We start from the raw sequence: 70,089 nt of genomic DNA, 5'->3' as shown, positions 1-70,089 counted from the left end.
ATCTCATGGTACACTGATAAGGCGCTAAAATTGTCAACGCACACCATCAGTTTTGGGACAATTGACAAGACACACCGCACTAGTTGGGCTCAAATCCCCCAATGTCCCTACTAATAAATGACCCTCTTCCAAACTCCCAGGGCACACCTGTGAACCACTGGTGGCACACCAGTTGAAAATCACCAGTGCACTCAAACATGTCTGAATTTGGTTATGTCCCGCATCCCTTTTACATATTAGTCTCTATCCCTTTCCTAGCAGTTTGCCTAACATACTGTCTTTATGTGCCCCACTGATGTGCTCACTGAATCCACCGCACTTTTCCACAGGTGGTGGGTGGTGCATCAATGTGCTGCTCCATGTGCAGTCAGTGGCCCATCAGACCTCCCCAGAGGATCCTGGCTACCTTTGCCCTGAAACCAAAGCACCTCTCTTGCTCAGACCCTCGTACCCACGACCAGTTCCTCCCTATTCCCCAAACCCACCAGGCACCTGGGTTTGTTCCCGCCGGTCCCGCCGACCCCCCCTTACCCTCACCTGCCTGCATTTCTCACCTCTGCCACCCTTCCGCAGGCGACCTTGCAACTGCTCGGCGTATGCTCCACAACACTCGTGGCTGGTGCCCGGACAGCACAGCAGTGCCAGGGCTGAATGAGGCCCCCACAGCAGACATTGCCAAGAGCTGCGCATGAAAAATTCTTCCAGGCTGACCTGTAAAAGGCTTTTTACTAGCTCGATAAAAGCGGAAGCATCAAGCCTTCTGTTTTCCACTGGCAATATTATGTTTATAAGCCCCACACCCCGAACCGATAAAAATGACACCGGCCCATTTTTTCTCATCATGGGCTAAGAAACTGGGGGCAGGGGCCTTAAATCAGCGGCCGAATCAACACCACCCGAGCCCCTCGCCTGCGTCCCCCCTCTTGTTTATTAGGCCTGACATGTTTACTCTGCGATAAGAAACGGGCGCTTTCACCGGGAGATTTGTGTTCTATTTTTCAATTACCACTCGTCTTTCTCTGCCACTTTTGCACTAAAGGGATAATAAATGAATCCGCGTTTCAATTATTCATCTAAATCATGGCCACAGCACGGCCGCTGCCATTGCCACAGCCAACTATTGGCAGTTTAATTCAAGATTTTTGTTGTCATTGCATTTTCTTTCCATCCTGTCTTTTCCTTTAAGAAGGGGCCGCCCAAGACCTCCCAGTGCCTGAGGCAGAGACGCTCTAGCCCACCGCTCTTCTTTCCTCCACACTTCCTATCCACTCTACTCCCCTCTGAGGCAGTCAGGCACCCTCCCTACTCTGTGGCCTGAGGCTGGCCTCATGGACGGCCCAGACCTACCAAAGGGAGGGCTAGACGTCTCTTAATATGCTTAAATAAGCATGACTGCTGTCTTCAAACCTCACCTGTTTTTTTTCAACAGCTCAGTCAGCTAACCGAGCAAAGTGTCACAACAAATAAACTGTATCGCTGGTAAAATGGAACTCCAAAGGCCAGACCCTATAAGAACATCATGTCGATAAGATGTTAAGGCCCTGTAAGATAAGATAAGATAAGATAAGATAAGATAAGATAAGATACATATATATGTATCTTATGTGCTAAATGTGTGAGAACCTCTGCTGTAATACAACCATGCACCTGGCCAAGGGTTCTCAACCCTCCAGGGCCAGCCTGGGCAGGAATCAGTGTCCAGGGGGACCATTTTCTCAGAGCCTCCAGGAATTTCCAACCCGACCTTGGGTTGGGAAAATCCAAGCTGCAGGAAGGGCTTCAAGCCTGGCCGGCCTCGGTGAATAAAGGAGCCGGAGGAAGACCTGGCAGGGATGGTTTGCGAGTGCCTGTGGCAGAAGGATTCGGAAGGGTTTATCTCGGTGCTGGCTGTTCCTTTTCATTTTCTCTTCCCTCCCCCCACCCCCACCCCATGGCAGGCCCATGATTGCAGAGGTCCCTTCTCTCAATCAGCATTAACCCGCCTAAGACCCTGTGGGTTTTTCAAGGATTTAGAAGCTATTCAGCGTAAGATTAGCGTGTGTGGGGGGGGACGGGTTGGGGGGAACCATAGCAGAGGCAGCAGAGCAAGGAAGACAATTATCTTGGAGGGCAGGAGGGGAGATTAGATAATAGACTAATAAAGCGACCCCAGGAGCCCAGGGGGAAGGGGAGCTAATCCTCTCCTCGCACTGGGGTTGCGCCCCCCAAACACTGAGCGTAATCTCCCCCTTTACCTGAAGCACTGCGCCTTTGTTCTGCAAAGCCCAATGGGGAAGGGACACAATTTGCCAACCCTTCTGTTGGGTCTTCTTTCTTTTAAATGGGTATTTCTCTCTCTCTCTCTCTCTCTCTCTCTCTCTCTCTCTCTCTCTCTCTCTCTCTCTCTCTGGGTCTTGCCTGCTTTATAACGAGAGGCCTACCAAGAGGTTAGCTTTGTTACTGGATCTTTGACAAAAAGGGATATACTATTACATGGGCTATGATGAACATGCACTGGGGGGGGGGGTCATCTGTTTATTTTCCTTGCGAACACGGGTCGCTCCCCAAAAGCATGGACTGCGGCAGTCCAGCCCTCTTCCAGCTGAAAACCACAGGCGCCCCAGCAGAGAGGTTTGCTAAACATGCGAATGGTGTGACGGGAGGGCAGCCTTTCCCCCTTTCGGGTCACACTTGAGTGCAATCTGCTGCCATTCTGCAATACCGGCCATTGCTGCCTCCTGCAGAGTCCTGACCTGTGACATTTTGGCTGCTGCTGGCTGCCCCCACCAAGCCAGGGGGCCAGTCCTGCCTCCATCCCCGACTGTCCTCCACGGGGCCACGGCCCAAGGAACAGACCGTGTCTGTCCCAGAGGCTCGCTCTGCACCACAGCTGCCTCCAGCGGTGCCCCAGCCTGGGACAAGGGCCCCTTGGTCTGTCAGCAGTCGCCTCCCGCGCACTCAGGGAGCGGCGCCTCAGCGCATGAATGGCGGGCATTCATGGCTGGGCTGTCTGTGTTTCTCCCAGGGCGAGGCTCTCTTTCCATGGGCACCCCTGAAAGACAAAGGAGATTGTGCCTAAGTTCTTGATGGCATGGGAATTTTAGGGGATGGATTGCAGGGAGGGGGTTGGGGGGGTCTGGCTACTTTGGGTCCTCTTTCCTCTTTGGAGCCTGGACTCTGAGCAGCGGCTGTGACAGTCATCAACTGGGCTGGTCCCAGGAGCCTGCATTCTGCCTCCGGACCAGTGTTTCTTCCTGCCTGCTTTTAGCCAGTCCTGCTTCAGGAATTCCAACACATCCCACATTCCCCCCATCGCTTCTGCCTGCAGCTTCCCTGCCTGAATTTCCACCTGCCAGGCTGCCGTCATGGCTGCCCACTCAACCCCCTGGTGGGGTGACAAATCGGGGGGGTGGTGGTGGTGGTTTGCCATCCTTTGATTGCCTCTTGTCACTGACATTTTGTATGGATGGTCTTGGCCTTGACAACTGGATGGAACCTCCATATTCTGCAGCAGGACATCTCTAAATACTCAAATACTCAAATTTAGTACCTCTAAATAGTACCCCCATTTTAAGCAAAAAAGTAAAATCCAACCATTGTCTCCGCAGCAATCAAAGTACGCCGCTCTTGTCACAAGGGGCAAGTGGTTGTTGCGTCTCTACTTTCGGGACTTCCTACATTCGGAAGACCCCCATTTCAGCCCCTGAGGGCATCTCCAAGTTGGGCTGGGAAGGACCCCTCTCTGAAATCCTAGAAAGCTGCTGCCGGTCATTGCTTGTCAGTGCTGATCTGGTTGGACCGAGGGCCTGACCCCGGAGGCAGCTTCCCACGCAAGGCAGAGAACAGAGGAGGAAGTGTTTCTCTTCCGAACTCTAGCGTGGAGGCCAGGGTTTGCAGCTTGCCCCTTTGATGCCCCCTCCCCTGGTGTCGCCACTGCAGATTTTCTGCCTCAGGCTCCACAGTGTCTTGTGGCAGGGGTCCTTGGCTCTGGAAGTCCTTGTTGTCCTCCTCTGAAAGGTTCCCTTCTTGTTCAGGCAGCCAGTTCCAAGACCTCGCCTGCAAGCGCTTCCCCCCCCCCCGAATTCCAGGAAGACTCGGTGGTTGCTCCACCTCCCTGACCCTAAACAGGCCCGACTTCTCCCCCTCCATGCCCCCTCCCTCCAGGTCCTCTTGTCTGTGAATGAATAGGACCCTCTTTCTCTGCCTGGGAATGGGAGGGACCCCCCAATCGGTGGCAAGCGTGCAGGATTTGCGACAGGAAGTCGGGGCTCATAAAGAAAATGATTGCCTGTGATGATGGATACGGAGTTGTCACTTGTGCCTCCATTACGGAGCTTAATGTTTTCAAATATCAATTGAGGAAGTTGATCGCTCTTAATAAGGGGCCTGGAATTGCATCTCGATGAACAGCTGCGCTTATCCCTCTTCCGCTTTGAATCTCTTGGTTGGGGTTGGGGGGGGGGGCTATCTCAGTGGAAGCCACAAACTTTGTGGACTGGACGTGCCCCTTCGGCCCTCATTCAGACCCTGAGAAACTCGGTCCATTTTGCACAGAACCCCATTTAAACAAATCCCCCAGGCCAATGAAAGGAGTGGGGTTATTATTAGTAGGGTTAGGACAAGGGTATTAGGGTTGGCAGAGGACAATGCTGCCTGCTGAGTCAGACCTTTGTCTGTCTGTCAAGGGCTGTCTTGTTGACCCTGACTGGCAGCAGGCTTTTCCTTCCCAGTCCTACCTGGAGTTGGCACCCGGTGCAGAAATCCCCCGCTTTTCGACCATCCGCTCTTTCAACGTAACCAGAAGTCATGCATTCAACACACACTCTTTTGACCTATTTTGTCATACTTGCAATAAATCACCAGTATTCAAATATACATTCAGTGTCCGCAGAAGCAAGAATAAAAACATTTAACAGCTTTTGGTTCATTATACTGTACTTTGATATATATACGTCATGCTACTTAGGCCAGCATTTCTCAATCTGTGGGTCAGGAGCCGCTAGATGGGTCATGAATCAGGGGGGTCCGCATTCTTTCAGTGTGTATTTTATTTTTGATACATTAGACTTGATGCTACCACGGCATGTGAGTGCATTTGGGGAAGTGCGACAGATCTGTGCTTTTTACAGGCTACTATGTGTATGCTTTTAACAATGGCGTTCCATGGGGCTTCCTCCCAGGTAAGTGTGGATCTGATTGCAGCCTTTGGGATGTTTGGAGAATTTTTTAAAAACTGATCAGCAGCTGCATGGGAGGGTTCTTCTTTATTTTAAATAAATTGCTATGGTAAACTTTTGATTCACTTAGGGCGCAACTACTTGCGCCGGCCCAGGAGGGTCGCAAAAGTGCCGTAAAGCACATTTGTGCCTCCTTGGGAGTAAACTGCACTGAGGCATGGAGGTTTTTGTGGTGAGCCTTGCGTCGGCCCTGGGGGCGGGTGGACGGGGAGCAGGAGGTGCGGTTGGAATCCAGCAGTTATGGCTGCTTCGCTCTCCTCAGACTTGTGCCACCTCAGGAAGTGGCGCACGTCCGAGGAGACCCATAAGGGCATGGGCACATCCTGTGTCCCACCTTACCCAAAGGTAAGGGGAAAAGTTTCCCCTTACCTCTGGCTGAGCTGCTTTGGGCCCCTATCCCGCCCTGGATACAGCACAAGCCTCTTGGCTTGCCTGTTCCAGCGCAGGGTAAGATTGAGCCCTTAATTGATTGTCATGTGGGGAGGAGTCAAAAATTTTCCTGCTTGATGACGTCACTTATGGCCATGACATCACTTCAAGGTTAATGACATCACTTGAGAACCACTGACTGAGGCTTTTGCATGCACTCACGAGCGATATTTACATTTTTCCTTGGCCAATTTGTGCCTGCAAGCTAAAATAGACCAGCTTCTGCTTTTGGATTATTTCAACAGTGCTCTATTCCCTAACCCATTGAATAAGTAGCAGACCCCTATACTCTCCACACCCACCACTTTCTTCCACACTTCCTCTTTCAATCCAGGGCACGGGGGAAGAGGATCAGGGCTGGCTGGGTGGACAGAGGAGGGCATTCCCTGCCGTCTCAGCCCTGGCAGTTTCTGGAAGGTCCCACACTCTGAAATCTTTTGGGTTTACACTGTTTAGCGAAGGGTGTGGTTTGTCTCTCATCTATCACTCGAGGGCAGCAGTGTCCAAACCCCGGCCCTGGGGCCACTTGCGGCCCTCAAGGACTCCCAATCCAGCCCTCAAGGAGGTCCCAGTCTCCAATGAGCCTCTGGCCGTCTGGAGACTTGCTGGAGCCCACACTGGCCTGATGCAACTACTCTCAGCATGACGGCCAACTGTTCGACCTCTCGCGTGAGCTATGGGACAAGTGCTCCCTCCACTGCTTGCTGTTTCACATCTGTGATGCAGCGGCGGCGGCAAAGGAAAGGTTGGCCTTGCTTTGTGCAAGGCCTTTTATAGGCCTTGAGCTATTGCAAGACCTTTGTTCATTCATATAAGTTCCGTCTCTAATATATTCATTTATGTAAATTTATTCAAATTTGAAATGTAAATTAATTCTTTTTTTCCTGGCCCCCGACACAGTGTCAGAGATGATATGGCCCTCCTGCCAAAAGGTTTGGACACCCCTGCTCTAGGGAAGTGGTTTTCAATCTTTTTCGTCTCATGGCACACTGATAAGGTACTGAAATTGTCAAGGCACACCATCTGTTTTGTGTGTTTTGTGTCTTTTGACAATTGACATGGCACACCATGCTGTTGATGGGGGGGGGGCTCACTTCCTCTAGTGGCCCTGCTAATAAATGACCCTCCCTCAAACTCCCGCAGCACACCTGCAGACCATTCGCGGCACACCAGTGTGCCACGGCACAGTGGTTGAAAATGGCTGCTCTAGGGAGTTTTCAGAGGCTGGTAAGGATACTTGGCAGCCCAGCTCGCTTTGGACAGTTCCTGGGTGCAGGGAGGGCCTCCTCCACGCTCTCACACACCCGCCATTGCGATCGATACGGAGCCCGTTAATTTCCATCAGTCTGGCTCTCTTTCCTGTTTTTTCCCCCTTTTTTTCGTGGCTGATATAGTGCCGCTCGGAGGCCTGACGTGTGCTGGTGATTCATGGACTCCAAACTGCAGAGCCTGGCATTTAGGACACATTTCCTTGAACAAAACAAACAGCCGTTGGGGAGCTGGGCCAGAGAGGAGGGAGAGGAGGGGAGGCAGCCAGTGGAGGGCCAGGACGCTGGCAGGGTGGCAGCCCGCATTGCCAAATGGAGGTGGGGGGAGATGTCGAGGGCTGGCCGCCACCACAGCTATTGCCATTAAAGTGTGTTTTCAATAACACTCCAAGCTGGAGTGATGAATAAATGCGTGCAGGAGGAGTTATTAACTGGAGGCTTTTTCACTGGACGTGGCACAAATTCTGATTTTCTCTCCCTGTGCCCGGGGGGGGGGGGGTGTTTCATTTTATGGAATGCAGGGAGGTGGGGAGGGGAGGGCATACAAGGGATCACCAACTTTTGCTTTCAGAAATAACTGCAGCCTCTGTGGAGATGCTAGAACAGAACCTGGTATATTATGGGAGGAGCCAGAGTGGAGCCTGGCGCCTTGTGGGAGTGGCCTGGTGGGTTGTGGGAGGAGCCTAAGCGGACCTTGGTGGATCAGGGACAGATCTCATGAGCTCAATTTTTAAGCTAGGGGTCTCTAAACTTTTCGACTGAAGGGCCACATCAAATATCTGGCACAGTGTCGGGGAAAAAAAATTAACTATTAAATTTAAATACATTAGAGGTGGAACTGAGATGAATGAATGAATGAATGAATGAATGGATGGGCTCAAACGTCCAGGATTTCTCCAAGCACCAACGCTGTCATCCTACGCTCTCAAAAACAAATATTTGAGTATTTCAGATATTTCGCTTTTAAAAATTGAGATCCTGACCACAGTTGCATGGAATGAATGGCCCATCAGAACGGACAGTTCTGAGCCAGTCAGAGGTACAGCAAGCAGGGGTGTCATCGAGGGGGAATGGAGCGGAGCACTAAAACATTTCCTATGGTATTAGGAGGTATTAGGTATTAGGAATTTCTATGGTATTAGGTATTAGCGCCAGGAGTGCTCAGGAGCTGCTGTAGAAGCATCCGGTTGAACTGGGGGGGAAACTGAGAAATTTGCCAAAGGGCATCTGTTAATATATGTCTTTCCCAAGGGCTGCCTGAGAGACAGCATGTAGCTTGTGTTACACCAAGGCCTATGCAGATTTATTGGGGAGTAACACATGGCTGTGGGGGCATTTGTGGCCAGGACAAGCGCCTGCACTTCAAAAGGGCACACAGGCTCCGACCGTCCCTATTTGCTGTCTCCAACCAGGGACAGCTCCCGTTTCCTAGTTGTGCCCAAGTACAGCACTCTCCTGCCTGCGCCTTTGGGAGCTCCCTTGTCGAAACGTAGTCCGTGAGAGTGGCTGCTGTCGTTGACCTCCGAGGATGGAGCTCTGTTCCCAAAGCCTCGGGTGCGAATGCTTCCGACCAGGGGATTGATCCATCTCACCTCCAGCGTGCATGTGGTTAGAGCACATGGGTGCTAAGGTGCCAGGCAGTTCTCAGGCTGCCGTTTCCCCACAAACAACATGGAGAGGTTGTCCAGCAATTTCTGTTTGGGCAGTGACTGTCTTTAACCCAAAAGAACAGGCACCCATTTGACAGGGTGGAGGGACCCTGCCGGTGCAACAGAGCCCAGCCGTATGTTGCAGGATGCGAACGGGGGCTCAGGTAGACATCCTTGTTTGGGAAGTGTGACAGTGTCCCTCTTTTCTTCCACGAAGCAACAAATCGTGGAACACCCGTGTTGAGTGTCTGCAACAAATGCCTGTGCGTTCATTCAGGGGGCGGGGAGTCTCTTCCTGCCATCAGGCCCGATAGGATAAACTCCGATTCACATCAGACGGAGCGGAAATGTGGGCCAGGTCTAAGTGCACTTATTGATGAGTAAATCTGATTGAAAATCCATGGGATTTACTCACTTGTAAGTGCATTCCAGGTCAGCACCTTAATCTATTATAACGGGGAGGGTGAGTTTAATAGGACCAAGGCTGTACTGATTAACTCTCCTCTCTCTCTCTCTGCCCCCCCCCACAAGCCTCGGGCACTCTTAATACACATTAAATCCCTTTTCTGAGTTAAACTTAATCCCTTTGCAAACCGGGTTAATCTTAATTGGGGAGGGAGAAATCCATTTAATCCACAAGAGCAAAGTCCCACGGAGCTGTAATCGGAGCCAACTAACCCACATAAAATGCGGACAACTAATGGGAGATGGATGAACCGGCACAAGAGAGGCATCCCCTTTGCCCAATGATTCAGGTCCCCAAGTAGTCAGATTGCATTAGTCCAATTAACCAATTAATATTCCAATTAATATTGGAATAGTCCAATAGTCCAATAATAGTCCAATTAATATTAATTAATATTAACCAGATTGCAGTAGTCCATTGCATGTGTGAACAGAGTTTATCACGGGGTATCAATCAGGCCCAGAAATGTGCCCCAATCCATTATTGTTGGGGGGGGGGGAGTTTCCCTTCCTCTGCTTCCTCTAAGCATCTGGGCAGACACAATTGTGTGGCACATTTGGACCTGTTTGTGGCCCGACCAGCACCTCGCCGGACCTGAGACAACTGCCCAGATGCTCCACACATCCATATGGGGCAGCACACCCACTGCTGTTTCTCCTCCTGCTGCTCGGATTCAAAAAGGAAGGATGATGGAGACACTCTAGCCTACCACTCTCCTCTCCTCCACCCTTCCTCTCCCTGCTCCAGCCCACCACTCCCTTGTGCTCCACATTTCCTCTTCCTTTCAAATCCAACAGGCAGAAGCTGTGGAGGAAGGCTGGCTGGTTTGGCAGGGCGGACAGGCAACAACTGCCTCCATCAGCCTCACGGATGGGCCAACCCTACCCCTGTTTAACTGTCATGGTTTCCTGCCCTGGGACCTTGGTCACTGTCGTTCTTCAAAAGGTCAAGGCACATCTGGCAAGGAATCGCCAGCCCTCTCTGCATTGTCTGGAGCTGTGCTGAAGGGAAGCCCCAGCAGTTGTTAAACTGTGGAGGCCAAGAGCCTTCAGGTCCTATGGCAAAGTCCGTCGCATGTGCCATGGGTGCAGAGCTCCCTGAGACCTCCAGCCACCTGTGACAGCTTTCCAAAATGGGGAGGTATCAGCCACTCCTTGGATTGGCAAAGGAAGAGGGGCGAAGCAGGGGAGGAAGTGTGGTGGAGGATGGCAGTGAGCTTTGAGCGTGGGAAGACACTTCTCTCCTCTACACTTCCCTCGTCTGTTCCATTCCCTTCTTCCTTTGTGGATCTGGGAAATAGGAAGAGAATCAGGGGAGACGAGCAGGCAGAGCAGGCTGCCCAAATTGGCCACCTCAGTTGGCTTCATGCTTAGGGGACAACACCGTTCCCTACAGCAGGAGGACGGCACCATCCAATGGCTTTCTCAGTGAGTTCCTCTTTCTTTTGCTTTCCCTTTCACACCATCTCAGACTGTCTTTCTAGCTATTAAGGATTTTTTTTAAAGCCTTCCCACCCGCCCCCCTTTTTGGTCGCTCTCATAAATTATTAACCAGCGTGGATGCTGGCACACTTGTTTAGCACGACTGACGTGTGGCGTCTTCGCACCCCGCCAGGCCCCCCTTCCCTCATTTGTTTAATTTTTTTCTTTATTATCGGCATAAATTTCAATATTTAATCTCCCCTTCATGAATATTACAAGGACCCTAAATATCTCCGGAACAGATTGCAAAAGCGGTTTTTATTAAAATAGCTCCCGCCGGAGACTTCTGAAATACGAGGGCATTTTAAAAATACCTTTACAATGGAAGGCAGAGGAGGGGCTTGGGGGAGAGTGTGTGTGGGGTGGGCTGGAGGATGACTCTATTAGCAGTGGGGATGGACCCATAGCTCAGGAATAAGGCACGTGCTTTGCATGCTAAAGGCCACCCCCCCCCCAATTCCACACTTGGAATTTCCAACTTTCAAAGGTTTTGGTTTGGGAAATCAGTTGGGGATCTGCTGTCAGTTTGAGGACCTCCCAGAGGCAACCGGTGGATCACTGTGGGAAGGCTCTTGTGTTTCTGTTAGCCCTGCTAGTTAGGAATGGAGCCTCCACACACAGAGGAAGTCTACCTCAGAGTTCCAGCCACAAAGGACAAAGATGTTGAGGTTCCTTTCCGGACTGGGGGCTGCTATTTAGTTTTTTCTTTAAAAATAAATAAATAAAGTTAAGCCAGTGACTTGCTCAATGCAATATGAATGAATAGCTTATACCCGGATGGGTGGATGGATGGATGGATGGATGGATGGATGAAGAGGGAGGGAGGGAAGATGGATGGATGGATATTGAGGGGAGGAAGGATGGAGGAATTGATGGATAGGGAGAGAAGGAAGGGATGGAGAGATAAAGAATGAAAGGAAGCATTTCTTGTGAGCAGGTAGGACACAGAAACTTGTTTTTGTAGGCGCTCGTGTTCCCTGGGGCTTCCCAACTTTGCCTCCCCTCTCCCAAGGGGCTGATCCGAGGTTGTGGATAAACAAGCTTTAATTAACCTGTGCCAGAGATAACAAGCCCCTAACTGGGCTGGGGTTTAACTAGCTCTGGACCAGAGGGCACCGCGGTGGGGTGGGGGGGCACGAGAGAGAAAGGCAACGCAGAGAGGGCGCAGGGCGGGCAGGGTGAGGCGCAGAGGTTAGAAGGCAGAGTTGCAATAATTGGAACCAGAAAATTCCAGCTATATAGATATATAAAAATAGCAAGGGAGAGGCTGAAAGAGAGAGCACCGCGGAATACATTAGCGCAGGAGTGACAGATTTGGTGGTTTGCTTAATTTTCAAAGGTTGGCTGCCGACTCTTAAATTGCATTTCTTTGCGGGGCCCACAGAAGTCTCCTTGACTTCAGCTCAGAGGGGAAAAAAAATAACTTATTTTGTTTATTTATGACTAAGTGCGTTGGACCCATTAAAATATGCAAGTTCTGTGTTTTGTTTTTTGTTAATTCTCCAGCCTGACTCTGGCTGAGATGCACCTTTAAAAAGGGGTTCATAACCAGCTCAGAGCAATTTAGATCCTTGGGTCCCACACAGGTGAATTAAATGTCAAACTGGCAAAGTAAAGCAGGTGTCGCCAGCACGTGAACCAAATATTGGCCAAGACTAGGAGGGTGTGGCTGTAGACTGCACCAGGTGACTCACACACATGGGGGGGTGACACCACTACTGGCCAAAATTTTTAAAATCTTAGTATTTTTGAATAGTTGGCAACCTTCAGTCTCGAAAGACTCTGGTATCGCGCTCTGAATGGTGGTTCTGGAACAGCTTCTAGTGTGGCTGAAAAGGCCAATTCGGGAGTGACAATCCCTTCCACACATTTAAGAACTCTTTGCTCTCCAAGCAGAGGGCAGTCTGGGGGGGGGGGGCAGTCTGTGCCCCATAAAGCATTCTTGTCCTTCCTTTGGCCCTTGCTGGAGCAAGTTGTGTGCTTGGAGCTGTCCAAGATCCTATTCTTTGCCAGTCCAGTTGTGTGTTGGCAACCTTCAGTCTCTGGTATCGCGCTCTGAAAGGTGGTTCTGGCACAGCGTCTAGTGTGGCTGAAAAGGCCAATTCGGGAGTGACAATCCCTTCCACACTGGGAGCAAGTGCAGTCTGTCCCTGGTCTGTCTCCCTGGCTATGGGCCTTCCTTCTTTGCCTCTTTGCCTCAGACTGTTGGCCAAGTGTCTCTTCAAACTGGGAAAGGCCATGCTGCACAGCCTGCCTCCAAGCGGGCCACTCAGAGGCCAGGGTTTCCCACCTGTTGAGGTCCACTCCTAAGGCCTTCAGATCCCTCTTGCAGATGTCCTTGTATCGCAGCTCTGGTCTACCTCTAGGGCGCTTCACCACCATGTTATATATCAGTGGCTCTCACACATTTAGCACCGGGACCCACTTTTTAGAATGAGAATCTGTCAGGACCCACCGGAAGTGATGTCATGACAAGAAGTGACATCATCAACAGGAAGAGGTTCAACATTCCTAGCCTGCAGTTTTACCCACACTTACCCAGGAGTAAATCCCATTGACTATCATTGTTAAAAGCATAGACATAGTAGCTTGTTAAAAGTACAGGTCTGTAACAGTTTCCCAAGTTCAGTCACATACCACGGGACCTGAAGTCTAATACATGAAAAATAAAGTATTAAAATGAATGGGGACCCACCTGAAATTGGCTCGTAACCCACCTAGTGGGTCCCAACTCACAGTTTGAGAAACACTGTTATATATCATTCAGTGCATATTTTCATGCAGAAAGCAATGGATCAAATCACATTGAAATCATTCTATGAGAAGTTATAGCCAAAAACTGGCAGGGCGATGAAGTTTCACACGGGAGGAGTTTCGCGCATGGGAGGAGGTCCATCATGGAGGTGTCACGCTGGCCTCCTGCACCAGGCAACATGAACCTTAGTGATGCAACTGCAAAAATGCTCTTGAGAAGGGGTTGTGGGTGAGTGGAGAGCCCCATTTTTGCAAGCAGAAAGCCCCACATTCAGGTGCTGACAGAATCTCCAGGAATGGCTGGGAAAGACGGCTTGTTTGAAATCCTCAAGAGCTCCCCGCCAGTCAGTGTCCACAGGGCTGAGCTAGACTGACCAGGGGCAGGCTCAGAGCCCAGTCCTATGCATATCTACTCAGAAGCAGGTCCCATTATAGTCAACAGGGCTTTCTCCCAGGAAAGTGTGGACAGGATTGCAGCCTCAGTTGGCAGCCTCTGTGCGATGCCTTCCAGTTCTGAGGCTGCCTTGCCCACGCCACATGCCCTTCCCGCCGTACCCTGCCAAAGTTTTGAGCCGTCGCACGGAATCTATTTGCACTTTGAAATTGATTCTACTGAGGCCCCTCTCGAAGTGTGAATGCAAAGCCGGTGCAAGCAGGAAATCAGCTGTGGTGGGGGCCTCTTGTCACAGGATGTGGGAGGCACGGAGAAGCCACTTCACCCACCCCCCCACCCCCAAGTGGGAGGCCACCCCAGGTGGCCATCCTGGGGCTGATCGGACAGCTGCTCATCGCGTTGCACCCCACCCTTCCCCAAGTTATCTGATCTTTTCATCACCCTTTGGGGACCCACCCAAAATCAGATCCTGAAAACCAGTGGGTCATGAATCTTACGCCAGTCGGTTTCATTCGATGACACCCCCCCGCCCCAGTTCAAATATTGTGAGAAAGGGAGAGAAAAGCCTCTTTCTCCATCACACTCACTTTTCCACCAGGGACATTTGAAGCTTGCCAGCCGGTTGGACAAGAGGGCAACCTGGGGTCAGAATCATGGCAGGGGCAAAGAATTAACCCTCACCACACCACTGCGATCCCAATCAGAACCAGCATTTTGCATTTAAAAACACAGACCCTTATCCTGCAATCTAGTCTGGCCCTTGACCATTGCCTGATGGCTGAAATGGACTGGGAGCAAGCCGAACCCCATTCCAGACAAGAAGAAGATGCCGCTCTTGCTCTGACATTTGGTCTGCTCTTGGTCTGACATCAGACATTCCTATCCCCCCTTTCCTTCAGGAGCTGCGAGAGGTATGCATGGTTCTTGCCCCCTCTGCCCTGCTACCCATTTTATCTATTCACCCTATGATGATGGCCAGATCCCAAAGGATCTTCTCTATGGAGAACTCATGCAGGGAAAGCGCCCTACAGGTAGACCACAGCTGTGATACAAGGACCTCTGCAAGAGGAATCTGAAAGCCTTAGGAGTGGACCTCAACAGGTGGGAAACCCTGGCCTCTGAGCGGCCCGCTTGGAGGCAGGCTGTGCAGCATGGCCTTTCCCAGTTTGAAGAGACACTTGGCCAACAGTCTGAGGCAAAGAGGCAAAGAAGGAAGGCCCATAGCCAGGGAGACAGACCAGGGACAGGCTGCACTTGCTCCCAGTGTGGAAGGGATGGTCACTCCCGAATCGGCCTTTTCAGCCGCACTAGACGCTGTGCCAGAACCAACTTTCAGAGCGCGATACCTGAGTCTTTTGAGACTGAAGGTTGCCAACTAACCCTACGAGGTAGGCTGGGCTGGGCTATCTCAGGGCCACCCACCAAGCACCGTGGCTAAGTGGGGACTTGAACCTCCTCCCCTGTGGTATGATGCTTTAACCACTGCACCACTCTACACCACTTCATCCAGTGATGAAGCCTGTTTGGGATGGGTTTGCATTCTTTGGAAAGATGGAGCTCACTGTTGTGGAGCGGCCAGGTGGCTGGGTTCCTTGAGGCTCAGGCTTCAGCAGATTCCCCCCCCCCCCCCATTGAGGAAACATTGGGCTTTCTTGGTCACTAGTAACAAGGGTTCAGGAATATCCTGTTCCAGGTTGGGCTGGCTATCCAAGGCGGGTGAGCAAGCCCTGGTCGCCATTCAGCACCCTGGATAGCTCCCAGAGGAAAGCCAGGCTGCCTGCTTGATCCAAGGTGCTTGATCAAAGGTCTGCCACTCTTTGTAGCCATCTTTGTAGAAGATCTTTGAGGTGGTCATTTTGGGAGTTGGCTCCACCCTTTCCCTTAAAAGATTCGCACCTGACTTGGGAAGTGCTGGCTCAGATAGCATATGGGGGGAGTTGGTCCTCACGCAAGAACCCTCCAGTCAGTCCTTGGGATTGGAGGACTGTGGCAGCCACATCCTCAGGCTGGAGTAGGGGTCTTGAATGTAGCTCCTGAGGTGTCCCTAGTACAAGTTCAGCTGTAATGGGGGAGCCCAGGACCTGCTCCAAAGGAAAGCCCTTTCTTCAATCCATGTCCTCATTTCTAGTCCTGGAGTCCCGACATGGGGTTGGCCTAGCCAGGTGGGCTCTCTGATAGGCCTGGGTGCTCAACCATTGATGCCACCCCAGGAGAGCGTTCTCCTTCATGCACAAATGTGCATTTTCCTGACACCCCATTCCATCCTCTCGGTTCACATCTCGCCTTGTGTTCTCCTTTCGCCCGTCTGCAGCACTGAGCGATTATGTAAGCTTTCCCCCGACTCCATGATTTATTAACGATTATTTATTATCTATTATTCAGCTCTCTTACGAAACCGGTGGGGCGTGTCGAATTCATAGCTCTGCCCTGTAGCTCTGGGATGTGCTGTCAGAGCATAGGCTTGGTCGACCCCCCAAGCCCTCCTCCAGCAGGGGGAGCCGTCCAGCCCAAGCACCAGTGGCCCGGCTTTCCCGTGTCGAAAATGGAAGCGCTTCGAAGCAAGAGCCACTTGGCTTTCAAGCCTTCCATCCTGGAATTGGTGTCACGGGCCAAGCAGAGATGCACCATTATTGGGTGTTTTTAAAAGCAGGCCGTTTATTGCTCTTGCGCTGGAGCTAATGAGTGGTGACACAGCTCCTCACTCCCTTGCCAACCAGTAAAACTTCTATTCCATTTCTGTTTCATTTTTCTCTCCTCTCCGTCTTAAGTAATTGTTTGGAGGCTGTGAAGGCATCTCACTCCTCCTGGGCTGGACTGTGCAGCCAGCCAATTTATTTCTTTGCAAGGGTGGGTTGGTATTGTCACAACTGGTGTAAGCAGCAAACATGAATCTTGCGTCTGGAGGGGAGGAAGCCCAGACCTGTCTTCTCATTTGTCCCACATGTTCCTGGGTCTCCACCTCACCTGCTCTGCAGGAGAGCTGGACATAAGAACATAAGAACAGCCCCACTGGATCAGGCCGTAGGCCCATCTAGTCCAGCTTCCTGTATCTCACAGTGACCCACCAGATGCCCCAGGGAGTACACAAGGCAACAAGAGAGCTGCATCCTTGTGCCCTCCTGTGCTCCCTGAGGCATTTGGTGGGCCACTGTGAGATACAGGAAGCTGGACTAGATGGGCCTATGACCTGATCCAGTGGGGCTGTTCTTATGTTCTTGGTTGGTTGGCAACCTTCAGTCTCGAAATAATAATAATAATAATAAACAGTATTTATATACCGCTTTTCAACTAAATGTTCACAAAGCGGTTTACAGAGAAAAATCAAATAACTAAATGGCTCCCTGTCCCAAAAGGGCTCACAATCTAAAAAGATGCAAAAAGAATACCAGCAGACAGCCACTAAAACAGATAGTGCTGGGGTGAGGTGGGCCAGTTACTCTCCCCCTGCTAAAAAAGGAGCACCCACTTGAAAAAGTGCCTCTTACCCAATTAGCAGGGTCGAAAGACTATGGTATAAGCCTACAGCACCCGGCATTCCCAGGCGGTCTCCCATCCAAGTACTAACCAGGCCTGACCCTGCTTAGCTTCTGAGATCATGCTATAAGCCTACAGCACCCGCTATTCCCAGGCTGTCTCCCATCCAAGTACTAACCAGGCCTGTCCCTGCTTAGCTTCCGAGATCATGGTATAAGCCTACAGCACCAAGTATTCCCAGGCTGTCTCCCATCCAAGTACTAACCAGGCCTGTCCCTGCTTAGCTTCCGAGATCATGGTATAAGCCTACAGCACCAGGTATTCCCAGGCGGTCTCCCATCCAAGTACTAACCAGGCCTGACCCTGCTTAGCTTCCGAGCTCATGGTATAAGCCTACAGCACCCGGTATTCCCAGGTGGTCTCCCATCCAAGTACCAACCAGGCCTGACCCTGCTTAGCTTCCCAGATCATGGTATAAGCCTACAGCACCCGGTATTCCCAAGGCGGTCTCCCATCCAAGTACCAACCAGGCCTGACCCTGCTTAGCTTCCCAGATCATGGTATAAGCCTACAGCACCAGGTATTCCCAGGCGGTCTCCCATCCAAGTACTAACCAGGCCTGACCCTGCTTAGCTTTCAAGATCAGACAAGATCAGGCATGTGCAGGGTAACAGTTGCTGAAGTTATGTACCCAGCATTCAGAGACTCAGGGTCCCTGAAAGCTGATGCTGGAATAACCCAGTTTGTCTTCAAGGGGCAACAAGATGTTTGTTGGTCTTGCTGCAGCAGACAATCATGGCAGCCCCTCTGGAAGGGGGTTCAGGAATTTTAGCTGCAATCCAAGGGACTTTTTCTGGGAAATGAACTATTCTCGGACTATGGTGGCAGAGCTCTCCACGGGTGCTGACAGCCATCTTGACTTTCCACCAATGCGCTGATGTTGCTGCATTTGAGGAATTGTGGGGGAGCCAAGGTGGAGTCTGCTAAGAATTCCAGTCCTCCACCACTATCTGCCACCATGACGGAAATTGCTCAGTGCTAAGGGAAGAAAAGAGCCAGGCTGGTGTCTTGCTTTGGGAGTCAAACAAACCCAGGAGATCCAGGTTCAAACCTCCGCTCGGCCACGAAGCTTCCTGGGTGCCCTTGGGGCAGTCACTTTCTCTCCGCCTCGCCTACCCCACTGGGTTGTTGTGAGGACCAAAGGAGGCGGGAACCTTACACATTGCTTTGAGCTCCTTGGAGGTTTAAAAAGGTGAAAATAATTTTTTTTTTTTAAGGAGATGTATGGCAGGCTCACCACTTCCAAATCTGGGGACCCACCGAGGACCTTTAAGGGCTGCCTCAGAATTTTGCACCTTCTCTTCCAGCGCAATGTACGCGCAGAGCTACCATTTCACGAAAATGCAGGATCCCAGTTTGTTTGCTTTCCAAAGCAAAACCAAAGTGCAGGCCAGTTGGAGGCCTCGGGCAGTGCCAGGGACCTTGCCAAGGCTGGAGGGCTGAAGACGACTTCAGCAGCGGTCAAGGGGTGCAGAAAGGGGTGAGCTGGGCACAGCTCTCCGCAAGCGCCTTGCAACTGCTGCCCTTGTTCACCATCTCCGAAAGGTATTGATCACACCCCAGATCTGTGCCACGGCGGTGGATGCATGCTCTGAGGCTTAATTAATGCATTGGAACAGGCTGATTAGCCTCTCCCCGTGCCGCAGATGGGACTCGACCATTAACCGCGACTATTCTGGTTCAGCCCCTCCTGCACCAATGGTGGTGAAGGCCCTTGTCTGGAGACTCCACTGCTAACTGGTTTTGCCCGCAGCTCACATGTGGCTATTAGGAGATACAAACTTGGGAGTGTCACCAGAGTGCTCTCACTTAGCGCGCCGGCTTTGATCTTTAATTAGAGATCCAGGGAGGGGAAAGGGGGCCAAGCAGAGAGAAGCTGCTGTGCTAATTTTGGGCATCAAGGATGGGGGGAAAAGCACCAAAGACTCTGCGCTCCTGATGAGCAAAATTGGATGCTGGGGCAGGCCTGAGAGTCCCTGTTGTGTTCCAGGCGGGGATGCTGCCCATTTAAGAACTCTTTGCTCTCCAAGCAGAGGGCAGTCTGGGGGGGGGGGGGCAGTCTGTGCCCCATGAAGCATTCTTGTCCTTCCTTTGGCCCTTGCTGGAGCAAGTTGTGTGCTTGGAGCTGTCCAAGATCCTATTCTTTGCCAGTCCAGTTGTGTGTTGGCAACCTTCACTCTCGAAAGACTCTGGTCTCTCGAAAGACCACCTCTGAAAGGTGGTTCTGGAACAGCGTCTAGTGTGGCTGAAAAAGCCAATTCGGGAGTGACAATCCCTTCCACACCGGGAGCAAGTGCAGTCTGTCCCTGGTCTGTCTCCCTGGCTATGGGCCTTCCTTCTTTGCCTCTTAGCCTCAGACTGTTGGCCAAGTGTCTCTTCAAACTGGGAAAGGCCATGCTGCACAGCCTGCCTCCAAGCGGGCCGCTCAGAGGCCAGGGTTTCCCACTTGTTGAGGTCCACTCCTAAGGCCTTCAGATCCCTCTTGCAGATGTCCTTGTATCGCAGCTGTGGTCTACCTGTAGGGCGCTTTCCTTGCATGAGTTCTCCATAGAGGAGATACTTTGGGATCCGGCCATCATCCATTCTCACAACATGACCGAGCCAACGCAGGCGTCTCTGTTTCAGCAGTGCATACATGCTAGGGATTCCAGCACGTTCCAGGACTGTGTTGTTTGGAACTTTGTCCTGCCAGGTGATGCCGAGGATGCGTCGGAGGCAGCACACGTGGAAAGCATCCAATCCAGTTAATTGTATGAAAGTTGGGGTCTTCCCACCCCCCACAATTTGACATTACATCAGTTGGGGGGAGCACAGGCCTGCCCCTCATAGGCCTGCCATTCTTTTCTCCTACGCTGCTGCAAAGTGCTGCTATGTCTGGGGCATTGTGGTGGTGGTGGGGAAGCAACAGGCCATATGGCAGCCACCAAATGTCCATGCGCTGAGCTGTGTAGGGGCTGTTGATGCCACGCATGGTCCTCTTGAAACACCCTCCCTCCCTGCACATTGCCACATTGCGCTGCCGAGGGTCGGGAGTTCTCTGTCCTCCTGTGCCACTGGACAGCTGTTTTCCTGTGGTTTGAAGGTGTGATAGAGGTTTGCTGTTCAGTGTCCATGGGCCCTTCGGTCGTCCCGTCATCATTGCTGAGCAAAGAGGTTCATCAGGTTTCAAGGAACTCCCAAACACCTAGTGAACCTGTTTGGCCAGAGATGGCAGCAAGGATTAGCATGCACGCCACATGTGGAAGTGGCTCTGTCGTGCCACGATCAACATATGGGGAGGAAAAGGCAGCATCTGCTTCCAGTCTGCTCGGTTGGGGGGGTCCTCCAGTTGGAAACCTGAGCAGTGGTCCTTTAGCACTGAGCAAAAGGTGTTGGGGGGGTGCTTGTTGGGGTTGAGAATGCTGATCCCAGCTGCCTGCCAACAGGTCGGCCCAGCCGCTCCTCTGACTACACCCCTTGAGTTGCTTGGCCTCAGCGGCCGGCAGAGAAAGAGGGTAGCAAATGCCCCTGATGAGATTGGAGGGGATAATTCTCAGGCCGCAACAGATGGGCCGGGGGGTGGGTGCCCCCCTTTATGTAAGGAGATCTCAGTGAAAGTGGATTACAGCGCTATCCCATTCCGTTGCCCTTGAGAAGGGATTAGAGGCCAGCACTCAGACAGGGGGCCCGGGAGAGGGGTCAGGGAGCTGCTTGCTTTCATCAGGCTGGCTTATGGTGCCTACAGAGAAGGCCGGGGTGGAGAGCACGGAGAGAAAGGAGGGAAGGAACACTGAGGAATCCTGCTGGGAAGCGGAGAATGAGTCACTGCTGAGAACACTGGAAGGGAAGCTGCCTGAACTCTGGTTCAGCATCGTCAAGCACTGATTGGCAGCAGGGAGTTAGAATCTGGGAGACAGTGTCCCAGGGTCTGGAGGTGAAAGGCAATGTACCTAGTTGGGAGGGCAGATTGAGATTTGTGTGGGTTGTTGGGGGGAAAGGGAACCTGGTTTTTCCCCCATCTCACTGGGGTTGATCTGGATCTGCACGAGATTGCGTGCTGCATGCCCGGGATGTCCTGTCTCAGAGAGCACATGGAATGAGCTCTCATGTGCTCCCAGCTTGTAAAACATCCCTTTGGGAGATTCATGAATGGGCTGTGTGGGAGCTTGGGGCGTGGCTGCCATATTATGGGCTGGGAAGGAATCCACCTCCTCTTGTGGATGACATTGGTGTCAGGGGTTGTTTTCTCTAGCAGAGGGTATCTGTTTCCAGCAGAGGGCTGGACTAGATGGCCTTGAAGGCCCCCTCCAACTCTATGATCCTATTTGGAACATCCCACGCAGCTGCCCAAAACTCAACAGGCGATGCTCGTATGTCAGCATCCTTGCCACAGCACCTACGCTGGACCTGTTGAATGCCCAGTCGCAGCTCGTTAATGGAGAATGACAAGTTTCTGGATGCCGTCCAGCCCCCAGACATTATTTTCGCTGTTGCAAATATCACAGATGAAGGTCCCGTTTATCCTTGTCGGCTTCTTAATGGACATCATTGGAAAAAGTGAGATAAAGACAAATAAGCACCAGGGATTTGGGGTGGGGGAGGAATGACACAATACAGCCAGCCCCCCCCCTCTCCTTCCTGTGCGTGATGGGAGTTTGGCCCCCTTACTGAAGGCATCTGGCACTGTTTGTTCAGCAAAAAGCTTCTGGGCTACATCTGCTCTCTGCCTGCAGCTTCGGCTAGGACGATGGCCACAGAGGTGGGAGGGGGCTGGTTCTTGTGAGGGGGCTGGCATTGCACATTTCTAAAGGTGGTCTTGGGTGGGCTGTCCTACCCAGATCAGAAGGGAGAGCTCTGTTTCTTCTTCCTTTGCCCTTCTTCCATTTACCCTGGACACTTGGAAGGGGGAGGGGGAAATCACCCTGATAATAGAAGCGATGAATGGGGAGGGGGCTGTTTTCACCAGCTCTTTGCAGTGTAGCGCCTCCTGCTGATCCTTTGGGGCACCAGTGATAGTCACAGGAGAAAGCAAAATGCCCCCAGAAGCACAGAAGGGGCAGCGTGCATTGGGGGTGGGGGGTGCAAGCTTTGCCCTGCAGCTTAGATTTCTGAAAGCTCAATAGTAGCATGTCCCCCACGAACACTCCCATCCCAAACAGTTTGCTATTGAGGGTCAACAGTGGCGTTCATGTTTGCAAGCAAGCCCGCTTAGCCTTTATAATGAAATTATAAATTGCAGGTCCTGTTGGTCGGTGAGGGGAGAGGCAAACCACTTATCTAGGGGGGCACTTCTCCCACCCCAGCATGCCTGCATGGGGCAGTCCAGATTGCAACTATTCCTAGGGCTGGTGAAAAATGCAAGAATCAAAGGGTTGTGTTGCAGACTGGTCAGTCCATTTCCCCCCCCCTTGGTGAGCATCCTCTACCTGTCCCCACATCCAGCCTTCTGACCCCCTCTGTTCCCTCTGTGCACACTGAGTCCTGCACACAGTCCCCACCCTAAGTTGCCTGGGCCCGAATGCAACCCCAACTTGCAGTAGCCACTTCTCCGAGTCTCAGTGCTCCCCTATTAAAAGGGGAATACTGGTCATTGGGAAGAAAGAACCCCCCAAAAAGACCGTGCATTTAAGCGATATATAGATTATAAGGGCCAGAACCAACTTTCAGAGCGTGATACCATAGTCTTTCGAGACTGACGGTTGCCAATACAAAGATTATAAGGGCAGAAATGTTAAGGCTGTAACCCTACACACACTGCGCTGAGAGTCAGCCCCTCTGAATACAGGACTTCTGAGTAGGCGTGTATGGGATTATACTGTAAATTGATTAAAAGTCTTTTGATCAATTAAAGCAGTTAGGCTGCAAATCCGTGATAGAGCTCTGCTGAATGAGAGAGCACACGGTGGGCCCTCAGTATTCACAAGGGATCTGTTTCAGGACCCCCCTATGGATACCAAATTCCGTGGATAAGGAAATCCACCGGCGTGTCCATGGCAGCAAACAGGAAGTGCTTTTCAGAAGCATCCAGAGAGGCTACGTGCGACCTCCCCGTGACTCCAGGACCCCCGACTGCAAGAGGAGGAGGTCCTCTGAGACCCTCCTGCTATGAGCTTGGCATCCATGGCTATTCCAATTTGCCAATGCTGAGCCCATGGATAAAGAGGGCCCGCTGTATATGTGTGTGGGTGCATCCTGGTGAAAATCCATAGCTGGCCAGGACCGTGGCAGAAGAGGCATTCCCAGTCTGATTAGGAATGCCTCTTCCCAGGTGGTGCTTGCTACTGTGGAGGCCTGCAAACACCGAATGTTCCTTTTGTGTCCGCGTTGCAGGTGGGAGTACAAATTATTTTTATTATTATATTACACATAAATGTCTGCCATTTGTATGGATCAATTAATCCATCAGCCGTTCAGCAACAAGGACTTCTGTAATTGGGCTGCAGCCCTGGGAATGGTTGTTGACAACCAGTGGCCTCCTGAGTGACCCTGTTGTGACTCCTGGACAGGGTTTTTTTAAGCTCTCCCCCTCTTCCCACCCCGCTACTCTCCCGTCCTCTGCCCTTCCAAGTTCTCCTTGAAACGTGTCGCTTTCGGTCTCCATCCCACGGCATCTCTGTGTGGGCGCGTTGCGCAAGAAAACGATGGGAAGCCATGTGCGGTGGCAAAAGTCATTTGTGTTACTGAGCTGGGTGTCGGGGCGGAAAAACTGCTGAGCTGGCAGTGCAGGGTTGGGGGGAGAGGCGGAGGGTCGCTTGCAAGAGCTGTGTGTCTGGCGGTGCCCAAGCGAGAGGGAAAGAGGAGGCTTGTTCCTGGAGGGTAGAAAGAGGTCAGACGGGTTGTGGCCTCTCTCCTTTACCTGCAGAAGGTTCCAGACTGAACTCCAGGCAGCACCTCCAGGTAAGGCTGGGAAAGTCCCCTGGTGTGGTTGGGTCCAGGAGTCTAGAATCTTCTTAATGTGGCCACTCCATGCGCCAATGTCTCCTGATCATTCCCAGAGCAAATTTCATGTGTGGCATTCCCTCTTGTTGTTATGCCTACATAAGAACATAAGAACAGCCCCACTGGATCAGGCCATAGGCCCATCTAGTCCAGCTTCCTGTATCTCACAGCGGCCCACCAAATGCCCCAGGGAGCACACCAGATAACAAGAGACCTGCATCCTGGTGCCCTCCCTTGTGTCTGGCATTCTGACATAGCCCATTTCTAAAATCAGGAGGTTCAGAGGCAGTCTAGCTCAGAGTACCAGCTTGCAGGGTAAGAACATAAGAACATAAGAAGAGCCCCACTGGAGCAGGCCATAGGCCCATCTAGTCCAGCTTCCTGTATCTCACAGCGGCCCACCAAATGCCCCAGGGAGCACACCAGATAACAAGAGACCTGCAAGGCTTCCTGGGAATTGTAGTTAAGAACATAAGAACAGCCCCACTGGATCAGGCCATAGGCCCATCTAGTCCAGCTTCCTGTATCTCACAGCGGCCCACCAAATGCCTGACAAGACAACAAGAGACCTACAAGAGACCTACAACGAGAGACCCACAACAAGAGACCTATGTAAGCAAGCATATCCCAGGCAGGCTTGTAGCTCAGTGCCTGCTTTGCATGCAAAAGGTCCCAGGTTCAGTTCCTGGCAGCCTCCCAAGCAGGGCTGGGGAAAAAAACCCTTGTCTGAAACCCTGGAGAGCTGCTGCCAGCCAGTGCTTGACACTTAGCGAAACGGACCAAAGCTCTGACTCAGGCTATGTCCACTTATGTGAAAGGGGCTGCGACACAGTGGAAGAGCTTCTGCTGTGCATGCAGAAGGGCCTGGATTCAATCCCTGGCAGCATCTCCAGGCAGGGCAGAGAAAAGTACCGCCGGAACCCCTGAGGAGATGCTGGCAGGCAGGGCTCGATTCGTGCCTCCATCTTTCAGTCACCCGGTGACGCCAGCTCCCTGGTCAAAGCTGAGTAGGTGTCAGCTCAATGAATGCTTTTCCATACAGCAAGGGCAGCTGACGTGACACCAGAGGGACACCTGGAGGTACAGCTACGACCGGTGGGCCTCAGTCCCCACGCCACGATGCGCCAGTGGAACTCTGAAATCAAGGGGGCAAGAGAAGGCTTGCCCCAGCAGACGAGGAGGCTGCCACAGTAGACTGTCCTGATGCTGTAAGCAGGGAGGGAGGGGGGCTGTCTGGGCTATTTCTAGCAGCGCACAAAGCCTGGAGCCTCCGGGGAGACTGCTGTCAGCTCTGTTCACCAAGAAGGAGCCTAAGGTTAGCTGCTTCTCTTCCACTCCTCTCCTTCTGAGCTTATTTTGGCACTGGGATGACAGGCCGGCAGCCCGAGGCCTCCTGGGCAGGGAATCCAGGGAGCAGGCCAAGCGGCCATTTCTTGCCATTTGCCAGCTCTCCACATGTGGCCCCTTTCCCCCTGGCCAGCCTTGGCTCCAGAGACCCTGCCCAAGAGGGTCCTCTTCCATTCCACCGGCAGCTGGACCGTCGTAGCTTCCAGCCCCAACACAACTCCAGGACAGGGCACTCGATTTGCCTGGCTCAGCCTGGATTTCATCCTTTTTCAGAAGGAAAAGCAAACTTGGTCTGGTTTGGTTTTTCCTTTGGGTGTGTGTGTTGGGAGGGGGGTGTTGTTCTGTCCTGCTCTGCAAGCAGGAGGTACCTGGCTAGATCCTCACCATCCCCTGGCAGGGCTGAGAAAAGGCTTCTCTCTGTGCCTGAAACACTGGAAAGGTGGACCAAAGACCTGACTCTCAGGAGGCAACTTCATCCATTCACCCACATTTTGTAGGAAGCCTCAGATGCCCACATGACATTTTTGGGGGGTCCAGAGGTGCTCAAACTTTTTACCACCGGGACTCACTTTTTATCCTGGAAGTGATGTCATGGCTGGAGGTTGCATCATCGAGCAGGGAAAAGATTTGACACCATCCCAGTCATCAAAATCAAATTAAATAAATTACAGCACAATCCTACCTTGCACAATCCTACCTACAGCCTTAACAGGCGAGCCAGGAGGCCTGCACCATATCCAGGGCAAGATAGGTACCCAAAGTGGCTCAGCCAGGAAACTCTTCCCCTTATCCTGGCTAAGCCACCGCAGCCCCAATGGGTCTCCTCGGGCTTGCGCCACCTCCGGAGGTGTCATAAGTCTGATAAGGCTTGCAGCTGTTCCACGCTGCTTGTGAATGGGGGTTGGGATCCAGTATAATTGCCCGGTCCCAGTCCCGCATCCCACTTCTCACCCACCCCCAGGACCACTCTCCGCCCGCCCTCCCCCACCCTGGAACACCTCCCTTCCACCTCCACCCTGCCCTCCCCAGAGCCTCCTCAGATCCCTGAGCTGAGCTCAGCCAATGCAAGACTCCTCGGCGCAGAGGCTGGATCCAGGCCAGCCCAAGGGTGCCTTAGGATTGCGCCTTCAATTAATTAAGGGCCTGTCTTATCCAATTTCCCAGTGCCACTGCAGCCATGCCAATGGGGTGTGCGCTGAATCCTGTGGTGTTGGGGGGGCAGTCACAGATGTCTTCTCGAGGTATGAGAACATTTGTTCTCTGGTGCTAGAAAGTTGAACAGGGTTGGGCCCTAAGTAAATTAAACGTTTTACAATAAGTATAAGGTAAAAAAAATTACTTAAAATAATGAATAAAATACTAAAATTACTTTAGTAATAAAATTACTAAAATAATAATGAATTATTTTAAAATAATAAAATATTGAATTGAGAGTTAGCAACTGCTTAACCCTCCCAAGCAGTTGCTGATCTGTTTAAAAAAAAATTCCCCAAACATCCCAAAAGCTATAATCCTATCCACGCTTACCTGGGAGTAAGTCCCATTGACTATCATTGTTAAAAACATAGAGTAGCCTGTTAAAAGTACCGCTCTGTAACGTTTTTTCAGATGCAGTTACAATCCACGGTAGCGTCAAGTCGAAGATATTAAAAATAAAGCACACGTTAAAATGAATGGGACGCACCTGAAATTGGCTCACAACCCACCTTGTGGGTCCTGACACAGTCAAACACTGTGTATAGTCAAATATACGTGTTTTTGTCTCTTTCTCTCCTTGTCGCGAGACCCGCGCACACAAAACCAGATTAGCAGGCCTGGCTCTGTGCGGTCCGAGAAAAATTCCCCACTGCCTCTGTGGCTTTTATCGACTCCCCTTGGAGCACAGCTGATAAAATATTGTTTTATGGATTAGGAGATGGACTGAGAACGAGCTAATAATGGACCCTCCTGATCAATGCCTCTCTCTAATGGACTTGCGAATGGGTAGCAAATCGCCTGTCCCCTTCACTCCCTGGAGGGCTGCGTTCCGCCCCACCACGTCCACCTATGAACTTAAAACTGCTGCTTCAGACCCAAAAGTCCAGTGTGTGGCCTCTGCCGGCAGCCAGGGGGTCTCCCCTGGGAAGCTCCCAAACAGGGCGTAGAACCAATGCCCTTCTCTTGCTGTTTGTGACACTCTGAGGTTGACTGCCTTTGAACATGGAGGCTCCATTTCACTTTTGTTGATAGGAAGTTGTGTTGTGCGGAGCCAGTGGCCCACCTAGCGCGGCACTCTCTCTGCTGGCTGTCAGGGGCTGCTTGGGGGAGGGTTCTTTTCCAGCCCTCCCTGGAGGGACTGGCAGCCCATTCCTGAGCTGCCCTTGGCGGCACCGAAAAGGGCTGCCATCGAATCCTGCAGCTACTGCAGGAGGCTCCTCGGAGAAGGGGACGTTCGTTGAGTCCCCAACACCTCCGCCGAGTAAGGGAAGCAGCCCCGCAATGGGGCTACTCACTTTACCGCCGAACAAAAGGTCGGCGATAGAGTAAAGGCACTCGTGTAGGGGCGCACAGCCCTGCACGAGCGCCCAGGATCCTGCGGAGCTCAGCTCCACGGATCCTCCTCCCACCCACCCCTGGCACGCCTCCCACCTACCCCTGCGGGCTTCCCCCTCCCCGGAACGCCTCCGCCTCCCATTCCGCAGCCTGGTGTTCCAGGAGACTGCCGAGCTACAGAACTTGGGCCACCGCCCAGCGCTAGCCCAGCACCAGCTGGCGCTGGGCTGGCACCAGTGGGAGCCTGGCAGTGAGCCCCACAAACGTGCCTTACGTACGTGCCAAACATTTGCAACTGTGGCCCGCGGCACCCAACCACAGAATTGGGCTGTAAGGCTGCAATCCTAACCTCACTTTCCTCACTGAACACAATAGGACTTACTTCTGAGTAGACCTGCTTAGGATTGTGCCCTAAATCTGGGCCATCCTACTTGCTATAGAGGCTCTACACCAATGGATAGCCCCCTTCCCCACCTTAAGACTGCATTGGGCCTATTCTCTGAAAATATACAACCTTTTTTCCAAATGCCCAGTTAACTAGTGACCAGCAGTGCATCTTGTGTCAGAGAGTTCCACATGTGAACTGTAAGAAGCTGCTTCTATTTGCCTGTCCAAATCCTTTTTTGTGGGGTGACTCTGAGCCCTCGTGTTCTGAGGATGTTATAAATCTCTCCGTGTTGTAAATCTCGAGTGTGACTCTCCTTGCTTGTCCTTTTATTTTTTCCTGGACTTCTAGCTCAATCCTCTGCATGTTTGAAGAAGCCCTGCTGCATTCAGGCCGACTCGCTCTCTATTAAGTGTGCCCAGGATTTCAGCCTAAGTCTAGCAAAGGCAGCGCAGGGATGGGGTGATTGAAAAATTACAGCAGTGTGTGCTCTGTAAGGAGGCCAATGAAGGGATTAGGGTGCTTTGCTCCTGGGCCCAGCCAGAGCAGCTCAGGTTATTAAACTGGCTCCATCACATCTCACCTTCCAGCTTTCAGTTTGTTTCCTAGTACAAGCCAAAGAGCCCACTGGGGCCCATGCAAACCTGCCCATTTGTCGAGATTGCCCTTCCCTTGCCAACCCTGCCTTTGGAGGGTTGGTATCCTGGCCCCCCATTCTCAAGCAGCAACCAAGCCCCCAAACTCAGAAACCTGGGCAGCCTCTCTGGCCACAGTCCCTGTTACCAAGGTTTAAAATCTCACAGCCGAATAGCAAGGATCGATCGTGCAATGAGGAACCCAGAGAACTTGAGCTCAGATCTCCAGAGGTGGTACTCTGAGCCGGCGGGTCAGGTCAGAGGTTGCTCAGGACCAGAGGACTCTCCCTTTAAGGATGCTCACTCAGTAGCACCAGAGTGGAACTTGAAACAGATCTTTGGAGACATTAAGGGACTGGAGTCCTGCAGCTCACCTGGGGGTCCCTGCATGAGGCCGTGCAGGACATTGAATGCGCCAACAGCAATGGGGCCTTCTTGGCTGTGGCACCACAGCTGTGGAATGCCCTCCCCAGCCATACCCACTTGGTGCCATCTCTGCTGCCTGACAGCTAAACCTCCGGCCAGGTTTAATCATGCGGACTCCTCAACTTTGTGTGAATTTGTATCTAACCTTTGCATTTACGTGTGGCATGTGTTTAACTTTCATGCGCTGCCTCGAACGTCAGTTTTGATTAAAGGAAGGGCGTGCATTTACAAAACAAATCCTTGCCGCCTCCCTCTCGTTATTTGACTGGCAGCAAGGTTAAATCTGAGACTCTGTAACTCTCAGGTGCGAGTCTCAAGCTCCAGAACAGGAGAGAGAGAGCTGGGCTGATGGGGTTGTGATTTGCTTGGGGTGGGAGCTGCAGGTTCACCCAGTAGGATCTTGAACTTCTTCCTTTGGAGCAACAGATGCTCAGGCCATATCCCGAACAGATGCTCAGGCCATATCCCAAGGCCATATCCTTGGGTGCCAAGGGAAGCTTAAAAAAGGAGTTTGTGATGCAACAGCCTGGGGAGCCTTTTGCTCCAAAGGAAGATGTCCAAACTGAGTGTGCCCCAGCACCTCTTTGGAGAGAGAGGCTTGCTTAAGATCATCCAGTGAATTCAGGTCAGTTGGGACAAGTCCTGATTTGCAGTCTCCTCAATAATATTGTCCCCATATTGCAGATGGGGAAGACTGAGGGTTGGGGCTTGCCTTCAGGCCACCCGACCAAGTTCATGGCAGAGGTAGGAACCAGGGGAAATCTTGATTCTCTTGGCCATTACATTGCACCAGCTCTCTAGCTCTCTAACTGGACTCAGAGTGCGGATGCCAACGTCCGAATCCCCATTAACCTGTGAAACTCCCTGCAGGACCCGCACCAGTCTGTCAACCTGTGCTACACCACAGGGTTGTTGTGAGGTTAAAATAGCAGGGGAGGAGCTTGTACGCTACCCCGTATGCCTTGGAGAAAGGACGCAAGAAAAAAAAAGGGGAACTTCCCAGCTGCGTTTTGGCAACTTCAGCAGGCACACCCCAGCCTGGCCGTCCCATTAACAAGGTCACTTTCTGTTCCTTTTGCAGTGGACGGCTGCATCCACCGGGCTGCAGGGCCTCTGCTGAAGGAAGAATGCCGGACCCTGAACGGGTGCGAAACAGGCAAAGCCAAGATCAGCTGCGGGTACCGGCTCCCAGCAAAGTGTAAGTAACTGTCCTGGCTGCCCAGGGAAGGTGACGGTGGGGTGCTCTGAAGGTGAAATAAATTCCTTACCAGCTGTGAATGGGGAGCATAGGGTGCCTGATTTTGGGGGGAGGGGGAGTCACCAGTTGTATAGCACCTGCTCTATGCACAGAAAATTCTGAACTGAGCCCCCAGCATCCCCAGGGCAAAACTCTCAGCTGGCAGACCCTCTGCCCAAGGTCTTGGGGAGCTGCTGTCAACCTGAGTGCAGTACTAGTGGGATAGATGGTCAGACTTGGCGGAAATTCAAGGGGCCTGTGATGTAGCCTCTCCACCCCACAGTCTGGGAGAGGGCCCCAGTTATGGACTGCCTCCACAGTGAAGGGAAAGCAGAATTTTCTCTCCCTTCTCCCCATCACCCCACACCAATATCTGCTGTTTCCCTGCCATAAGCCTCTTCTCCCACCCACCCACCCCCCAAAAAAAATCCTACACTTGTCTAAGTAGTGTTTGTTCATTAAGACCCAGCCTCGGCTGGCTCTCGCACTTTCAGCCTGATAATTCAGCTTTGGAGGATGCAGTGGGAACAATAGCATTGCAAATGTGACACTTAAGAGGAGAGAGAAAAAAGGGGGGGCTGGAGTTGGGGGGGCACTGCACAGTGGCTGAGAAAACACAGAAGTTGTAACAACATCACATTTTGGGGACGTATCGGGAAAGGTCTTTTGAATGTCCTGAGGGGGACGACTCAAATTATTTATGCACAATCCAAACCCCAAACCAGGTCAGAGAAGCCCCCCCCCCCCCATCAGCCAGAACAGGATCGAAACCTAAAACCTCTTGGTCGCTGGGAACCCTCAAGCAGAACCGAGCCCCCAGATGTGCCAACCTGGTTTCAGTATAAATGCTTTGTTAAATTGGTGCTCGGCTTGCAGTCGCCTGATTCCCGATTTCATTTCCCTGGGTGCGACAGGCAATTTTCTTCGTTAAGCAGACACGAAACACCACACCTCGGAGAAAACTCAAAAATATTTATTTGCTTCCCCTCCTCGTCAAGTTTAAATGTGTGTTGTTTTCATAGAACATTTTATAGAAATCATATTAGGATCTGCCTGAAAGGTCAAAGTGACTGCAGTGGTTAACAAACCATTTATGTTTGCTCTCATGTCTCAACTGGAACCAAACCAGAGAGTTTAAAAAAAAAAATTGATGCACATAAACTGGGGCTGTTGGAATCCACATTTTTAATGGCTCAGCAGCTGCATTGAGGGCTGTGCGCATTCACAAAGAGGAATCTTTTTTCTATTGGGCAAAGAATTTGTCATCTTGGAGATCCTTGACTTTCATTTTTTTATCAAGTTTCTAGTCCTTATGGCCACAAAGGTGTATGGAAGTGTATGGGTCCTTTCTCAAGTGGTGTGGAAAGCACAATGGGGTCTTTTTTAAACCCAGACCGATTTCCCACACATGCCTCTTGGTCTTGGCGAACGTCTCAGCCTCTCTTCTGTAGCTGCCTAAGGGCCCAATCCTATCCAATTTTCCAGTGCCGGTGCAGCTGTGCCAATGAGGTGTACACTGTTTCCTGTGTTGGGGGTGCAGTCACAGAGGCCTCCTCAAGGTATGGGAACATTTGTTCCCTTACCTCAGGGCTGCATTGCTGTTGCACTGGTGCTAGAAAGTTGGATAGGATTGGGCCCTAAGAAAGAAATGCAGGTTTGCATATACTTGTATTCGGTTTTATAAGTCAATCGATGGCCATGCAGGAAGGCTGATTCATAATCATGTTTCCAGAGAGAGAGAGAGAGAGAGAGAGAGAGAGAGAGAGAGAGAGACTGTAAGCAGATTCATTCCAAAGTGACAGCTTCCACCCACTGTCTTTTTTTTTTTTTTTTACATAGTTTTGTTTCCTTCCTCACAAGGATAATGCCTGGCCCTTTAGCCAGGCTGCAGCTCTCTGGTAGTTGGTTGGGAATTTACCTGTCCTCTAGATCCCTGCCCTCATATTTAAAACTGGCTGCACTGTTTTGAAACCCAGCACTTGACCCTGACCCTGAGTTTAAGCTGAGTTGGGTTTTAAGTGCAAGCTTAGAAATAAGTTAGAATTTAAACTCTAAAATTACCTTCCCCCCCTTTTTTTATTCTCCTCCAGTTTGTTTTTTTTTCCCCAAGTGCCTCTGCCCTGGCATCTTACTCACAAGTAGCCTCTGTTCCTACTCAAAGTAGTCCCATAATTCTGTACAGAATCAGCTACCTTGGCTTCATCTATCCTATTTAAAACTCAAAGCTAAGTTAGACAGGTCATGAAAACTTCTGTTTTGGTATTTAATTATACCAAATCCTAATGGCATGTCTACTCAGAAGTAAGTCCCATTGAGTTCTGTGGGGCTTTCTCCCATGAAAGTGCATTTAGGATTGCAGCTTCAGTCTTGGTTTGGGTATCTAACCTGCTGTAGAACTTGTACAATTTGCCATCGGGCATTGCCTTTGGGCATCTGCTGTTACAGTTTGCAACCTGCTAGAGCAGGGGTGCCCAAACCCCGGCCCTGGGGCCACTTGCGGCCCTCAAGGCCTCTCAATGCGGCCCTCAGGGAGCCTCCCATCTAAAATGAGCCTCTGGCCCTCCAGAGGTTTGTTGGAGCCCACACTGGCCCTACGCAACTGCTGTCAGTGTGAGGGCGACTGTTTGACCTCTCGCATGAGCTGTGGGATGAGGGCTCCCTCCACTGCTTGCTGTTTCACGTCTGTGATGCAGCAGTGGCAGCAAAGGAAAAGCCAGCCTTGCTTGTGCAAGGCCTTTTATAGGCCTTGAGCTATTGCAAGACCTTCATTCATTCATATAAGTTCCACCTCTAATTCACCTTTAATTCATGTAAACTTATGTAAATTTATTCAAATTTTAAATGTGAATTAATTCTTCCCCCCCCCCCCGGCATCCAACACGGTGTCAGAGAGACAATGTGGCCCTCCTGCCAAAAGCTTTGGACACCCCTGCGCTAGAGGGTTGTGTATCTGAAGTATCGCTAGAGGGTTGTGTATCTGTTGTGTATCTGTGTAGGTAGAGGTTGTGTATCTGAAGTGTATCGCTAGAGGGTTTCTGATCTGAAGTGTAACTTGCTGTTGGGCCCTGTAACTTGCTATAGGACTTTGTGTAACTTGAGGCAGGAATGTGCACCTGTGTAGGAATGAGTGCACCTGTTGCACTTTCAGGCAGTGGTGTTGCTAGCGGGGGGGGGGGGTTGGGCTGCACCAGGTGATGCGCACAAAGGGGTTGACAACACTACTGGCCAACACTTTTAAAATCTCGGTGTTTTTAAAACACCATCATGTTATATATCATTCAAAGCTTAATTTCATGCAGACTGCAATGAAACAAACCACATTCAATATCTCTAGTCCAGTGTTTCTCAAACTGTGGGTCAGGACCCACTAGGTGGGTCACCAACCAGTTTCAGCTGGGTCCCCATTCATTTCAATATTTTATTTTTAATATATTAGACCTGATGCTACCATGGAATGTGGCATTTGGGGAAATGTTTCAGATCTGTGCTTTTAACAGGCTACTCTGTATATGCTTTTAACAATAATAGTCAATGGGACTTACTCCTGGGTAAGTGTGGGAAGGATTGCAGCCTAGGATTGTTAGAAAGTTCCCTGCTTGATGATGTCACTTCTGGTCATGACATCACTTCCAGTAAGTCCTGACAGATTCTCATTCTAAAAAGTGCTGGTGCTAAAAGTTTGAGCACCACTCATCTATCAAAGGTTATAGCCAAAAAACTAGTGGGGCGGGGCAAGAGTGCATCACTGTCATGAATATGTACAGTTCAGGCCTAGTAGCATTGCAAAGCCTGAACCAAGCTAAAACTGCTTGTATTTCCTAGCTGCTAGGAATTTACAACTCAGTGGAAGGTGATAAAGTAGCACCTAGGCAGCCAGAAAGACGCCCATCAAGGATAGAATGCAGCTGCAGATCTCCAGGGGAGAGGGAAGAGCTGAGAGGGCGAACTTCCAGCCCCACTTCCAGAGGACAGGGTCTTTTGGTCTTTGTCTCTTGGTGAGATAGGTGATGGGTGCACATCCTGCCCTGCCAGGACCATGTGGCCTCTTAGGTAACTGGCCTGAGGATCTACAAAAGAAGCTGACCCAGGTGAGAGTCAGAGAATAATAGAGTTAGCCAGTTAGCTTTGTTGTTTTATGCTGATATGTTTCCTAGAAGTTTTTATGCCTCTAGCATTTGCTGCCTTTTGTAACTTTGTGTAACCCTATGTACTCAATAAAGTAAAAATCTTTTTACCATGTTGGTTCATTGTCTGTTGGGGACAAAGGTTCAGAATCCTGCCTAGCTGTTCAGCAAGCTACCAGAAATCCTCACTGTGGACTAGTTACTTGAGGACTGAGACTTTAAGTAAAGAAAGTGCTCAGTGCCTACAAGGGATATAGTTAAGCCTAGAGGGTCTCAGTTTCCCTGGACTGAGACACTGGCTCTTACAGGGTGGTGGCAGTACTACCGAACAGGGATCTTTGAGGGCTCTAGGGTTCAGAACCAAAACCCTGGGAGTGTGAGACCAAGTATACGACAGGCGGGGCAAGAGTGCATCACCACGCCTACTGCCTGGGGCATTGCCCTGCCCACTAAATGAGAGGAGGTCCATCATGGGGCCTCCAGCTCTGGGTGATGCAAACCCTGGTTACACAAACCCTAGCGTTACCACTGCTTTCAGGTAAAGTGTGGAATTTGGTTTCGAAGCCCAGCTCTGTTGGAAGTGGAGTTGGCTGGGGCCCCTTGGGCTGGATGCTGTGGGGAGAAGCCCAGTTTTGGTGCAGAGTTGGGGACAGAGCGAAAGGGGAGGGGGAGAGAGGGGCAGCGGTGCCAACTGAAGAAGCCTCTCCCTCTCCCTCACTGCAGGGGACAACTCGGCAGTCTCTGGGGGCAATGCTGGGACTCGCCAAGTGGTACCCACAGACAGCAGTGTTGGCAACAACCAGAAAAAAGACACTCAAGGCTGGGGACCCTCGCTTGGGTAGGGGCTGCCTGCTTGCTTTTCAAGCCAGTTTAAGTGCCCAGCCTGTGGACACAGTGAGTTGTTTGCTGGTGCCTTCTGATGAGTCAACACTCTCTGGCTGTTGCACCCCCAGTCCGTATCTTGTACTCACAACCTCTGTGCCCCCCCAGCTCAATTGTGCACAGCTGCGTGCCGGACTGTCATCTGGTACTGGACACTCTCCGGTTCCCAGCCTTTGAGATTTCAGATATTGCTGGATTTATATTCCTCCTGCTCCCTCTACTCCAGCAACGCTTCCAAACAGAGAAGGCAGGAAGAGAGGCGAGAGCGGGGAGCCTCTGAGAGGGGAGGGCTCCTTCTCCCCCCTTCCTGTTGTGGGTTGGGGAATCAGTGGGGAACAAGAGGGGCTTGCTCTTGGAGGGGGCCTGAACTTTGCACCCCACGGGGCTCTCTCTGCCTCGGCCACCAGGCCCATGGGTGCCGTGCCAAGCCTACTGATGTCTGGGCGAGCGTGCCTGGCACACGTCGTCCCCCCCCAGGCCTCGTTCCCCCCTTCCCCTCGCATGTGGCATTCCAGTCACATCCAGAAAGGGCACTTGGCATGCAGCACAGACAGCCACAGTTTCAAGAAGTAACCGCTGCTGCCTGGTGGGCAAGAGAAGTGGCGTTGGGGAGGGGATCTGGGGGAGCCGCAAAGGACGTCTCTCGCTTGGCAGTCCAGGCCCCGTGTCGCACGTTCGCACGGGAGAGCCAGGGAGGGTCGGGGAGAAGCTGGCTGAAGCATTTTCTTAGTGCGTGAGGCCAGTGCTACCATTCTCCGCCTGTGAAGATGGTGCGTTTCCGGTGAGATGGGATTACAACCTCAGTCTCACTGAACACAATGGACTTACTTCTGAGTAAAATAAATCACACTGAATTCCAACACCGCTATTCATCAGCGATTACTACATTTGTATTGTTTATCCAGCCTCTCCTCCATACAAGGGTCTCTTCCCCCGTCCCCCACCCCACAGGAACCCTTCAAGGTAGGGGACGCTGCGGAGGTGGCGTCACTAAGGTTTATATCACCTGGGGCAGGAGGCCAGCGCATCATCTTCCTATGCAGTGGGCGGGGCAATGCCCAGGTAGTGGGCATGGTGATGTCGTCTAGCCCCCACCCACCCCCGCTGGCTTTTTGGCTATAACTTTGGATAGAATAGAGTCAACCCAGTGTGTTTCATTACATTCTGCATGAAGTTGCACATTGACTGATATGTACTTTGATGATATATGAAAATACCAAGATTTAGAAAATTTTGGCCAGTAGTGGTGTCACCCCTCCCCCTGCGCGTCACCCGGTGTGGCCTGCCCCGCCTAGTGACGCCACTGGGCTGAGGAATGGTGACTACCCCCCATCTCCAAACCTTTCACATGTCCGGGCAAGCAACAGAATTTCACAGGTAGTTTGCCATGTACCCGAAAGTCTCATGCTGCTACCAGATCTTCCCAAATTCCGAGCACTGCCCTTTGTGTGCCAGGCCAAAAGCTTCTTCTGTGTTTCTTTGAGCATTAATCCCAGCAGGCTAATTTTAATCAGCTTCTCTTGCCTGGTTTGCCCCACCAATGGTTTTACTGGTGGCTGATTAGCAGGTGTTTGCTTTTGTCATCTTTTTATTTGTGTGCAAAACCTTCTTTTCGTTTTCTCTTCATTCATTCACTCTTTTTTTTTTTTTTTTTAATGATGCTTGATGCTTCCATGGAATTTTGGGTATGTGAATGCCCTTTTGGCAAGAAGTGGGCACAGGAGTCTTTTAAATCAGTACATCCATCGGTGAATGGATAGCACGAAGCGACATCATCCAGGGGTCAAGAAGAGACAGCTGACCCCTGTGTAAATATGTGTTGAATAATAATGCGACTTTTAGATGTTTTCTTGAGTATGCAACATGCTTCCTATGTACCACCTTGATGTAATCATTACAACTCTGCCGGGTAAGTGAATATTCTTCTCCCCATACCGCAGATGGAGAAGACTGAGGGTACAATCCTAACCAGACCTACTCAGAAGTAAGTCCTGTTTTGTTCAATGGGGCTTAGGAAAGTGTGGTTAGGATTGCAGCCTGAGGGTATGTGCAACCTCCTGATTTTAGAAGTGGGCTCCCTCAGAATGCCAGGTGCAAGGGAGGGCACCAGGATGAAGGTCTCTTGTTGTCCTGTGTGCTCCCTGGGGCATCTGGTGGGCCGCTGTGAGATGCAGGAAGCTGGATTAGATGGGCCTTTGGCCTGATATAGCGGGGATCTTCTTAAGAACCTAAGAAGAGCCCCACTGGATCAGGCCAAAGGTCCAGCTTTTGTTCTTATGAGGCTGTTTGGCTTGGAGGCTGTTGCCGCAAAGACTGGTTTCACTTGAGCCTTTTTGGACTTGCTGCTGAGGCTTCTCTGAGGACTGAATTATTTGTATTTGAGTTCTTGTATCTCAGAGAATGGATTTAGGCTGAATTGTATCTTGGGGTGGCAGGGAAGCTTTTCCCATCACCAGCCTCTGCTTAAAGCCTGCCTTTCCTGGAGCTAAATGGCTTGGTGCTGAGATGTCAAGACATCCCATTGAATTCTGCAGGACTTGCTCCCTTGCTGCTGCGTGGAGGATTGGGCTGTCAGTCATTAGATGGGTAAAGGCGAAGGGCAGGGAAAACAGACTAGGCTGTTGCGTTGCCAACTTTTTAAATTGGCCTTTGCTCCTGTGCCTTTAACCACAGCAGATCTCTGGCAGCTCTTAAAAGCTTAGGGGGCAGTCCAAGGAAGAGGGTCTGCGTGGCTGGAAATTTTGCAGCAGGTCTCACCTCGGCTTTGATTTTGATTTTAAACAGTGGCTGAAAACTTTAATTAAAAAGCTCCAAACATACTTTTTTTAAAAAAATGTAATTAGCATTTTCAGTCCTGGCCTTCACTGTGAGGTTGCAGAGAAGTTCCGATTAAACAGAGAGCAAATCTTTTTTGCAAGGGGTGGCAGTCTTGAGCAATAGCCCTCGTGGAGTATGATTTTACTCCACTGTAGCTGCTGTTGATACAAGGGCCATCATTGTACAGGGCGCTTTTGCAAAGGGTGAGAGACTAGATCCCTGCCCCAAGGGGCTTGCAATTGAGATATGGAGGTGAAGGGGAATGGAGGAAGGGGAAAACAGGGAAGTGAGGGTGAATGCATCAGTTGCATGTCCTTCCCTTATGAAAGGGAATGAAGACAGAGCTGTGGGGCTGAGGCAGAAAGGGTGAGCTTTGAGAAGGGCCTTGGTTCTGTCTTGCGTTTGGGTGATGTGTTGTTGTCTGTCCTGCACCTCTATAAGCAGTGCTTTGGTCACACATAGTTGCTCTCCTCAAATTTGTTGTCACCCTTCTGGTTTGGTTGGTTGGCAACCTTCAGTCTCGAAAGACTATGCCTACAGCACCCAGTATTCCCAGGTTTGGTCATGTCACCCTTCTGGTTTGGTTGGTTGGCAACCTTCAGTCTCGAAAGACTAAGCCTTACAGCACCCAGTATTCCCAGGCGGTCTCCCATCCAAGAACATAAGAACATAAGAACATAAGAACAGCCCCACTGGATCAGGCCATAGGCCCATCTAGTCCAGCTTCCTGTATCTCACAGCGGCCCACCAAATGCCCCAGGGAGCACACCAGATAACAAGAGACCTCATCCTGGTGCTCTCCCCTACATCTGGCATTCTGACTTAACCCATTCCTAAAATCAGGAGGTTGCGCATACACATCATGGCTTGTACCCCATAATGGATTTTTCCTCCAGAAACTCGTCCAATCCCCTTTTAAAGGCATCTAGGCTAGATGCCAGCACCACATCCTGTGGCAAGGAGTTCCACAGACCGACCACGCGCTGAGTAAAGAAATATTTTCTTTTGTCTGTCCTAACCCGCCCAACACTCAATTTTAGTGGATGTCCCCTGGTTCTGGTATTATGTGAGAGTGTAAAGAGCATCTCCCTATCCACTCTGTCCATCCCCTGCATAATTTTGTATGTCTCAATCATGTCTCTCCTCAGGCGTCTCTTTTCTAGGCTGAAGAGGCCCAAACGCCGTAGCCTTTCCTCATAAGGAAGGTGCCCAAGTACTAGCCAGGCCTGACCCTGCTTAGCTTCCGAGATCTATTTGTAGTCCTGAATTGTAAGTGGCCTTGAGCTCCAGCGTAGGAAAGGTGGGATATAAATCTTTTAAATAAATAAACGAGAGAAGTCCTTTTACTGTAACTGTTTAATTTGGTTTTGTTATTGCAAGTTGCCCAGCCCCGGCTCCTGTTCACCCTGCGCAAGCCGGAGCCTCCAAATACCTTGGTGGCAGGTGACCCCACCGGAGGTCAGGCTGCATCCAGCATCAAGGCCCCTGCAGACAGACCACAGGGTGGGGGTCCCACAGCAGGGTTGCTTCCCAGCCTGTTTCCGGTGAGGCCTGCCAGGGGAAGGGAGCCATCCTGGCTATTGCAGCCCAACCATTTATCATGCCGATATTATAGGCTGGGACAGCAGATGCAAAGCGCTATTGATCGGACTGTCACGGGAGAAGGACGGCACGGGGCAGGCGTCAATAAGAGCTGGAGGATGCCCAGACCCCCCCCCCACCCCTCTGTAAATCACATCCTCAGGAGTCAATCTCTCCCCCCCCCCCCCCCGAGAAGCCACCTCTTTAATGGCAAGAGCCAGCGCTCTCTAAATCATTCGGCCGAGGGCAGAGATGGAGGTGTGTCCGCTATTGACAGCCTGCGAGGAATCGGACATGGAGCTGTGATAACGGGCGGCCCAGCAGCTATAAATCACCCAGGCGGGGAACTTGGCTTCTCCTGGGAGCAGCGCAAAGATAATGAACTTTCCTTCCTGCCCCAACAATCTCTGGGGCTCCCCTCCTGAGCACATTTTCCTACCCCCACTCTTGCTGGGTGTGCACGTTCACAAGACAGGCTTGTCTTAATGTCATTTTTGTGCTCTCATTTGAGGGTTGAGCTTTTTGCGCGCAGAAAATCAGAGGTAGCCAGAGAAAGCCGAGTGTGCTGGGAAGTGGATTTCTAGCCCCCAAGTGCCCTTTGAAGGTTTGGCTGACGGCTTTCGGGTAGGATTCCAGGTCTGTTGTGTCAGCAAACCTTGGGGAGGAGGGCAGGGACCACGTTCCTCACAAATTATAACTCAACACCTTTTGAGCATGTGGAACTGACCGCCACAAGATTTGGCAGTGGTTGCACTAGCACTAAATTCGACCACTTCCAAGAAGGCCGTATATACAGTTATTTGTTGCGGTGGGGAATCTCCTTGATGTATGCTCATTCTCTCCACCTCTCCTTACTCTATTTTGAGAGACATGCACTCTGCACCTGCTCAGGGGCATGCATTCATACCGTAATCGCTTCCAGCTGACCCTCATTTTGGTTGGCAGGTTGCTGCTGGATAACTCAGAAATAGTCTTGGTGTCTTCCTCAGTGGAAGCCAATGGTCAGGGCAGAGTGACCTGATTCTCTCTGTCTGCAGGTGGAATGAGTTTGGGGGAGGTGGGGAATGTGCAATATGTTTCTCCCTAATTCCTGGTGCGCGAGGACGATCACGCACTACTGCGTGAAGTGCACTCTGTACCTGCTCAGGGGCATGTCCATCTGGTCATGTTTTTTGTGGCTGAACCTGCAGGCATTGAAAACAAACACCAACGCTAAGCCTCGGCACAGACTGAGCATTGATTTTTCTCCTGCGCACAGAGCTTGGTCTGCTATATAGGCGGTGTGTGTCTTGTGAGCCAGCGGCCTTCTCTCGCGCAGAGGGTTAATTTTTTAACTCCTTGCACTGATCTGTTCCCAAGCCCCCAAACCTGCCTTCCTGGAGGCTTTCGCATTTCCACCTACCTGCCTTGTAATTGAATTTCATGCCAGGCTGGGTGCCCGCCCGCCTCTGACTCGCATTGTGTCTGATAATTTCTTTTCTCTCTTTCTCGTCGAACCAGGCGATGGGGGAATTTTCTCTCCCTGTTTTTGTTCTGCCTTCCATCTTCCTGGCTCTCTGGAAACCAGTGCTGCAGCGGCGAGGGCAATCTGCATGATTAAATCGATGCGCGCACAAATGGCAGATCGACAAGACAGATTTTTTAATTGGGGGCCTCGCTCTCGCTATATATATTTTAGCTAAAATAAATAAAAACTGCAGCCCTCAAGCACAGGCGGAGGCTGCTTTATCTTGATGCAGGGATTTGTCAAAGGAAAAATTGGTAGGATCCTAGAAGGGCAGATCTCAGAAGCCTTCCGGGCAGGGAGTGCAGAGGCATAGCTAGGAGGTGATGTAGCTACTCCCGCCAAACATGGAGGCCAAGACCAGTGGTGGCCGTCACAGTTGATTTTGTATTAGCTTCCTTAGACAGCTGCCTGATTCACGTCTCCACTACAGTGGTCCCCATTTCCTAGACTTTGGCCAATTCTAAAATCTAGCCAATAGAGGGCATAACCACCACCACCCCACGCCCCGCCCAAGAAAATGCTTGCTATCTAAGTAGAACCTTCAAGTTCAGGGGCAGTCTACCTTTAAGTGTTGGTTGCTGGAGGGCTGTAATGGAGAGTGGCTCTTGCTTTCAGGAAGCCCAGCAGTGGCATAATGAATGAATGCATCCCCCTTGGCTACCATGGCCCAGAGTCGGATTCAGCAGGGTGGCCCTTTCTGCTTGTAGGATGCCCAGCAGGGAGCCACACCTTGTGTTGTGTAGCCTTTGTGGACTGCCTGCAAGGCGTGAGCTCGAAAACCAGCATCAGACCAGAAAGTGCTGGTGAAGCGAGAGGCTTAGAGAGCAAGACAAGCTGAAAAGGCCGCCTCTAACTGTCTCCAGTGCTGAAATCTTGGCAGCAGAGCCCCCCCCCCCCATGTTGACTGAGCTGAGTCGGTGCAGGGACTCCAGATTGCCTCCAGGAGTAGCAGCAGGTGGAGGCCTTCCCCGCAGGGAACAAGGGGTGGGAGGCAAACTAGCAGGCTGCCTCCAGGCACTGAAAGCAAGCCAAGCCCTCCCTGGGGTCAGCGAGTCACTCTCAGAGTGGAGGGGGCATCTGGCCGCCTAGAAGCTGATGCGGCAGGGCTGGAGCCCTTTCCCAACTGCCAGCCCCCAAGTTGGGAAGACATCATCAACTACTAAGAGAATAAAATCTGGATTAATTGTGTCGGAATGAAGGCGATCCCGTCGGCTCCTAAGAAGTGCCTCCCATTTCCAGCTCCCAGCATTCCAGCCACTAGGCACAGAAGCCCTGAGATGGTTGGCAAGCACAGACAGAGACTTGCACAGCCTGGTTTTTTGTTTTTTTGCTTAGAAAACCTCACAATTAACATGTGCTTGATTTTAAGGAAATCTACTAATAAATTAAATGAGTGCTTGAGTTTTTGTTGTTGTCTGTTGTACATTACAGTGTTGCTGTCATTGTCCCCCCCCCCCTTTTCACAACTGCGCCCTTGCTAACTACCACCAGAGGCCCGGGGAGGGGTAGGGAGGGGCGAGGACCATCCTTCCTTTGTGAAGGTGCCTCTTTTAATCTGTACAGTTGAATTGCTCAGTTCTGTTTGTTCTTGGCTGCTTTTTGTTGGCTAACTGTGGTGTGCTGTTGGGTGCTTTTTGTTAAACAGCCTTCTAAAAACATGACCCCCCCCCCCCCACCCTTATGAAATTCATCAGGAAGCAGGATGCAAAGACTCCCCCTTACAAGTATAATTCTTTCAGTTTCAGTTGGCAACCTTCAGTCTCGAAAGACTCTGGTACCGCGCTCTGAAAGGTGGTTCTGGAACAGCGTCTAGTGTGGCTGAAAAGGCCGATTCGGGAGTGACAATCCCTTCCACACCGGGAGCAAGTGCAGCCTGTCCCTGGTCTGTCTCCCTGGCTATGGGCCTTCCTTCTTTGCCTCTTAGCCTCAGACTGTTGGCCAAGTGTCTCTTCAAACTGGGAAAGGCCATGCTGCACAGCCTGCCTCCAAGCGGGCCGCTCAGAGGCCAGGGTTTCCCACTTGTTGAGATCCACTCCTAAGGCCTTCAGATCCCTCTTGCAGATGTCCTTGTATCGCAGCTGTGGTCTACCTGTAGGGCGCTTTCCCTGCACGAGTTCTCCATAGAGGAGATCCTTTGGGATCCGGCCATCATCCATTCTCACGACATGACCGAGCCAACGCAGGCGTCTCTGTTGCAGCAGTGCATACGTGCTAGGGATTCCAGCACGTTCCAGGACTGTGTTGTTTGGAACTTTGTCCTGCCAGGTGATGCCGAGGATGCGTCGGAGGCAGCGCATGTGGAAAGCACTCAGTTTCCTCTCCTGTTGTGAGCGAAGAGTCCATGACTCGCTGCAGTACAGAAGTGTACTCAGGATAATTATCAGTAAAGGATAATTCTTTACTCCCCACCAATTCTGCTTAGTTTCTATGACTGGCCAATTGGAGGACTGAAAGGCCAAAGATCCAGGCTGGGTTTTCCATTTACACACCATTTCCTTGGTTGGTTCCTGCCCCCCACCCCACTTGCTTTGCCCGGATTCTCCCCTCCATTCTCATCAGCTGGACCAGCTGACAAACTGGAGTGTGGGAACAGTCTGGTAAGAGCCCCCCTCGCAATGCTCATCACTGCTGTGTAGACAGGAGGTACTTCACACGGAAACAGATGCTGAGTGTTGGACGCTGGCAAGGCCAGCCCCGCTGACATTGGCACACCCTGTATGTGTGACCATATAACCGACATATGCACACACACCCCAAAGCAGACTTTCAGGGTGTGGGTATTGCTGGCTCAATAGCACCCCCTGCAGGTTCTTTGGATATTCTTCGAATCTAAGGCCTTTGAATCTAAGGCCTTACTTGACATCCCCTGGGGGCTGGGGATAAGGATAGGCCCTCAGTTTGGCTGTACTTGTCGTAAGAGGCGACTAAACAGCCACCGGGTAGATGGGACTCGTCAGCCTGGGAAGGCAGCTCATCCGAGAGAAGGAAAACTCTGATCCCAAACCTCCACTGCCTTGTGGCTACATCCAGTTATGGAAAAGGCTTCAGGAGTCAACCTCGAGGCAAAATCCGGAGCCGGAGTCCCTGAGGCAGTTCGTGGCTGTACACAGTCACGCTCTGGCAACTCCTGCAACGCCACTGGAACCAACCGTATTGGCTTCTGCCTTTCCACTGGACCACTTCAGCGACGTGGAGAGGGGGGATTTGCTGCATGGGTAACAGCCTATCCTCCATATCTCCCTTACCCAGGCTTCACACACTGGAGAGGACACTCCAACTTCGCCATACGATGTCGGCACAACACGGGAAGCAGCAGTTTACCGGTTATAAGTCTTCGCTCGATTGGCATAGAGCGTGACGCCAGGGGCTGCTTCCGACGGTGGGAGAGATCATTGCATCTCATTGGGCAGCTACTGCCCACCTTAAGCTGGGCAGTCCCCAGTCAGTAAGGTGTTACAGACCAGGGACAGACTGCACTTGCTCCCAGTGTGGAAGGGACTGTCACTCCCGAATCGGCCTTCAGAAAAGGCTTCAGAAGTCAACCTCGAGGCAAAATCCGGAGCCGGAGTCCCTGAGGCAGTTCATGGCTGAACACAGTCCCGTTCTGGCAACTCCTGCGACGCCGCTGGAACCAACCGTATTGGACTCTGCCTTTCCATTGGACCATTTCAGCGACGTGGAAAGGGGGGATTTGCTGCATGGGAAACTGTCTATCCTCCATATCTACTCTACCCAGGCTTTGCGCACTGGAGAGGACACTCTGTTCCAGATTCAGATCGCAATACCATAGTCTTCCGAGACTGAAGGATGCCAACATAAATATAGGGAGATAAATGTTTGAGCATCTTTTTTTCTGGTGGGTTTTCCCCACACGTCCATCAATGACAAAGGCTGGTCACATAGCTAAGCCCCCTCAAGCCTTGGGCTGCCTCATTACAAGAAATAGATTGAGATTTTTTTGCAAATAGATAAATAAAATGTTACTTTGTAAATAAATAAAAATATTTCTTTCTGGTTCACTTTTTTAAACGTCTCATAGAGCTAGGTTTTAAAACGTGTCATTTTAAAAGTGGGTCCCAGTGCTAAAAGGTTTGAGAACCACAGCTCTAAACAAACTGGCTTGGTCTGGCATTTTAGATTAATGAATTAAAAATGCTAATCCATAACCACCCCTCCTCCTTGCTGTGACATTCTCTGATTTCATCCCCCCTTCCACTAACTCTGTCTTTCCATTTTTGCCTTTTGAGGACAGGAAATGGTGTTTGGAACATGATTACATTTCAGGGTTCATTGCCAGGTGGAGACCGCAGCGCAAAGGGAGGTAAAATCATGTGCCCTTGCACCCCCACACTTGGATCTATGTACAGACCACCCTGCTGCACATAGATCCAAGGCGGCTTCAAACTGTCAAATCGTAAGAGCTCTTCTCGTACCACCACTTTTGATTACCTCCTCTTTTCTTCTGCTACAATGCAAATGCCCTGCTGATGTGGGCTAAAAAGGGGCAAAGCTACCTTCCCATGTCAGCTATTTGAACAAGCATAGCAGCATGTTTTGTTCATTGTGCAAAGGCTAGAGGACAGGTTGTGGTGGAGTAAGACAGTGCCCAGTCTGGAGCCTCCAGCAATGCACACCAGTGGACGGGGAGTTGTTGTGCCAGCAAAGTTATGCGCAGACCAGGCCTGGTACACTACCAGCCTGCCCTTGTTCTGAGCAATGAAATACTGGCTGGCGTACCTTGGGTGCCCTGGTGCTTGTTTCTTGTCTGCTCACTGTGAGCAAAGAGCGACAGAGTGATGGAGAGGGAGGAAGCCCTTGACTGAACGTTATACACTCCGAGAAGAATATATATACGTTCTGAGTAACTTCACCCTAATAAAAAGAACATTAAATTACATATAGCAATGCTGTCATTCAGCGGTTAAGTGTGTATTTAATTTTTAAAAAAAAACCTGGAACATTTCACCTACAGCTATTTTAAATTTTATATACCACCCTTTGGTGATGCGAGGGCTTTTTAGCCTAAGATCCAGACTGAAAAGACTCAATGGGCAGGTCTGCTTAGAAGGAATTGTCACCCAGAGTAAACTCTCCGAGTCGCTCTGCGGATTTACATCCCATGATAAGCACTGAGAGGTTTGGGCTGGTTCCGTTTCCTGGGCCTTCAGGCTATTTTTAAGGATTTGGACTGTGGCACAAGCTTATTTTAGAGAATTAGCAGAAACACAACTGCAAAGCTCTCTAGTTTGGTCCAACAACTCTGTCCTTGTTGGCATTATTAACTTCAGTTTGAACATCAGAAGAGCCCTGCTGGATGAGGCCAAAGGCCCATCTAGTCCAGCTTCCTGTATCTCACAGCGGCCCACCAAATGCCCCAGGGAGCACACAAGACAACAGACACATAAGAACAGCCCCACTGGATCAAAGGCCCATCTAGTCCAGCTTCCTGTATCTCACAGTGGCCCACCAAATGCTTCAGGGAGCAGGAGGTCTGGTCTAGAGGGTTGAGCCTCCATTTGCCCGAAGATAACATCCGCAGGTTGCCAGTTCGAGGTCACCGGCACCGTGCGACCTGGAAGCAGCTGACAAGCTGAGCCGAGTTATTCCATCTGCTCTGAGCGTGGGAGGATGGAGGCCAGAATGTGAAACCAGATCAGAAAGAAACATCTGAACGTTGTGGTTCTTGGAAGACAGAACCTTCTTTCAATTGTAAAAAGCCCTACGGGGATTTAAATAGCCTGCCTATATAAACCGCCTTGATTAAAGTCTTGAATAAAGACCAAGAAAGGCGGTATATAAATACCTGTATGTATAAATAAATAAACACACTAGACAACAGACACAACCTGCGTCCTGCTGCCTTCCCCTGCATGTGGCAATCAGAGGCAGCCTACCTCTGCCTTGCACATACCTACCATGACTTGCAAACCGTGATGAACTTTTCCTCCAGAAACGTGTCCGGTCTCTTCTTAAAGGTATCTAGGCAAGATGCAAAGGAACTAGGCATGAACTGGCTGTGTTCTGGTTCCAGCTCTTAACTCTCCTCTCCTTCTCCTTCCAGATGTCATCCATACAGTGGGACCCATCGCCCAGGGGGAACCCAGTGAGACCCAAGAGGCTGAACTCGGCAACTGCTACAAGAACAGCCTGAAACTCACCCTAGAGCACAAGCTGCGCACGGTGGTGAGTGGGCAGGAGAAAAGCCTTCTCCCCTGACGACCTAACCCGAATGTGTGAATGCATTCGCTTCGTGAACCAGTGTCTGCAAAGTGACTGACTGCTTTGAAACACACAGAGGGGCATTCCCCCCATAGGCAGCAAGCCATTCCCCCCCCCAAATGTCACTCCCGCCCTGGGATGGCCGTCAATGCCATGCAATTATTTGGACAACTAGACTTTTGAAATTTCCCACCAATCTACATTTATCTTCCATCCCGCTTAGGTTAAACTCAGATTCACAAGAAGAGAGGCCCACCACTAGGACAGAACAGTTTCGGGGTTTGTTCCGGAAAAATCCACACGTCCTTTTCCCCAGTGCAGAAATAATGCAGGCCAGATCCGTTGGTTTGGAAAAACCCAAAAATAATCTCCCCTTTTAAAAGAAAGTTTCTAACCCTGATGATTACAGGAGTGGGGCAAGAGTACCCAGGAAACCTCAGAAGCCAGACTGCTGACTATGCAAGGTTTTGTCACGGCTAGGGTCAGGAGAGGGGAGTTGGCGAGGCCCCCAGGACCCTGCCCTCCTCCTCCCCTCTCCCCATGACAGAAACCTAAAATTTAACCAGAGAGGAACATTGTAGAAAATAAAGTCCACTTGCCGGATTCTGTTTGTTGCCCCTTTGCTGGCTCTCAGTTCATTGGCTGCTGCTCTAATTTTGTTGTATTTTGATTAAGTTTGCTGTTTTCTTCCCAGGCGCTGCCTTGAGCTCTCTTCCAATTGGAAAAGGCCGGGTGGAAATTCCCTTAAATTAATTAGTTAATTTACCATAGGCCATCCACCGAATGTTAGCTGTAGTGCATGATGAGGACTGACGAGTGCAGAATGTTATTCCCCCCCCTCCGTCCCCCAAGGTTAGGAAGCTCCTCCTACAAGCCACTTAATTGGCAGGGCCCCTGGCAGCAGTCAGACAGAGGAAGGGGTCTTTCTCAGCCCTGCTTGCTATGGGAAACTGGGACCTCCTGTGTTGGAGGGCTTTGCCCCGGAGCTATAGCCCGACTCTGCAAAGGTCGCCACCCAACCCCAGAACTTGCTTGTCTGCAGTGTTATGCGCAGAAATGACTCCACAAAGCTTTCCGCCACACCAGATCCAAAGCTACTGGTAGAGGCCAGCCACACTGGCTGGTTTGTCAACTGGGATTCAGCACTGGAATGGGAGAACTGCTAAAATGATGAGAGGAAGTAAGGGGGCAAAACTCCCTCTCTTGCAAAACTGCAGGGGCGGGGGGTCAGCTTGCTGAATGATGAGAATGAGCGCCTTTTGCCTACACAGGGAGGAGCTTTGGGCAAGGCAGTCACAAGACCGGATTGGGACCCTTGAACAGGAGAGGGGCCCTTTAGCAGGAGGCAAAGCATAAGGGTCTTGATCCACCTCTCCCACTTGGGGCTGCTATCTGCCCTTGGAAGGATGAGCCCACTAGCACAGTCCCAACTACTGGGGACAAACAGTGACTGCCCTCCACCTTAATCTTCCATTTGTCTGTTTAACTTTTCAAGTCTTTAGATTTGTAAACATACAAACCCCTTTTGATTAATTTGGATTACGACAGTGATTTAAGTTTGTGGGTTACGATTTAATCTCTTGTTAGCCTGTGGCTGAAGCAATTTAACTTCACTGTCATGGCCAGAGAGCACTCTGACCACATTAATGTAACTACCTCCATGTCCTGGTGTTACATGGTCCAATGCTCGTGTGTGTACACGCAATCCTTGCTCTGGTCACCCAGAGTGGGAGAAAGAGGCAGGTCTTAGCCAGGAGTCATTGCTGGCGCAAACAAAAGTGGTATGCAACTCCAGGAGAGGGGCCTTCTCCCTAACTTCCGAGTAAAAACAGACAAGGAAAGACACCGCTTGGCTCCTACTGAGGTTTGGGCAGGAGGTCTGGTCTAGAGGGTAGAGCCTCCGTCTGCCTGAAGATAACATCCACAAGGTCGCCAGTTCGAGGCCACCGGCACTGTGCGACCTTGGAGCAGCTGACAAGCTGAAGCCGAGCTATTCCATCTGCTCTGAGCGTGGGAGGATGGAGGCCAGAATGTGAAGCCAGATCGGAATGAAACACCTTGAATGTAGTCGTTCTTGAAAGAAAGAACCTTCTTTGAAATTGTAAAAATCCCTATTTAATAGGGATTTAATAAAGCCTGCCTATGTAAACCGCCTTGAATAAAGACCAAGAAAGGCAGTATATAAATACCTGTTATTATTATTATTATTATTATTATTATTAGCCTTTGAATCCATTTTGAACACAAGGGTCCAGCCCTGGCACCCACAGCGCCTCCCCATTTCTGGCTTAACCAGGTGTCTTTTTCCCCCAAGCTCACACAGTTGGACTCTGTGCATGCTCAAGAGGTGCCTGCCATGGCCATTTCCCATGAGTGAGCCCCCTCCTGCCCACACCCAGGAGGGACCAAGACTTGGAAGACTGGAAGATTTGTAGGCAAGCTTACTCTATTATGCCTAAAGGCAAACCGAAAACACACAGATTCTAACTAATGCTGCTCCCCTTTCTTTACCCACCCCTCAGGCCTTCCCCTGCATCTCGACAGGCGTATTTGGTGAGTATCAGGGTTCAATCCTGAACCGGGGGGGGGGAAGAGAACCAGGATGGCATCTGCTCCGCATGTCCCACCCCTCTGCCATCTTCTACAGGCTACCCCAACGAGGCTGCCGCTGAGGTTGTGCTGCACACCCTGCGCAAATGGCTGGAGGAGAACAAAGACAAGGTGAGGGGGCTGCAGGATGGCCCACTGGAAATGGGTGGCCAGCAGATCGCACTGCCCTCTTAAGAACGCCAGCCTATACTGGGCCCAGATCCTTGCATGCTGGATGGTCGGACACAGGGCTATTTCTTGGATATATTTGGGGCACCGATTCCAAAAATGACATCCGTTTTGCGCTATCAGCTCTGGTTTCGGAGATACGGCATCACCACCTTAAAAAGGTGTGCAGAAACAATGTACATTGTTATTTTATGAGTGTATAACTCAATCTGATGTGGCCATTTTGGGATTCAGCATCCCAAATAGACCCAAGAATAGATCTAACTTCCAAAGTACCAAAACTTTGTTTGTGGGGGGGGGGGGGGGGTTTGAGCAGTGTAATCTCTGTCAGGGTCTTGGATATACGCACCCCGGGGCAGGGTGAGGGCAGAGCCAATCTGGAGGGCTGGAGGGCTTGCTGGAGGGCTTGCTGTGCTCCTGAAGGACAGCAAATAGTAAACCTGGCAGAGGTGTGCACGCCTAAACAAAAATACACTGCCAAACTTTGAGAAGGGGGGTGTGTGTTCACACACGACTAATGGGCCCAATTTGGGCTTATGTTGGTTAAGGTAAGGATAGGGAAGAGGCGGGGTGACAGCTGGGACAGAAAGAAGTCTCCCAACAGTGAGAATGTAGATCAGGCTGGGATGCAGTGCTGGGCACGGACCCACTGGCAGTTAGCAAGACAGAAGGGCAAGCTGCCCCAAAGCATGGAAAGGCCAACCTCTACCCAGCACCCCGCACCTCCCGCCCCCCACATCTTTCCTGTTTGCCGCTACCTCGTTCCCTCGGACAGGTTGACCGGCTCATCCTCTGCGTCTTCCTGGAGAAGGACGATGAGATCTACAAGGAGAGGCTGCCCCGTTTCTTCCCAGTCGGTGAGTCACTGCTGGACATGCTTAACCAGAGTCCCAATTCCCTTCCCTGGGGGTGGTGGGGAGAGTCTCTCCAAGGAGTCACCTTTCGCCCCCTCCTCTGTTTCTAGCTTGAAGGCTCTTCTGGTGCTTTGGAGGGGGTAAGAGCTTTGAGCACGGTGTGGAATGTGAAATGAGTGACTGGGAAGGGGCACCTACTAACCCATTAATCTCCCTTGATTTGGGCCCTTGATTTTATACATCAGCAGGGAGGTTATATATTCAGCAGGGAGGGCCATGACTCCCAATAGTTCCATTTTTACCCAGAAGTGGAAGCCAGGCAGGGGCAGTATTGCACGTGCTGTAGCAGCAACCCTGGGGCTTAAATGCAGCATTTACTCTTCCAGCTGCCGCAAGCCGGGGGGGGGGAAGGGTAAATACAGCCATGATTCAGGTGTCCATCTCCCCCAACACTCCTCCTCCAGTGAAAATCAGAGTCGGCCCCGCCTCACCTTCCACCTGCTCAGTCTCAGCCTGATCACCTTGGAAGCCAAGGCTGCTGGTCTCTCTCACAGCCCTGTGCAGCCAGCAGAGAGCAGACAACTCCCAGATTTAGAAGGAGGTGCGTGTAGGGGCCAAAGGAGGAAAGGGGGAACAAGAGCCAAAAGGGCTTGGCTTATGTTCCTGCCCTCGGAGAAGAACAGGCCCAAGGGGATACTCTGTTTGGAGAGCCCTGGAAGACAAAGTGGGGGGGGGGATTGAGGAGGCCAACCTTGAGCTCCCAGAAGGGAGGTTTCCTGCAGAACAGTCGAAGTCAGGCAGGGCGGAAGGGGCTGCTTTGATGCAAGCAAGAGGACGCTTAATCAGCTCTCTGGGGAGGAGCGTGACTTGTGAAGGCCAAGGCAAAAGCAAAACTGCAAGCAGATAAGCGAGGACTGAAATTCCCGTCACGGAAAAGGAGGCGGTGGCAGGCAGGCAGGGGGGAAAGAGCGGTAGCTGAAACTGTGCCCAGAAATGTATGGGTGAGGGAGGATCGAGGCTCCCACCCACTGCCTCTGCACTAACAAAGGCCTGAGGGGCAGGACCTAGTGCTGGCTTCTCTAATGGCGCTTGCTGTGCTACCTCTCAGCATTAAGGAACGGAATCGTTTCTCAGCCCCTAAAGGTGCAACTCTTAACTCTAGGCAGATAAGGGGGGGGGCTCCGTTCTTCACTTCTTTTAGGCAGTGTGGGTTGGGCTAATGGAATATGCTGGAACTGAAGGGTGAGCACCACCACTCCCCCAACAATGCAGGACCTGACCTCTGCCTCTTTCTTTCCACCAGATGCCTTCGAGGGCTTGCACTCACGCCTCTGAGCATCTGTAGCCGGGACCATCCCGCTTGTGCAAGACAACACCTTCAAGAACACCACACACTTGGGGAGGAGGGGGAAGACACTGGATTCCACAACACCCACAAGCACCTGGAATAAACAAGTGCAAAACAGTGCCTGTCATCTAAAACTGGGGAGGAGCAGGACGAAAAACACAAACTAAGGAATGTGCCTGCCCCATGGCAGCTGGAGGTAGGCTGGAAACCTTGTCCTTGCCTAGGAGAAACTGACACTTGCCACACACACACCCCACCATGTTTCCTTGCCAGATGGGCTGGGACTGGCAGAAAAGTGGGGCAGGAAACCAAAGTAGACAGGGGAGAGCAGAGGGGAGGGAGCCAACAGTCACACTAGGACTAGACCCCTTGCTGGCAACAGACCACATCTTTCAGCTGCCACACCCTGTTTTGAAACACCAGGATTTCAAAGGCAGTCAGGGCTCTCTGTTCGAATGGCAGCACAAGGCCGCTTTCTAGGACCCTGGTCCAGACCCTGTTGGCTCTCAGCCAGACGAGGGCACTGGGGGAATGATGCAAAAGCGGCCGGGGCTACACCTGGCCAGCTGGGAAGAGGCGAAGCAAAGGTTCACGCCCCCCCAGCTGCTCTGAGCAGGGCTGCATTAATTATTGCCTCCCATTATCTCTCTGGGAGAATCCAGGCACCAGGTCCTGGTCACTCTCTCTCTCTCTCTCTCTCACACACACACAGCTCCACAGAGACACCAGCGGCAGGAAGACACAGAGGTAGAATATGGAGCAGCAGAAGAGGGGATGGGGGGGAATTGACAGGGCAGGATTAGAATCCCCAGTCAGGCTAAGGGAGGTGGAGAATCAGGGTGGGGCGCTAAAGCAAAGCCACACCCCATCTTACCTGGAAGGAAACTGGACACAAGTGCTAGTCAGATGACCATGCTCTATATGAGCAGAGAGACAGTTCAAGCCCACCCCTCGGTACACTCATTTCCCGGGGAACTGATGCTGCTCCTCTCCCTCTCTCACCCCTCTACTCTGAAGTGGTACAGGCCACAGAGAGTGGAGGGGTGGGAGTGAAGCAACAGGAGGAAGTTCCCTGGGAAACAAGTGTATTGAGAAGGGGTAGGCTAGCAGCTTCCCCCCCCCCAAGGAGGACTGGCCCCAAGCTGGTCAGTGGGCAGAGGTTGCCCCTGCCATCCTGTCCAGAGGCCTGCACAGTGTGAGCTAGATCTGCTTCCCAACGTGAGCATGGAACGCAGCAGAGGAGAGCTCCTTCCTCCAGCTGGACACAGGCAGCCTGGGAGGCGAGCCCCATGCGCCCCCAGCTCACCATTAGAGACTTCCTTTACAGAGAAAACTGCTTAACGCAGCACTGAGTCAGCTGCTGAGCTGGGCTGTGGTGGTCCCCAACCAAGAATAGCATCTCCAGTGGCGCTTCTGCATCACATGCTCACAGTGGCTCCCGTTCTGTCTGCTTCCATCAGTACTTCTCAGCTCCCAAAAGAGATAATCTGGGGTCCCTCAACACAGACTCCCTGCGGACAAACATCTGTCCACTCAGCCACGTTCTGGAAAACTCTTTCTGAGACCAAGGAAACCAAACACTAGCAAGGCCTGGGGCAGAGACGCACAGAGAGGGAGAAACCTTCCTAAGAGCCGACAGCTGATCCCTGGGAAGCTGGAAACTCCACCCAGCCCCTCCTCGGTTTCCAAGACTTCCCAAAGCACCGCAACCACCACCAGCTTTCAACCGGCAATCACAGTCCGGAGCTGCAGGACGCGGCTTCGCTAACCGCAGGCCACAGCTCCCTCACTCTTTCGAGGGGAGGTTTTCATACTGGGCAAAAATAAACCATCACATGGCTCCACTTCACGGGGAGGGGGGGGAGAAACGCTTTGCCCCCCCACCAGCACCAAACACAGGCGACAGGTACGCAGAACCATTTCACCGGCATCCCCTTTAATAAAACACAGAAGAGTGTGAGTGTAACAACGAAAAAGGAGAAAAAAAAATATAATAACAAACCAAACCAAGTGAGCGAGATGGCAGCAAGAGCGATCACCATTTACAACCACAGACGACACTGCCCGGCAGGTGGGCAAGAGGGGCGGGGGGCGGGGGGGCTTGGCTCGCTGGCCAGGCCGCTACCCTGCCCCACCTATTTGTACAGGATGTCGTAGTGTCCCGGTCTGTACAGTAGATACACTTTCGGCTCCGAGCCCTCGGGGAAAACGTGGGGGTTGGTGGTGCCGCCCTCACCCCGGTCCATGTACTCCACCAGGATGGAGACTTTGAGGGCCTGGGCCAGTGCGATGATGTGGATGTGGTCGCTCTCCTTGCACATGGGCTCCACCTCCTGGAAGAGACCGGGAAGCACAGGCATATCTCAGCAGGGCAGCTGCAGCAGCTGGCCAAGCAAGACACAGGCAAGCAGGCAGAGGGGCCCAGGCAGGCGGTGCTCTCAACAATGCAGCTCTCCCTTCTGCATTCCCATCCATCAGGGCCCTCACCCCCACATTACTCTACTAGTGGGGGCCACGTCTAGCGCCACCTGAGCCCTGGTGAGCTCCAAACCCCGTCCCTCAATCCAGTATTGCTCTCACGTTCTCTACTCCCCTCCAAGCCACAAGAACTAGCAGATTTGAACAGAGCGGCTGAGATGTCTGTCATCTGAATACGAGGGCTCTGTGTTGCTGGAGCCTGCTGGGCAGAGGCTGTTTGTCCAAAGTCCTGCCAATCTGGCAGTGAGGCAAGGAGATGCCCGAGTCATGGACAAGGAGCCTCTTTCTCTTCAGAGCCCCTCCAACAGAGTCCCAGACGCCAACAGCTCTCCTCACCTGCTGGCAGAACTCCTTTATGCTGCGCCCACCCTCGATGAAGTGCTCAAAAAACTTGTTCTCGCGCTGCAGGTAGCCGGAGGTGAGCAGTCGCAGGTACACCACCAGGTAATCCGAGGTGCTCTGGTCGTTGAAGGAGGCCAGCAGCTCCGAAAGCGTGGTCTGCTTCTCCACTTGTTCTATCAGGTCCATAAACTGCAAGGAGGGGAAGGAGAGACTCAGCCACGCCAAGGGCCTTGTGGGTGCCCCGCATGTTTTTGGGCAGACTGTGTATTATGGGAGAGAGAATCATCTCCTGAATCAGTTCCACTGCACACAAGGGGCAGCCAAAATGATCGGGGGAGCAGGGAACACTTTCCTTGCAAAAGTTACAACATTTGCAGCTCCTCCATTGAGAAAATAAGGTGGCTAAGGTTGGGGGAGAGACATGCAGCACGGGATGCCTGTTCAGGAGCCAAGTGAGCAAGAGGCAAAGGCCCGTGAGCAGCCAGTCAGCTTCCCTTCTGTCACCAGGCACCTCTCCCCTGTGTCGTTCTGCCTCCTCATTCCTTGAAGGGGAAGAAGGTCAGAACTTGGATCCACATATCAGATCTCAGTCAAACACATGGAATGTGACCATACAAGACATACCGGGCTCATTTGGAGCGTGCTCTCGAGCCCACTTGGAGTTATGAAAGTCTGTTCTGCAAAACCAACCCCTGAACCAGGAGATTTGAATTCCTCTTCCAAGGGGACCAGGTACCATCAGGTGGTCATTTGCAATGTTTTCCGTAAAGAGCAGACTATATGGGAACTTCTCCCAAACAGAAAACAGGCTTCCAGTGGGAGCCGCCTTGTCCCTTAAGGCTAAATAGAATTAAATAACCTCTGCCCCACTGCCGCGGCCCATACCGTGTTGTGGAAGTCCTCTATGGTGAATTCCGTGAAACCCTGTGACACCAGCACATCCTTGCTTTTGGCAGCCACCTCTTTGAAGCTACGTGTAAGGAGGAGAGAAAACATACCGGAATCGTACCGTGCACACATCAAGGGCCAAGCTGAAAACTGCCCGAATCTCCATTTAGCACCACACGCCCCTATCCTGAAGCACCATTCAGCAACCGAAGCCAAGCGCCCCCAAGCACCCCATGCTCCCCACCCACCACCTCTCACAGCCTACCGTTTCAGCTCTTTGCCGTCCTCCAACAGAGCCTCAAGGTGGGAAAAGCCAAACGCCCGGTAGAAACAGTTGCCATCTGGTCTCGTCTTCCGGATGTAGGCATATTTCTTCAGCAGATCCTGTGGGGGAGGGGGAGATGGGACAACATCTGGTTGGCTTAACGGCCTACAGTTGGCAATGCAAAAATAAGCCTTCTTAGGCCTTCACGCAAAGATTGGCCCGTGTTCATTCATAAACACAATCCACACACGTTCTGTCTTGGAAGGAAAGCCCCAACCCATCCTGGGCTTCCCACAACCCCAGATCCTTCTCTACCAATGTGTAGCTGGAGGATGGAGCACCTACGGGAGAATTTTGTCTCGAACTCTCCAGGCTACGCTTTGTCCATCCTCAACTCGTATGGAAAGCAGAGAGCGCTCCTTTGCGACATTGCCCTCTATGCCACCCACATAATCAGGGCAACGTCTTCCAAGCTGTGGTCACGCGGACAGTGGAAGGGGGCTGTCCTGCCAGCGGTAACCCTGATGCTGGTCTGGAGGGGCAGCTATTCAGAGCATCCTCCAGTTAGCCTCCCACACTGCTTTCCCCACCAATGGAGCGATGCCACTTCTGTCAGCAAGCAGAATGAGGTCACCAGCACAACTGCTGGCAGCCAGGCATACTGACAGGCAGAAGGGGCAGGCAGTGGGAGGAACTGAGGTGGGTAAGAGGGCAGCAGCTGGATTTTAGCCCTCTCCACCTCTGTTGCACTCCTTGGTTCTGTGCCAGCAAAACAGCTGGCACAGAACCAAGGAGATTCATAGGGAAAGCAGAAAGTTTCCCCAGGGCAAGGGAACAAAAGTTTCTTACTGTGAAGAGAGCTCTGCAGCTGCCCTAGGATGCAGCACATGCTCCACTAGTGTGCCTGCATTGGCCGGGGTGGGTGGTGGTGGTAAGGAAGGATTGGTAGGTAAGAAAGGACTGATAATTTAAGAAGAGCCCTGCTGGATCAGACCAAAGGTTCAGCAACCTGCTTCACAGAGCAGTCCCCCAGAAGCCTCCAGAATACCCATGAGCAGAGCTTGAGGCACCTCATGTTCAGAGGTGCCTGAACATGAAGGTTCTATACAGCCTCTGTGACCAATAGCCACAGGACTGACCCGTCCTTCAGGAAGGTGCCTCGTCCCCCTTTAAATCAACGGCCACCACTGCACACTGGGGCAGCAAACCCCGGGCATTAATTAGGTACCCCTAATTCTGCCCAACTTGCACCTCCTGAAACTTCAGCAGATAACCAAGTTTTGTATCTTGGCAGAAAGGCAGGAAGTGCTTCTCAGTCACCTTTTTTTCTGAACTACAAAGCCCCGAGTGCCTTTCCTCGCAGGGAAGGTGCTCCGCTCTCCTGCCCTTTCCGCAGCACATGCAGCTGGGGGCGGGCAGCCCGCCGCCAAAAATACCTTGATCTTCTGCTGATAGACGTGGTCGTCGTCTGCGTACTCCTTGTACAGCACCGACAACTCCATCCTCTCGGAGACTAAGGGGTTCTGAACGGCAATCTGCAGAGAGGGACGGTGGGGTGTGAGGTATGGAGAACAGGTGGGGAGAGCCGACAGTGCTGCCCGACTCAGAGGTGGCCCTCAACTTTGTGGCAAGAGCATCACCACTTCCAAGCACTGGCTTTTATGGATGGGAAATCCCAGCTCCAACCCCGGTAGCATCTCCAGGCGGGGCTGGGAAAGAGCAATGTTTGAAACACTGGAGAACCACTGCAGCCAGTCAGTGCAGGAAGACAGCGAGCTAGGCCTGACTTGGTACAGCAGCTTCACTTGTAGGTTCATCTCCTGGCCTTTCCCTGGGTCATGGACCAGCTGACTCCAGACTAGGAAGCTATTCACACAGAGCTGTTCCTTTTATGCAGAAACAAAGCTGTTGCTGTCCTGCTATAAAACTAACCTTCAGGCTAGTTGATACATGCCTGCTTTTTGCTAGATAGTGTCACACATCACTTTGGCCCATGCAAACTTGCCCAAGTCTGGTGACAGGCTTCAGAGGGTCTGGCCGTCTGATTGACAGGCACCAGGAACTGGGCTTTTCTGGTGCAGTTGTGGGAATGCATTCCCTGGGAAGACTGACAAGCCCCCTTGCCTTCTAGACGAGCCTCAGGAACATCTTATAAACAGTAGAAATCGAACATCAGTTTTATGCTACGTTGGCCTTGGCAAGGGTAGCCATTTAGGACCACGTTCATCATTTATTATTTCCTTTTCATTGCACTGGCCACATTTGTAAGAGTGTGTAAAAATGAAACAGAACAACAAGAAATAACTGCACCCTCAAGTGACAGCTTGAATGCAGAGCAGATAAAACCACTGGATTTTGCCTTGAAAGTGACATACTTCACTTGTATGAAAAGCACAGTAGATAACAACCTCGTTTCAAATTATTTTGGAATGCAGTACTGATGAAGACACTCATAAAATTGCTAAGACCCTTTCGACCAAGCATTTGGCCTGTGGCGCCAGTCCTCAGAAATCCCATATTTTTGTCCTGGGTTCAAAAGTAGAAAGGCTTAAAATCTGCTCTTCCATAAAGATGAACAAGGCAAACAAACAACCTTGGAGGTCAGACAGGGTATGACAGAGCTGGGTATTGTATTTATGCCTGCATCAACTGCAAATACAAAGACTCTATCAACCAAATAGCACCAAAACTGGCTGTCCGCATCAAGGCAAAATCCTGTATTGTCAGACAATGACAAGGCCTTGCTTTAAGAAAGCTGTAATCATTTAAGGGCCCACTCCTATCCAACATTCCAGGGCAGATGCAGCCGCAATGCAGCCCCAAGGTTGGGGAACACACTCTTCTTTACCTTGAGGAGGTCTCCTGACTGCCCACAACCACCACAGGTTGGAGCATGTGCCCCACTGGCATGACTGCATCAGCACTGGACAGCTGGATAGGATTAGGCTGTCAGGACACAATCCTGGCCCCGAGATAGGCTGGTGCATGTCCCCTGCACTGGCTTTGGAGTGTTGCAAAACGCACTTCTGTGACAACTCAGGAGCTGGAGGGCCACAGGAACATGTGCTGGGCTCTGGAGGCTGCCTTTGGCACCACTGCACCAGAGAAAAGGTGATGTTGAGCTGGTGCAGGGGTCTGGGGAGAGCAGGGGAGGCATTCAAGGGTAGAGGGAGGGCAGGTGGCGAGTGGCCTCGTGAGCAGGCCACGGCTGAGTGGGAGATAGGGCCAGATGGGGCCACAAGTGCCAGATCCTAACCCCAATCCTGGGTGACCTGGAGCAGCTCCAGGTCACTTGGATCTGTGACCCCTGTTTAGGTGGCACAGATTTAACTAGCCCCATTGGGGCTGCTGTGGCGCTACCTGGGATAGAGGAAAGGAAGTCCCCTTGCTCTGGACTGAGCCGCAAGCAGCCCCAATGTTGCGCTGGATACAGGACAGGCCGGTCAGCCTCTCCGTTCCAGCACGGGTTCCAGCATTGGGCTGCCCGTCTTCCAAGCAAGAAGACTTGCTTGGCATCTGGAAAATGAGAGCAAACCCAAACAGAAACCCTTAATTTCACCATCGTTCCCACAGCAGATGGAAATTCTGCGTTGCCAAAAGGATCAGGGGGTCGCACAACCAGCAGCTTCAGATCCTACCGAGGCAGCATGAAGGCTCAGTTCTCGCTGCACGCTGTTATTGCAGCTGATCAGAATGTGTGGTAGTTTGGAAACTATACGGACCAGGAAGTCAAACGGTTTAAAGCTGGTCTTCTTTGGTGATTTAAGTCCATCAGTCTAATAGACTATTGGGTGGGGGGGAGGCAGCACGCAGCTCAGAGATGGAGTACCTGCATTGCTGGGGAAGGCCTCAGGTTCAATCCCTGTCTGAAGCCCTGGAAAGCCACTGCCAGTCAGTGTCAACAACACTGATCTAGTTGGACCAAGGGCCCAACTCCAGATAAGGCAGCTTCCTGGGTGTACACCTAGTCTCCTCTCACCTGACGTTTTTCAAGGAGAGTCAGATGTTCATCATCAAGTGCCCAGAACCCAAGCAAGGCCCAGAGATGTGTGAACCCACCCTTCATTGAGCGGTTCAGCAAGCCACTGAAACAGGTAACCCAATTACCACTCTGCTAACAAATTTAAATTTGGCACAGCAGAACAGCCTACGCCACAGGCACTAGGAAACCGAAGACTCCACAGACCAACAGAGAGGGCTACTTCTGTGTACTGGCCTTCAAGCATCTCACATAAAGACCTCTGCCTAAATGCTCTGCCTCTTTTCTTATTTAAGTCATAAGTCGCTCTGGGGACCTCTCCAGGTTGAACAGCAGGATAAATACATAATAGATTTTTAATAGTCCAGGCATCACACAGACATGGAAAGGGAAGTTATGAGACAATCTGAAGTGATAAAGATGGGGGTGTCATTGACTGAAACTTCTGCAAGTGTGTATGTTTGAAACCTGACACTAGGCAGGCCACAAAAAGATGGGGGGAAGGACCTTCCTTTGCATGCGGAAGACAGCTTCTGCAGGTGAGCCTGGGAAAGATCCCTTGTCTCAAATCCTGCTGCTTGACAACGCTGAGCTACACAGCCCAAGGGTCTGACTTGGCAGAAAGCGGTTGCATGCATTCAATTTAAATCAATAGGTACCATTTTTGTGGAGAGTGAGCATTGTTCAGGATCCATCAATCTAGGAGGTTTTAAGAAGCATTGTCTCAATGCAGAGCTAAATACCATTCCCATTGTAGTCCCATCCTTCCTCTGAGACACTCGGGTTGGGGTACACAGTTCTTCTCTCTCCATTTTACCCTCACAACAAGAGACACTGACTGACACTCAGCCAGCTACACAACACCCTGACCTCTAACACCACTCCCGGTTCACGGCTCCTTCTCAGTAAGCTGCACCCCAAACCAAGAGACTGCCCTCTGTGCTCCAGAGCACTCACCTCCTGCTGGATGCGATCTTGCTGGGCCATGATAGCTTCATCGTATGCCAAGCAGTTCACCCCTGAAAAAGAAGAATCCTGGTAAGACAGAAAGATCAGAATACTTTTGCCAATACAAGACCAATGGTCGTCCAGCACTAAAAGCAGAAGGTAAACACAGTTCTGGATAAGAACGGTCCCACTGGATCAGGCCATAGGCCCATCTAGTCCAGCTTCTGGTGGAGCAGTCACCCAAAATCTTCATTGTGTTAGAAAGACCAAGTGCCTCCCTCCTGCCTCACAACACAGCCTGCATGGAGGTTCTCTGGCCACACTGCCAGCCAGCCAGCTCACGTAAGCTTACTCCGTCATCATCTGCTCTGCCAACACTGCAGAAAACAAAGAAGCAGACCTGGGGCCATTCCATCTCATGCATTCTCTGCTGAGAGGTGCTCCCCTCCCAGCCTGCCGGCTATGTGACTTCTGAGAGGCAGAAACAGACCACAGTGGCTGCTGGACTGAAGCTGTCCGCACTTGTCCCTTGCAGGCAACAGAAGGGAGGCGCAACTGCCACTTGGGACTACCGTCCAAACCCCCCCCCCCCGAATACAGCATACAACATTCCAACTCCAACTAATGATCAAGACAAAGGTTTGGAGACCCTTCGCTTCTCCCTCCCAAAATTGAGACTATCATGCCAGTCCGTAAGAGATCTCTGGAGAGAGAGACTGACCAGCACCATTTGAAAAAGACAAGCTTTGCCTTTCACAGCATGCAGGAAGATAGCAGGTGAAGCTTTTCCTGGTATGGAGATGAAACAACAGGGGCACATTTTGCTTGCTACGTTTCTGTGCTTTGAGCATCTCGAAACAGTGGGAGTAGAGCCCCTAAGAAGTTGACAACATGGTCCCGAGATCAACGGCCACCAAAGGGACTTGACATAAAATCTAACCCAACACAAGCAGATCAAAATTCTCTTTTCCAAACCAGTTTTTAAAAAGAGGGGAAAGACAGGCTAAACATCAAGCAGCTGGAAGATGACCTTCCAAGGTCAGATGGAGCAGTATAAAGAATCCCGAAAAGCATCAGACGCTCCTTGCAAAGGGATGTTCCTGGTCCAGTTTCAAGGGAGACCACTTTCCTTATGGGGAGACTATAAAGCATGCTTACAGACAAGGCAGCCCTGGTTTGGGGGGGGGGAATGAAATGGGGCTTTCCTCAAAATCTTGCTGGGGGAGACTGGAAAAGAATTCAGAGGTATTCCCTTAAGAACTGAAGTGGGACAGAGAAGGCTTAAAGAGAGGGTCTCGCATGGGTTTAATTTCAGGAGTCAGGGGAGCACAGTTCATACGGAGTGGAGTGGGAGATGAAGATCTGGAGAGAAAAATCAGAGCCAGCATAATTGAGGAGAGGAAGGTGGGGGAAGAGAAACCATTCTTATGGGGCAGTCTAATAAATGTTTACTTGGAAGTAAGTCCTATTATGTTCAACGGGACTCAATCCTACTTACAACCCTTTAATGAGGTTTAATTGCCAGTTAAGGTTGCCAGCTGCATTGCGCTGGAGCTCCAGAAGTTAACAAAGTGAAGCTTTTCCTGCCATGGAGATAGAAGTCCAAGGAGAAAAGCTTCAACACCAACATTTGTACTGACAAGAGGCTGCTGTGAATGGCACAGAAAGAAGGTCCCCAAAACAAGACTGCCTTGGAAGAACTCAGTGGGAAGCAAACCCCAGGACCCTCTGAGCCACTCCTCCTTAGTTCTCAACCTCCTTAACTTTCTTAGAGAGACAAGTGGTCTTCAGACACCTGAGATTGAACAATAACAGGTCTGTGGTGCCCTTAACCAGGAACGTGACCCACTTTTTAGAAAGACAATCTGTTGGGACCAACCAGAAGTGATGTCATTAACTTGGAAGCGATGACATGGCCGGAAGTGACAGCATCAATTTAGGCTGCAATCCTAACCACACTTTCCTGACGGTAAGCCCCACTGAACAAAATAGGACTTACTTCTGAGTAGACCTGGTTCGGCTTGCGCCCCAAGGCTTCAAACCTAAGTCGTGATCATCCAAAGGTCCCACTACGCAGTGTGCTTGTGCTGTTATTTTGCATAGCTTGGAATTAAAACATTCCAGCTTGGAAGTCAAAGCAGGGGGCAGACTGAATTCTTCTCCAACCACACAGGCCTCCCCTTCCTAGCATCCCAACTTCCCCCCTATTCAGGGCAAAGCAACCTGCTTCTCTCCCACTGGGAGTCCACCCTGCACAGCAGCTCTGTAGCCTGTATTCTCAGTACTGTACTTTCTATGGTGGCTGAGCTAAGTGCTACGTGACCCACCTGAAATTGGCTCATGACCCACCTAGTGGGTTCTAACCCACAGGCTGAGAAACGCCTCTTGTTAAACTCTGTCCATTTTTCCCAAGCTGCCACTGATGCCTCAAACTCCCTTCTTTGAATGTTTACACGGCACCCTCCTCTCTCCCTCAAAACTCAACTTTCCTGCAAAGCCTTTAAGTGAACCCCTTAATACTTATCCCCAACATTAACTACACTTGGGAACCTGTAACCATATTTGCTCACATTTTAATTTGCTCACATTTTACTCCTTGCAGTATTCCTCGTCTCTCCTCTCTCTCATCTCCCCCGCCATCAAAATATAGGTTGGAAGCTCCTTGGGTCAGGGACCCGACTTTTAGTTATAAAAAAACCTGTCAAGTATACTGATCACTGCCCAAGGTGCGAGTCTCGATTCATATACTTAAAAGAGCCTGGTTCAAACTTTAAGACAAACTTCACACAATTTCACTGCAAGGATACAGAGTTTGTAAGCAAGTCCCTGTTTCATAAGATGTTAGGTTGGAGCTGCTATAATTCCACCAGCATCTGATGAAGAGTCAGAGGCTGCAATCCTAACCACACTTTCCTGAAAGTAAGCCCCATTGAACAAAATAGGACTTACTTCTGAGTAGACCTGGTCAGGACTGTGCCCAGAGTCACCTACAAAATCTGATGCCAACTCATTTTAAGACCTTTCATAGATCCTAGCATGGGACTACAAGAGAGGGGGGTGGATTTACTGAAGACTTAACAGGCTTAAAATTTCATGGATGAGAGTGAAGCAAAAGGGATCTAGCCCACAACAGCTCTTACCCCCATAATTAGGTTAGCCCCATAAACACGTTAAAGGGTTTGGGTGGCACAAGACTCTTACCAGCAAGTTTGATTCTCTTGGCTTAGAACTCAGTCAAGACCAGGGTTCTCTAGCACTCTACAGGTATTACATTAGCACAGCAAAGCTAGAAGGAGGGCACTGCGGTCAATAACACTGTGTTTATCTTGTATACCTGTCATGCGTTTGTTAACTTTTCAAGGTTTTACAAGACTGTTTTGATGCCTTTTTAATTATTTGTTTTAATTCTTGCTGTGGCATACCCCACAGCTGACCCTCCGGGGGGAGATTTGCTGCAGTAACAAAATAGGTAGATTGGAGAAAGATTTGGGGAAACATGATCTCCCTGCAAACCATGTCCAACTGAGGCATGACAAACTAACAACACAAAGATAATGATGAAAGATTCGAGGGAGTGCTTTCCACAGCAACTATGCACATTTAACAGCAGAGAAACTAACATTAACACCAATACAGTATAAATCAGTGTTTCTCAACGTTTGTCCTCTGCTGTACCACTTCACGTGGCCCACTACTCAAAGTACCACTGGAAGTAAATGGCGATGACACAATCACCAGTTACTTCTGCACTGGGAGACCAGATGTGACTAACAAACAGCAGTAAGATGCTCAGGGTGGACGGGAAGGCTTTTTCAAGTGCAGAAAAGCATGGGTTGAAGCCTCCTACTGCTGTCTGTTGTGTTGTGCTCCTGGTCTTGCTGCCAGGTAGCAGGTGTCCAGAGGTCCTGCAAGAACCACCAGATATTACCTTAAGTACCCCTGGTGATACCTGTACAGGTGTCCATGGGCTCCATGAGTACTACCAGACACCACCTCAGGTACCACTGGTGGAGCCCATACAGGTGTCTGGTGAATACTGCCAGACACCACCTCAGATACCACTGGTGGTCCTCTGTACCACTGGTATAAATCACTGCACTAAATCAAGCACTGCAAGCACAACTCGAGGAAACATTTGCTTGGTGAAAACTGAGTCCTTTACATAATAAACTTATTAATTATCATCATCATCATCACTGAGAGCAAGATCTGAAGGAAGGTTCTGGCCTTCCAGCTGCGTCCCACTCTAATTCCACCAGCTTCTGATGAAGAGTCAGAGGCTGCACAGAGCTGGCAAACTAGTAGTGACAGTGAATTAACTGATGAGTGAGACACTTGAGGGATGTTCTTCTCTCCATGGAAACTCTCACTGGGTTCTCACTGGGTTCTTGCTGGGAAGGTAATAAACAACTGGGCAGGAGGTCTGGTCTAGAGGGTAGAGCCTCCATCTGCCTGAAGATAACATCCACAGGTCGCCAGTTCGAGGCCACCGGCACCGTGCGACCTTGAAGCAGCTGACAAGCTGAGCCGAGTTATTCCATCTGCTCTGAGCGTGGGAGGATGGAGGCCAGAATGTGAAACCAGATCAGAGTGAAACATCTGGACTGTTGTGGTTCTTGCAAGATAGAACCTTCTTTCAATTGTAAAAATCCCTACGGGGATTTAATCAGCCTGCCTATGTAAACCACCTTGAATAAAGTCTAAGGAGAAATCTGACGACCAAGAAAGGCGGTATATAAATACCTGTATTATTATTTATTATTGTAATAGTAGTAATAATAATAAGCCAGTGAGATGAATCTGAAGGCGCATCTGAGGAAGCTGCCTGAGGAGTGGGAGCTGCAGCCAGTCCTTGTTCTCTGCCAGGGCCTGCTTCCTGCACGGCCTCTGGGGAAACAGGGCCAGTTCCAGGGACCCTTCCAGTCCGTGGGGCTGGGGGCAGTGGGGCTCGTCAGCACCCCCGGCCGCTGCCCCCTCTGTGTCGGAGGGCCTGGGTGTGTGGCCGCTCCGTGGGCCACCCCTGCTGGGGGGCTGCAGCCCCCACAACGGCCTCGGAGTCCGGCAGGGGGGCTGCTTCCTCCTCCTCGGCCAGCCGCAGTGCACAGGCCGGGGTCGCAGATGGGGGCGGTGCTGCCCCCCAGAGCCCAGGGCCAGGCAGGTCTCCCGCCATGGCCAGCGGGGCTCCCTCCCGGGAAAGTGGGCAGGGGGAGGCCTGTGCAAAGTGATGAAGATGATGAAGAAGCAGGGCCTTCTGGGTAGGGGTGGTGCAGTGGAGGCACGAATGACGTCACGCCTCACACTATGGCGTGGCTGTGACGTCACGCCCCACAACACTGGAAGAACAATGACGCCACGCCCAGCGTCGACGTGACCGCGACGTCACAGCCCCCCCGGCGTCTCCATGGAGACGGCTCCCCCACCCGCCTGCGGCCGTTGCCATGGCGACCACGAGGCCGGGCGCCTCTGGGCGGCGAGGGGCGGGGCGTTTCCATGGAGACCGGCGTGGGAGCAGCCCGCCCCTTCCCGCAGCGCCGTTACCGTCCGTGTCCCCGCCGACGGGCTCCGGCTGCGGCTGCGGCTGCTGAGGCTCCTCCGCCGCCATCTTGCTGCAAGCCCCGCCAGCGACCGCTTCCGGGCCGCGCCGGAAGTACCCCCGCCCGCGGCAACGGCCCTGGCAACAGGCCCCGCCCCTCGTCCCGCCCCTCACAGCCTGCTGGCGGGAGAGAGCGCCCGGCAAGCGCTCCTGCAGCATCGGCGCCGCTCCACGTGGCCCCGTGACGTCACCCGTGCTCTGCGTGACGTCACGGGCAGGAGGCGGGGCTCGCCCCGCTGGGAAGGGGCCACGTGGAGGGGCGGAGACGGGCAGCCGCAGGCAGACATACGCAAGCGGATCTGTAGACACACACGTGGTCCCGTGACGTCACCAGCTGCCCGGCGTGACGTCACGGGCAGGGGGCAGGGCAGGGCCAGGCCCAGCAGCCGCTGCACATGGACTGACAGAGACACACTATGCAGACACACCTCTCTATACAGATACACACACAGCCTCTGTACACACACACCTGCACACTCAGCCCCTCAGGGCGCGGCCCCCCTGGAAGCCCCCCTGCGCCTGCCTCAGCTCCTCTTCCTCCTCCCACTCCTGGAGTTTGGAAACAGGAAGGGAGCAGGAGAGGAAGTGAGGAGGGGAGAGGAGATGAGAGGGCAGGCTAGAGAGGCAGCTGGCACAGAGCAGCAGAGGATGTGCCACCTCAGGTGCCAGGAAGACTTGGGCCGGCCCAGCAAGGGGCTTTCAAGCGGCCACATCAGGTCTCATAGGGGCTGGCAGAGATCAGCAGCCACCAGGAAGCCGACTGGCCCCACCCGTTGCAGCTGTTACCTTCAACCAGGGAGGCCAGCTGCTGGTTCCCAGCCCTCTGCAGTGGGCGCCAGCTGAGCAGATCACAGGCTGCCTCTCCAGGAAGCACATGGAGGCCTCTCTGCATTCTCCCTGCAAGGCTGGCAGAGCCGCAGTGGCTCTGAGGGAAGGGGCTGAGGCGCTCCCATTGCCCCCTCCCTGTTTTAGTGGCCAGTGAACAAACAACAGTAGTGTGTGTAGTAGCAGTTGGGGGAGACAGGACAACAGTGATGATCTGTGGAACTCCTTGCTACAGGATATGGGATGGTGTCTGGCGTGGATGCCTTTCAAAGTGGATTGGACAGACTGAGGGGAGGAAATCCATCACAGAGTACAAGCCACGATGGGTGCAGACAACCTCCTGGTTTTAGAACTTGGCTGTCTCAGAATACCAGCTGCAAGAGAGTGAATGCAGGTCTCTTGCTGTCTTGTGTGCTCCCTGGGGCATCTGGTGGGCCATTGTCAGATCCAGGAAACTGGACTAGATGGGCCTGTGGCCTGATCAGCAGGGCTAAAATTGCGTTCTTATGATTTGAATCTGAAGCTGAAATGGAAGCAAAGCGAAGGAGCCGACAACCAGCAGGGCCCAAAGAGCCCTAATCTATTGTCACCTAATTATTTTATACCCTTATTGACAGATGATGCCTGTGCTAAGAGTTTTACATAACCAAAGTAACACCATCTTAACATCAGCTCTGCTTTGTCCCTGCTTTTGGGCTTTCTAATGTTGTAGGTTAAAAGCTGCCCTCACCGGTGTCTTTGTCCTCAAGGAGGTAATCTGCACAAACAGTACTTCAGAGCAAGGGTAACCTGTGTCTGAAGGCCTGTGGTTTCTTTATCTCTCCAGTACAATCCAGCTTACTAAGGTAAAGGGTGGAGGTGGTGGCCATGGGTAGGGAGAATGAGCAGTAAAGGTGGAAAGTTACTGGACTGAGAAGTAAAGGTGGAAAGTTACTGGACCCTTGTCTTCATTGCTTTGCTAGCCGCGCCTATATGCTAAACTGTGTATAAAAAACTGGTTGCATCCAGTTTGCTCTCTGCGCATGATCTGAGGACATCTCCTCCTTGTGTCTTGCTTTGGTAACAGCTGTTTTCTGCTATACCTTCCCTCAGAGTGTTTGTTTGAGATAGTTGCACACCAGGAATGATTCTCACGCTGCCTTTGGGCGGTTAGAGGCAGCACAGACAAATTGGTCCCCTATGAATCCGCCCTGCTTGCAAAACTCAGAGTGAGACTCCTAGTCGAGTGAAACTCCTGCTATACAACTAATTCAGGATGAAGGCTGCGGCAGACCTCAGCACAGCAAAAAGACACCAGGAGGACAGGAAAAATCTCTTCAGTTTTATTTATTACAAAAAGTGCTACAAGCTGGGGGGCGGTTGTGATATAAACTGCGGAAGTCTTCTCTGTTCTTTGCTCCCCAACTGAATCTCTCTCATTTCAATTTGTGCCTTACAGTTGTTTCTTGGGGGTAGACATTTGGGAGTCTCTATAAAGGGGACACACACAAAATGGGTACACTTAGGGGGGCAAGAGGTCATGCCAGCAGTCTGCTAAAATCCACTTTGTTGCACTGCATGAGGTATTCCCAAAATGCAGCCGATGTTGGGACTCCATGTGACATCCATCCACAACCTTTTCGGAGAAAGATCAACATTGGCTGCCATAAACCAGAAAAACATTCAGCTTGTGGCTTCCCTCAACACACACATCTCCTCCTCTGAGTCCTAAAGGGAAGGGAAAGACATAAGAACATAAGAACAGCCCCACTGGATCAGGCCATAGGCCCATCTAGTCCAGCTTCCTGTATCTCACAGCGGCCCACCAAATGCCCCAGGGAGCACACCAGATAACAAGAGACCTCATCCTGGTGCCCTCCCATGCATCTGGCATTCTGACATAGCCCATTTCTAAAATCAGGAGGTTGCGCATACGCATCATGGCTTGTACCCCGTAATGGGTTTTTCCTCCAGAAACTTGTCCAATTCCCTTTTAAAGGCGTCTAGGCTA

The 70,089-nt window shown here is 51.5% G+C and overlaps 2 protein-coding genes and 1 pseudogene across 2 annotated transcripts; 1 reads left to right on the top strand and 2 right to left on the bottom strand.

Annotated features, from left to right (window-relative positions):
• Positions 1-17,696: 17,696 nt before the first annotated feature.
• LOC136635340 (5S ribosomal RNA) lies at positions 17,697-17,816 on the bottom strand (annotated as a pseudogene).
• Positions 17,817-21,605: 3,789 nt separating this feature from the next.
• On the top strand, positions 21,606-52,898 carry MACROD1 (mono-ADP ribosylhydrolase 1). The gene is made up of 8 exons (XM_066610391.1): positions 21,606-21,727; positions 28,138-28,262; positions 30,516-30,632; positions 47,644-47,765; positions 50,324-50,354; positions 50,449-50,522; positions 51,355-51,436; positions 52,737-52,898. Exons 1-8 carry the CDS (start codon positions 21,606-21,608, stop codon positions 52,766-52,768), a joined length of 705 nt encoding a protein of 234 aa, XP_066466488.1. The 3' UTR covers positions 52,769-52,898.
• A 1,802-nt stretch (positions 52,899-54,700) lies between these two features.
• OTUB1 (OTU deubiquitinase, ubiquitin aldehyde binding 1) lies at positions 54,701-67,311 on the bottom strand. The gene is made up of 7 exons (XM_066610181.1): positions 67,220-67,311; positions 61,691-61,752; positions 58,191-58,289; positions 56,755-56,873; positions 56,487-56,571; positions 55,596-55,790; positions 54,701-55,114 (listed from the first exon to the last, which is right to left on the bottom strand). Exons 1-7 carry the CDS (start codon positions 67,281-67,283, stop codon positions 54,917-54,919), a joined length of 822 nt encoding a protein of 273 aa, XP_066466278.1. The 5' UTR covers positions 67,284-67,311; the 3' UTR covers positions 54,701-54,916.
• Positions 67,312-70,089: the final 2,778 nt, after the last annotated feature.

This window comes from Tiliqua scincoides, chromosome 15 (assembly GCF_035046505.1).
Source record: "Tiliqua scincoides isolate rTilSci1 chromosome 15, rTilSci1.hap2, whole genome shotgun sequence".
Lineage (NCBI taxonomy): Eukaryota > Metazoa > Chordata > Lepidosauria > Squamata > Scincidae > Tiliqua > Tiliqua scincoides.
Note: the sequence above shows the minus strand (reverse complement) of the source record. Positions and strands in the feature narration are given on the sequence as shown.

Bases quoted from the DNA above. Each gene is read 5' to 3' on its own strand.
- MACROD1 (XM_066610391.1), top strand. From the start codon at position 21,606: ATGGAGAATGACAAGTTTCTGGATGCCGTCCAGCCCCCAGACATTATT. The intron at 30,633-47,643 runs GTAAGTAACTGT...TTCTCCTTCCAG, and splicing joins GTACCGGCTCCCAGCAAAGT to ATGTCATCCATACAGTGGGA. The intron at 51,437-52,736 runs GTGAGTCACTGC...TCTTTCCACCAG, and splicing joins GCCCCGTTTCTTCCCAGTCG to ATGCCTTCGAGGGCTTGCAC.
- OTUB1 (XM_066610181.1), bottom strand. From the start codon at position 67,283: ATGGCGGCGGAGGAGCCTCAGCAGCCGCAGCCGCAGCCGGAGCCCGTC. The intron at 61,753-67,219 runs GTAACGGCGCTG...CTTCTTTTTCAG, and splicing joins CGTCGGCGGGGACACGGACG to GGGTGAACTGCTTGGCATAC. The intron at 56,572-56,754 runs GTAGGCTGTGAG...CCTTACACGTAG, and splicing joins GACGGCAAAGAGCTGAAACG to CTTCAAAGAGGTGGCTGCCA.